Source organism: Candoia aspera, chromosome 1 (genome assembly GCF_035149785.1).
Source record: "Candoia aspera isolate rCanAsp1 chromosome 1, rCanAsp1.hap2, whole genome shotgun sequence".
In the NCBI taxonomy this organism is placed as follows: Eukaryota; Metazoa; Chordata; class Lepidosauria; order Squamata; family Boidae; genus Candoia; species Candoia aspera.
The window spans coordinates 330,864,265-330,935,612 of NC_086153.1; the positions used below are offsets into that span (position 1 = coordinate 330,864,265).

General features: G+C 43.1%; 2 protein-coding genes across 3 annotated transcripts; one reads left to right on the forward strand and one right to left on the reverse strand.

The window, feature by feature from the left end:
* Nucleotides 1-9,503: 9,503 nt before the first annotated feature.
* LSM4 (LSM4 homolog, U6 small nuclear RNA and mRNA degradation associated) lies at nucleotides 9,504-19,069 on the reverse strand. Its single transcript, XM_063290683.1, has 5 exons — nucleotides 18,993-19,069; nucleotides 17,334-17,375; nucleotides 13,939-14,037; nucleotides 13,017-13,200; nucleotides 9,504-10,385 (listed from the first exon to the last, which is right to left on the reverse strand). The coding sequence occupies exons 1-5, from the start codon at nucleotides 18,993-18,995 to the stop codon at nucleotides 10,294-10,296; spliced, it is 420 nt and encodes a 139-aa protein (XP_063146753.1). The 5' UTR covers nucleotides 18,996-19,069; the 3' UTR covers nucleotides 9,504-10,293.
* Nucleotides 19,070-21,711: 2,642 nt separating this feature from the next.
* Nucleotides 21,712-52,482, forward strand: PGPEP1 (pyroglutamyl-peptidase I). Of its 2 annotated transcripts, none has more exons than XM_063290689.1 (5): nucleotides 21,712-21,887; nucleotides 28,438-28,490; nucleotides 46,925-47,041; nucleotides 48,757-48,989; nucleotides 50,932-52,482. In XM_063290689.1, the coding sequence occupies exons 3-5, from the start codon at nucleotides 46,937-46,939 to the stop codon at nucleotides 51,122-51,124; spliced, it is 531 nt and encodes a 176-aa protein (XP_063146759.1). In that variant the 5' UTR covers nucleotides 21,712-21,887; nucleotides 28,438-28,490; nucleotides 46,925-46,936; the 3' UTR covers nucleotides 51,125-52,482. The 2 variants fall into 2 exon arrangements, with proteins under 2 accessions (XP_063146759.1, XP_063146758.1); XM_063290688.1 differs by lacking the exon at nucleotides 21,712-21,887 and adding an exon at nucleotides 22,335-22,452.
* Nucleotides 52,483-71,348: the final 18,866 nt, after the last annotated feature.

Here is a 71,348-nt window from a genome sequence, read left to right on the forward strand (position 1 = left end):
ACTAGTTTATGGCTTAAGTAGTATATAAACTACTGAATTAGCCAACCACGTTTTAGCCCAGTGTTTCTCAACCGTGGCAACTTTAAGGCGTGTGCACTTCAACTCCCAGAATTCCCCAGCCAGAATGCTGGCTGGGGAATTCTGGGAGTTGAAGTGCACACGCCTTAAAGTTGCCACGGTTGAGAAACACTGTTTAGCCAGTAGTGCAAAGTCAACCCTTTGATTTGTTTATGGTTCGGTGTGTTGTGCAAAGCCAGAACATTGGGATAATGGTGTGAACTGTGACTCAGTTAACTAGCAGAAAGCATCATGTGAACTTTACCACGCTTATTGCATAGCAGGAATACAACTCGGAGGACCAAGAGACCACAGCAGCAAAGAGAGGGGAGATCCGGAGTTGGCAGCCTAGGTTGGTACGCTGCATTAGTGATTATGCTCAGACACGCAGGAGAACCTACACGCGATAGGATGCAAGGAATAAAGCCTGCTACAACTCTGGACAAAACTTAACCCTATGGTAAATTTCTCCATGTGGGGATCCTGCGGCAATTAAAAATATTCGGGGAGGGGGGAAGAAGTTCGCAATGGGCCACCCCCCCCACCCCTTCAACAGGTGCCCGTGATTTTAAACGCTGAGCGCCTTTCAACGAAGAAGGCATCATTCATCGGGGGCATCTTAAAACGGGAGGCAGCAACAAAGACGTCTGTTCCCTCGCTGCTGATCTACGTTGGCTTGGAAAGGGAAAGTGGGAGCCTTCGCGCAAATAAATCACGCGGCTGCGAAGGAGCCAAACAGCAGAGGACGTCGACAATGAAACGCAGTCCCCGCGGGGCTCCGCTGTACGAAAGGCAGGACAGGAAGAGGTTAATGCAGCTTGGCACGTCACAGACCGGATGGTGGGAGGCGGTGGATGGGGTCGCGTCACTAGCGTCGTCAGAGCCCGGGACTGAACTGGGGGGGCGGTGGAGCGTGCGCCGCCCTACAGATGTGTTTTGCTGGCTGGCCAGTTCGTGCGTTTAAGGAGGGGGGTGCAAGCGAGGAACGCAAAGGGCTGAACCTGGCTTGGAAGAGCCATGGTCTGATGTTACATATTTGCGTTATCTTTTCGTTGCCCACCCATCCAATTCCCATAACCCGGTAAGGAATCAGCAATATTCATTTGTGCAGGGCTGGGTTGCGGCCCATGACACGGGTGGCAGACTGCAAATGCTCTTGCCGCAGTGCATTTCTCAGTTTCCAGAGGGCCCCGTGAGACCGCTGTTGTTTTGGCTGCAGCCGAATTAAATAACGCAGCTGCAGCGTCCTCTCCGGAAGTTGCCCTTTTGAATTTGGAAGCAGGCCTGCATTTTTCCTGTTTGACTGAAGGGCGGTGGCAGAGGCTTTCTGCAAGCCGATCAGCTCTGTTTACGCGTTTGCACGACACTCTGAACTACAGACCAGCCGACCATGTTTCAGCCTCCTGTGTTTTGCAGACCCAACCCCGCGCAGTAACAGTACTATATAGTTCAGGTGGAAGTGTGAACCTAGAAAAAGGTCTCCTTGTTTTTGTAGTGGCCACAATGTTGCAGGCCACCCCGTCCTTTGCAACATCAACCCCCTTAGGTCAGATTGACCCAGACCTTAATGGCCTTCTGGGAGGACCTGAAGACGGCTTTGCCGTCTGGCTTGGGGATCTGCTGTGGTGGTGTGGGGTCTGCAAAATGACTATGCTGTTAGTGAGATTGATCATACACTCCTGCAGATGATGTTTTTTGTGGGTTTTTATGGGTTTTTTAAAATGATTTTTCTTATTTGTTGGTGATTGTTTTGTGTGTGTTTGTAAACCACCCAGAGAGTGCATGTGAGATGGGCAGCTATATAAATTAAATAAACGGGGACATATTTTGGTTCTGCTCTAAATTGGTCCTTCGGTCAGTACTTTTATTAGCAGTGTGTCGGTGTTAACTGATACTTATCAGGAGAAATTCAAATTACCTACAGGAGAACTTTAAAGACTGAAGTGAAACAGGATTCCTTGTGAATAGGCAGCTAGATGAAGACATAAGATGAAGATGAAGACATCAGTCAGCGAGTCCTACAAAATAGGTGCTGTTCCAAAGGAGTGAGTGAAGGGCTCTGAGGTCCCCTGAGGGAGGTCTTCCATTCTTGCACCTCCATGCTAAAAAAGCTTTGATCACTGAATTTCTTAAAAATTAGGACCGAAGCAGATTAAGAACAGTTGCAATGCTAGACATGACCCCAAAGACCTCAAGGCACACTGCTGTTTGCAGTCTGGAGGTAGGTAACCTGAAACCCCCAACTGCACAAAGGAACCTGCAAAACCGAAAACACTGAAAATCACAGGCGAGATTTCCGGTAATTTTGAGGACCGAAATGAGCATTAGCCCTAACTAGACCTAGCACTGCCAGCTGAGCCATATTTTATTGAATTTATCCTGTTGCTTGGCTTCGCTCAGTGCAGTGAACTAGAAACAAAGAGCGTTGGCACAATGCAGGCGGGTGTTTATGACAAACGTATCCTGAGTTAACTTATCCATGGTTTAAAGTATTGACCCAGTTTGCAGGGCAGACTCAGTCATAAGCTAAACCACCTGGGTTGGTTCATACAACATGCGAGATGAATGTGACATTGGCCAGTTTGTAGCTCAGTGTGTCCTCTGCAGCCGTGACCTGCCCAAATGTTGCATGTGCAGGCGCACACACACAAACACACCGTTGTTGCCTTTTCTCCAGAAGAGGCCATATGGATGCTGCTGAGTTGCTGCTTTGAATCCCTGCTAGCCGGCAGGCGTGTCGCTGTGGGAAAAGGGTGGATGTGAGATCATATCACAGCAGGCAGGCCAACCGGCGGGTGGGCAGCCTCAGCAGCTGGCTTTAATCCAAGGCAGCACACACCCAGAGTTAAAGCATGGAAAATCTATGGCGCCTGCTTGCCTTCCACGGGAGATGGAAAACAGGCAGATGCCTGAGCCACCAGCTAATAGAACTTTGTTTCACAGCTCCTCTGGGGAATCACATCCATTGTGAATGCAGCAAACTTGCATCAGAGTTGTTGACAGAATGTTTCCTCTGCACTAAGTGCTCATCTCTAGGAGAAGTTCTAAGGAATGGTGAAATTCTTATGCTTGAGTCCCCAGATCAGTGCTGTGAAAGGCAGGCATGTTACTAGGCTTCAGGGAAGGTGATGACAGCTTGTGCAGCTGTATTTTTATCAGGAATACTCTGGACCAGTGGCCTTCCAGTCTCAGAATTGCTACAAGAGGAACAAGGGCCCTGAATACAGAATGACTGGCTGGATTTATGCATTGAGCAAAGCCATAAAGTGATTGTTTGATTTTAGTTTAATTAATTATATTAGATTTATATGGCTGCCCATCTCATACCTGACTGTAGATGGCTAACAATGTTAAAATGTACAGCTTATAAAGTATCCCTGAAATGCAGTGACTGAATAGTATAAGATCCCTGAAGTCCTGAGAAGAACCTTGGAGTTTTGTGATCTCCAAGTTCCATAATCCCCACAATCTTTCCATAATGTAGTTTTAGACCTGTTACTGAACTACAATTCCCAACAGTGTCACTGAGCACAACCCACAAGGGAGGATATGGGAATTTGTAATGCAACCACATCCAGTGGTCCTCAGGCTTCCAACCTTGCCTTAGAGCAGTGTTTCTCAACCTTGGCAACTTTAAGATGTGGACTTCAACTTCTAGGATTCCCCAGCCAGCCTAGAATTGAAGTCCACACATCTTAAAGTTGCCAAGGTTGAGAAACATTGCATTAGAGGAATAACAGGTTAAAAATGCTAATAAACAAACAGATGTTAAACTACAGGGAAGGGCTGCCCTTGACAGTATTGTTATACTTTATTATTTATTAATTGGTGGTGATTATGATCTATGTGTGAGCAACCATGAACATTATTTTAACAGAAAAGTATTAGGAAATAATTGTAATACTTTTTAAAGCAGTCATTTATGTCCCTTGCTTGTAAAAACCATCTTGGGAAAAGAGAATGCTGTAGTCATATGTGGAAGATTCTTGCTCCAGCAATCCAGGGGTGGGGATTACTGTGGTGTGCCAGATGTTTCAGCAGCCCTAATTAAGGAGCAATTGTAAGGGATGCTCAGAATGTAGCTCAACATCTGGGCAAGATGTTCTCTCCCCAGAATTGGACTGGACAATGTGGGACTCAGCCTTTATTCCCTCATTTTACATACCAACCAGAGATAAGAATTTCATTTATCTTAAGCATGCCTTCAGCGCACAGATTACGTGCATCCTGCTTACTGTAGTTTGTTGAATAAACCACGAGGTTGCATTCATACCAATACGCCACAAAACCATAGTTTGTCTTGGTAATGTGTAAGGGCAGCCAGTGTGTGGGGTGGATTTAGTCCATGTTGATGGACTAGATCAGATCTCAACCTCAGCAACTTTAAGATGGGTGGACTTCAACTCCAGGAATTCCCTAGTCAGCATGCTGGGTCAGGAATTCTGGGAGTTGAAGTCCACCCATCTTAAAGTTGTTGAGGCTGAGAAATGCTGGACTAGATGATCTTTGTAGTCCCTTCCAACATACGATCCCAGGGTAGATTTGTCATTTTTATTTGAAAGGGTGTGGAAAAGTTGGAACATACTTGTAAGGTATGTGCCATAATGATTCTAATTTGCAGAGGGAAACATAAGTAGAAGATGAAGGCATAATCTCTAACAGGTGGTGAGACTGTCAAAAGTTTGGGTGGGGCACATCATCCCTAAAAACCTGCAGGTCGTTTTTGCTGCAGAAAACAAAAATTCCCCCCATCTGTCTACTGCAAAGTGGGGGTGAGGGGATGGTGAAAGACAAATGGGCCCAACAGAACTCGGTGTTCTTTGGAGTATTTTTCCACGCGTAGACCTATATAGAATAAGGAGTTATTCTTATTCTATATAGGCGAGACTGACCCATTTAGAGCAAGGAACTCCCAAGCCCTAAACAAGGCCTTCCAAGGCTCCACCCTTGTTCTGGAGAAGACACCAGCTACCCCGTAATTAGTCGGCTAAGACAGGTTTTGTGGCTGGACAGACAGGTTCAGAATTTCCATGTGATGCAAAACAGTCCCTCACCCCTCACAAGATGCATCTGTACTGCTGTTTAGCTAGCAAATAGGAGAGAGTTTCTTTGCCCTCCCAACCTAGAAATGTCCCATATATGAGCCTTGTAATGGTATGGCTAGAGAAGGTCATTTATGCATGCTTAGTTGCATCTTACAGAAACTAAGGCAGAAAATCTGGGCGGCCTCTTTAAGATGTCTAAAGTTTGTGTGCTGCTTGTCAATGTTACCAACTTCCCCACTCCTTCCTTTGCCCATGTGGCATTCTGTTCATGTTTTACTTGACCTAGGACTGGTTAGGATCCTACAGGTAAAGAAAAATATTAAATGGAAGTAACACAGGGAAGTTAGAAATGGAGAAAGCAGCTTTTGGAGCCCTGTGAAAGTTCCATGAATATGCAGGATAAATGCATGCCAACGCTTAATCAAGAACCACTTGCTATCTTCGGGAGTTCAAATCTTTGGGATTCTTCTGCATCGTCATAGTCTGCTGGCAGGCGTTGTGGCAACAGTGCTCAGGTAGCTTGAACCAGAGGCAGCAATTAAACCTTAGTGACTTGTGGTGCACACACACAGGTTTGGGGAGGGCCCCAACCACTGTTACATAAACATGACCCTCCTTTTAATGCGGGAACCCAGAAATTAAAGTATTTAGGCTCCAATGGATGTGAGTGTTCCAGCCGAATACATTGCATCCTGATGCAAGTTTTCAAGGGAGCCGCTCCTTGTGGCAGATTCTCACCCAGCCTTGGGCCTCCTTTTGCACATGTTGCAGCAGCCCCCTCCCTCTCTCCCAGTGAAGGTTGTTAAATGAGAAACAGCTTCCAGGGCCTTTAATCTGTTGCAGGCCTCTCTCCTGGAACGTTGCCAGGGATGAGAACAGTTGAGCTCTGCACTGGGAGGGAGAGGGGCCCAGCCCTACTTCAGTCAGAAGTCTAGTTTTAATTGCATAAGCACCTGGCAATTAAGACTCAGGTGCTCCCAGCTCACCCCCCCCCCCATCTTGGCAATAGGTGTGGTGGTGTCTAAGGCAATCAGGTTCTGCTGAAGCCAGGTGACAGGCTTGGGATCAAGTACAGCCATGAACTGTGATGGTCTGGGGATCCAGAATTTTGCAGAGGGTTTTATACATACAGACACAAAGTTCTAACACAATATTATCAGAGAACAATATAGGGGTTTGTAATTTAGAAGACAGTACCTTAACACATGCAAAAGAAATCTGGATAATAAGCCAATTACGAATATTATTTTTAAAATGCATTTTCAAAAAGTTACCAAAAGGTAGCAAGCATTCCAATTCACAATCATTATGTCTGTCTTCTTAAGGAGTTTCCTATTGGGTCACGAGAGCAAAATCCCATGCTTTCCTCAAGACATTACTGTATTTTATGGGTGTTAGATTGCTTCTCATGAATTTGATAACACAAATGATATATGCAACATTTTAAAGCCTGATACAAAATTGATTTAATGGTAAGGCCAAAAACAAAAAACAAAAAACAGATGAACTGGGTAATCAGTTCTTGAAGACAAATACTCTGGGTCAGAAAACATGAGAGCTAGAAACTTGGGTAATGGATTAAATATTTGCACTGCTTCTCCCAAAGACCTTTAAACAGCATACATCAGGGCCACACCCACTGCACTTTAGAACTAAAAGGGCCATTTAAAAATGCTTTTATATTTTGGGGTGGGGAGACAAGTAGTTGCAAAGAAAAACAGTTCAGAAATTCATATTTCTCCCTTTCTCTTTTATTTAAGAGGTTTTCACCCCATCCTTCAAAACTTTCTAGAGCAGTTTAGAGTTTTAAGTAAAGCTTCTATTCCCTGTACGTTGTTGCAGTAATATGCCGGTCAACACAATGGCCATTTTAAAGACGCCACTACTGTGTGGAACTCCAAAGGCAAACCTATGCACATAACACCCCCCCCCCAAAAAAACAAACAGGATGCCATTTCGTTTGTACCATTGCCTTTCAGACCTCTTGCTCCCTTCAATTCAGTACCAGCCCTAAAAGTTATTGGAGCCTTGCACTTAGCTGACATTTCGCCAACTACTGCACTATACTTAGAACTGGATATAAAGGAGCCGGGTGTGCTCTTAGTCATCCCTTTGATTTGCAGAGATGCCACCATTTATTTTTTTTTTGGAAGATGCACACATTCAAGGTTAAGGAGAGCACAGCATGGATGAACTTACATGGGAGGGCTGCTCAGGAAATACATCTGTCTGTTGCTGCTCAGTCAACCAGCTGCCTAACTGGGCTGGGGGGGTCCTCAGTTTCCTTATGAGGCAATTAAATCCAGTTTCTGGATTGGGCAAGACAGATGCATTCTTGACCAGTTCTTCAACCTTTTCCTGGTGTAAGTGCATCTTCCTTTACTTGTTATTGCTCTGCTCTCCCCATCACAATTACAAGCTGGCAAGAACTGTTGGCTTCACACCAGTCCAGACATGCTTTCCTCTATTGTTCAACCTACTTGGATGATTCAGTAAAACTAAAAAAAAAAAAAATGTACAAACCAAGGACAGCTCAATTTATGCTTCAGTTTGGTTATTTTGAAGTGTGGCTCCGATAAAATGCCAGTGAGACCATTTTACTGCTGGTTCACTTTTTAGGACAAATCCTTCTGCTTGTGTTCCTGTGTGTTCCCTATTGGCTTCTAGGGACTGCAGGAGAAAAATGGGACTACTCTGCTGCATACTAGAACACCGAAGGAAATAGATGATTTTGGCTTTATACTCACTGCTGTAAACAGGATTTGGGACCGTAGGGGGTGCTAGGAAAAAAAATCCAGCCCTATTTGACATTTATCTTAATTAACTAAAGCTTCCATGGCAAAAGGCACTTTGCATCTGAACACTAGTTGCTCGAGTTTCAACAAAGGAAGTTCCTAAAATGTATTTTTTAGGAACTTGATACATCTGGCCTGACCAATGACAAACAGAAGATGCTGGGAGTGGCCGGGCAAGGCTTCTTCCCAGGTGGAGATAGCCTGGAGAACATCTGCTCCTTGGCCCAGGTGGGGGGGGCTCTTTGGGTACAGCAGCTTCCACCTGCTGCTTTTGTGGGCATCTTATCAAGACTGGCAAGGCTCTGCCCGGGCTGAGCAGGTGTCAAGAGCAATGGCAGAACCATCTCTTCTGCTGTATTCCAAGACTCAGGGTGTGCTGCTCTACGTGTACTTTCTTTCAAACTGTAGTAGTTTCCTTGGAGTGGAGCCTGAAGGCTTTGAGGCTGTGGCAGCTGACCACAACGCATCAGGAATGGAAGAACAACATTAATAAAAATAAAAGAGGGAGGGGAGAATCGAGACCTGATTATTTTTAGCTGTTTAACGCAGGCTTCAAACTATTTGCACAGCTCCTCCTCATGTGTAGCTATTCTAGACTCAGGCCTCAGGAGGAGTGAGTCACCACACAGTTGAGCCAGTGCAGTGCTGCAAAAGCAAGTCTGAAGAAAGTGCTCTTTGGCTCTCTGGGGAAGCACCTGCCCCCCCAAAACAAAGGCCAACTGTCTGTTCACAAGAGTCATGGAAAGAGCAACAGAGGAGGAGAAGAGCAGGTTTTCCTTGATGGTCATACCCTGTGCAGTTTGCTGACAGGAGAGAGACTGTGTTGGGCTTGCAACCCCATTGCCTTGCACACAGAAACAATGCAATCCAGACTGAGAGAAAAGTGACAGGTGATAACACCAGATTCAGAATAAGAATGAAGTTTTCTGGAACCACTACTTGTAATTGCCCTGCCCCCCAAAAATCACATACTAACTTCCATAGCAAATAGACTCCCAAATGACATGAACCCTATCCTTCCCATCTGTAAGGAAAGGTGTGGTCCACTTTCCTACTGAACAAAAAGAGCCTCAAAAACAAAACAGTACTCACATGCGTTTCAAAGATAGAAAGCAAAACACAATCTGTCCAAGAGAAAAAGACACTACCTGCAAGAGAAGAAATCTGGCACATGCCAGCAAAAGGGGTTTTGCCTGTTCTTGAGTGCAATTACTATATCTGGAGAATAGTTTTACAGTGCCCCTCATTAACATTCACCGCCCACTTTTTCTCATACATACACAGTAACAGATAAAACTTTATTCCACCTCTAACATAGACAGGTCAAAAACATGTAAAAATGTTTTTGCCCAAAATATTGCAGCTGTTTTGTCCAGTATTGACTAATGGGCAGTGTTAAGTGCTGTTTCTAAAATGGTATTTTCAAAAGGGTCACCTGCAACCCAATCTTTATCTCTTCAGCTGAGGCACCTAATTCCATTTAGGACGCTTTGAAGCACATATGTGGAACCTGTGAACCTCTGGGTGTTGAATTTCAACTCCTGTCTGGATCACTGGCAAAGTTGGGCAGAAAGGATGGAGCCCAACATCTGGCCCCAGACCTCTGTATAAATCCTGCCTTAGTTTGAGGCTCCCTGTGGCTTGCAGGCCCTCCCTTTTGGGGCTATAGAAAAGCTACTCCAAGTGAATGAGGGAAGCCACATTTCAGTTCTTTAAAACAGAAATTCGGCACTGAAAATAGTCTCCGTAAGTCACTGAAGGCATTATTTCTGAAACTGGGTGAAAAAGTAAATTTTTGAGAGCTGAAGTTGTCATAGAGATAATTCCCTCTTCAAAGTAGTACAATCCTTTAAAAAAATGATTTTGCAAGGCAATAAAAATATGTCGAGGTAAGATGTTTCATTGCTTTAATTCTTCTCCTCAAGCCACGAGGAAAAACCAACATTTGCTTCCCAGCTACTGAATTCTGGGAACTTTGGCTGCTAAGAAACCAGGGATTGCAAATCTTCTGTACAACACAATTGGTTTTTTTGTTCGTTTGAATGCATTTCATGGTTTATCAATTAGAAGTAAATTGTTCACACAAAAACAGCACATCACCTCCAATTTCAAAAAATGGGAACCTGGCTAAGCTATTCATTTTACCATAGTAATTCCAAGAAGAGGGGAGTCAGTTGAGTACCCCCATCAATGCCTGTTCAAACAGAAGCTAAACTGCATGTTTGAGTGGTAACACACCTCTAAACCCTCATAAGATTCATCTCTAATATCCCAGTTATTCATATAAAAAAAAAAAGCACAAGTTCATTTTGTGGAGTAAGAGGAGGCAGCAGACCGGTATGTTCCAACGACACAGTGTTCGGGCCCCGAGCGCTCCCTGGCAACAGTTCAGCTTCTCATTGCTTCATTGCTTGTCTTCCTGGCTTCTTCTCTTGTTGCCCTCGACCACTCCCTGGGATTCCTCCTCGACCACGACCTCCAAATACTCCTGAAAACAGAAAGGGGAGTATATCTCAGGGAGGAAGGGGCTTTGGGGCAATTCCCACCAACATCACACATCGTGAGGAACAACTACTATGTATCAGCCAGAGCTCTCCTAGACCAATCTCCGCTAGCTTTTTAGGACCAGTACTGACCAATGCTGCAGCAGGGTTCGCACGCTTTGTTTTACAATTGGTTACTGAATAAGCCACTTAAATTGTGGACAATTTTTATTAACATGCTCCATAATGTAGGAATAATCTTCCTGGACCAAACAATCCAGCATCTTGTGGTCAACAGGGGTCAGCAACATGCATCCAGGCTAAAGAAACTCATAACCACCATCTATTTGCCCACAGCCTCTGGTATTCAGAAATCGAATGCCATTTAACAGGTTTTTAACTGTCATGGAGAAATAGGGGTTAGTCGACCTAAAAACCTTATTCCTCTGTGTAGAATAATTGATGTTACTCTATTTCATGTATGAATTCTGTCCGGTTTGAAACCTTCAGTCAATTGCTATAGTCCTCTATTCCGACCAAAAATATTAATCAAGGCCTCTGGAAAATTTGCCAATCCCTGATTTACCTTAACTCTCAGAAAAGTGTGGGATGGAGAGGCAGACAAACAAGCAAATTCAGCTATCCCCTGCAGCAGGCAAGCACAGAAAACTTTAAAGGAATATTGGGCAAATGATTCAATAGCTATTAAATGAGAGATGTAGAATTGCTATGCTCAGAGGCAATCTACCCCTGAATATCAGTCGCTGAAGGGCAATTAACATAGTAGGCATGTTGCCTTCCTGCCCTGGGGCATCTGGTTGACCACTATGTGAAGCAGGATGCCAGACTGCAGGAAGAGTCATTTCTTACTCCTGTGACCAGACTAGCTAAACATCACCCATCAGCTGTCATGGGTAAATCAGCTACTTCACTATAAGCTGCCCGCAGTAGTTGTAGAGTCTGGTGGCTTCAAAATTGAAATGTTAAGTTACATTAAAAATATGCTCCAATCAAAATGCACCATACTGAGGTCTACAATCCTTGCATCCAATCCTATGTTGCCACATATAAGTGTGGTGGCTTGTCAAGTCACCCAGTTTAACAGATTGAGAGATCTGTTCCACTGAAATTCTGGTGTCAAATCTGGAATGGGTGACAATGTCTATTTGTAGGCACAGTAATTTTTAAAAGCCAATTTAGATAGGTTAATATTTCAGCACTGACCAGATGCTGGGGAACATGGAATTAGCAAACAGCAGAAAGCCCACCCACATTTTCTGGTGCTTAAGAACTTCCCCTGAGACCTTTGGCTGACCACTTAGATACAGAACACTTGGGGAGATTCACCTTTCAGCCAGTGCCAGAGACCAAAAAACTTGTGTATGCTGTCCTTATTCAGTTTGCAAACATGGGGCTCCCAAGAGACTTATGAGACCATAAGTCAGGTTACTGAAGAACCTCTCTGAGCTATGGTTAGGTCTGAAGGAACTGACTCGCTACAGCAGTGTTTCTCAACCTCGGGAACTTAAGGTGTGTGGACTTCAACTCCCAGAATCCCCTAGCCAGCCATGTTGAAGTCCACACATCTTAAAGTTCCTGAGGTTGAGAAACACTGAGCTAGAGGTACAGTACAGCAAAGTTACAATTCACTACTCAGATTAATGAGAGCAGGGAGATCCAGCCAAATTCTCAATGCCATTCAGAGTTACTGCTCTTCAATGTCCCAGGAGAGCAAAGTGTAGTCTTCCAAATGTCCCCAGAGAAGACTTTTTGAGTTAACTGGCAAGCATACTAAAGCTTTACCTTTTAAGCAATCCTTATGCCAATTAAGTGCAACTAACAAAACAGCAGGAAAAGACTCTGCCTAGAAGCTTGCCTGCATATTAGCAAAAATCTGGTTAGGCCGACTGGAAGGAAATACAGCCAAGCTGACGCACAGTCAAGATCTATAGATACAGATGATTCAGGGGAAAGAAGAGATGAGAGGTCTTCCTCTTCTTCCAGTTATGAGGATCCAATAAACTGCTGGCAAGTAGGGCAGGTGAAAAGGGGCTTCACACAACATCTCACTTATGGATCTTAGTCTCCCAAGGTGTAGCAATGGCTGTTTACATGACTTTAGTATTCATGGAGATCTGCTAAGGGCTACTAACAGAACACTCCACCTCTACTGACAATTGCCCTAGTACTAAAGAGCTAAAATGCAGCATATTCCAGTGTCAGCTAGGATACCAAGGCCCATTGGAAGGCTGCATCCCACCCTTTGGTATAAGAGCTGAAGCAAGGGGATACCGACCCAACCCCTTACATTGGCCAGAGCCTGAGTAGCTGCAGAATGTGCTTTACCGTTCCCACTACAGAGCTCAGCTCCAACTGAAAACAGAGGTGAAAGGCAACACAGGTAGAAGGTTCATAGCCTGGGCTTAGGCTTTATTTAGCCAGGATTTCCTAAATAAACCATGTTATGGCTTCAAACAAAATCCTGAGTGGAAATGACAACACATTATGGCTTAGTGCAAAGTGAGAATGGGATCATTCAGGAAGTCTCCAACCACTGCTCCAAACTTTGAGATTTTAATGATCACAGAAAGCAGTTTCCAAACTTTTCCCACTCACAGATTAAAAAGAGGACTTACCCCGCCCGGTGCCACCAATGCCCCGACCCTTCTGCTGCTTCTGCTGCTGCATCCCACCACGGCCCCTGCCTTTTGATACCACCTCTTCCTTCACCATATCAATGATCTCATCAGGAATGCGCAGGTATTTGATGGTGCTGCCACGGATGTAACATTCAGGCATCCTCCAGAATTTGTCTCCATCCTTCCCAAGAAAAGACAGGAGGAAGAAGGATGCAGCATCACATTGCAAAGTATGTTGTTACTCTTAGTAGCCTGGATTTTTAGTATTATATCAATTTATTCCCTATCATTTTACAAAACAATGATCTGATCAAAAATCACTATCATGGAAAGATAGACCAAAAATCAAACAAACCCCCAACCCAACACAGCAACTTAAAATACAGCGGACAACCACTACTTATTGAGTCTTCAGGCATATTGCATGGGACTAATTTTTAATATGTCAGGCATACTTGCCTTATTTTGTTTTTTCATATTAAAAACGGCTTAAAGCACCTATTAACGTTGGTTTAAAAGTTTAACAGGGAGAATTCTCATAGCCTTTCTATTGTTTGTTACTTATTAATACTATGTTTTCTCTTCCTGAACCAAGTACTTTTTCCCCCTCAAATTCCTCTCTACAAAGAAGCAAAATAAAATTTTTATTTCTCAAAAGGCTATCAAGGCCCAACCAATTTGGCATCTGGAGGGAGAAGCCAGGTTCATAGTACCCCCTAGTGGGCAACTAGCAAATACAAAATATCCAGAAGCAGAGAACTGGGATCATCAAGACTGAGTTACAACCAAATGTTCAAGCAATTCCTGGAGCCTATAGAAATGTTTTCTGCATAGTCACTCTTCTAACTTCATTTCTGTCCTCCTACTGTGTGAAAATTGGCAGTCATCATCCACAGCCAAAAAGGACAGCTATGCTTACCCTTGACGTACAGATAACTTCTCGAAGATTGATGTTCATCCAGTTGTCACAGCTCACCAAGTGACCATTGTATGTTTCACCATTTTTGAGTTCCACTAGCTGAAAAGATAAAACAGGCAATTTAAAAGGATCAACAGTTCTGTAATTCCATTAAGGAAATAGTACTTCATCCTCATAAAACAAAAGCCTGTTTTCTTCCTTGCCCATTGCTATTTCCTTTTCCTTCCATACATACAAACATACCCAATGGGCTATTCCCTTTCAGAGTAAGTCATCACAGTTATTAGACCGTAATACTTAAGATTATGTACAAATATTACATAGTACGATTCACAAACAGAATACTGTTGAGGAAAAATATATGTGCATTATTTCAGAATGTATTTGGAAATGTCTGCAAAAAACCCCATTCTCTCCACATAACAGGAGAATTCCAATTAACTTTTCTCCTGACAAGTGAATTTTTTCTACCCAGTGAATTCAGTTTGTTAAGAAGGAGCATTTAATTAGAGGGGTGACTTCAGAACAGCTCTTTTGAGTGTTCCAGTCCTGAAACAAAATACACAGGCCACATGTAATATAATTCTGAGTGTTTTTGACAGTCCCACATACAATTGGATTTTTAAGTAACATTTTTTTCAGCCTAGTTCCTGTCTTTAGCTTAGACTGGATGAGGTGATCTGGAGCTTGGAATGCTGGCACAAAGCAGCATATGGCTCAGTGAATAACCATTGTGGACTAGATTCTGCAGCTGGAAAAACAAGGACATGTGTGCATAGGACTGTGCTTCACATTCAGCAGTGCTTAAGTTTGTGAATTCTTTTGAATTTCCATTATTTCTGCATAAATATGACCTAAAACTTGATGTGCTCTCCACACTTCTTAAAACTAGATAAAGAGAACTTATTTTATTTGAGGAAAATGAGCCAAAGCTACATATTGAAAATTCAAAAAAGTTCACAAACTTTTAAGCACCACTGTAGATCGGAAGGTCAGCGGTTCGAAACCGCGCGGCAGGGTGAGCTCCCGTTGCTAGTCCCAGCTCCTGCTCACCTAGCAGTTCAAAAACATGCAAATGTGAGTAGATCAATAGGTACCGCTTCGGCGGGAAGGTAACGGCATTCCGTGTCGTCATGCTGGCCACACGACCACGGACAGGTCCTTACGGACAACGCCGGCTCCAAGGCTTAGAAACGGAGATGAGCACCACCCCCTAGAGTCGGACACGACTGGACTTTACGTCAAGGGAAACCTTTACCTTTTACTATCATAATGTTGGTTGGGTTTGTTGAATTTGAGGGATGCTTTCCCAGCATACATAAACATATGACTATGTACATGTGGGCTGGACTATTAAACTTCAGCCTATGTGTATACTCTGTGCATGCTCTTGTATGTCATCAGCAATGGTGTGTTTTCTAACAGCCAACAGCAATCTCTATGTGCATGCAAAAGTAGCAGCGAAGACTAATACAATGGCTTTTACTGGGCTGTGCCTGGCAGGAATTGCACTGGCTGCAAGATAGCCTCCAGGTGCAATTCAAGGTGCTGGTTGTCACCTTTAAAGACTCACACACCTCCATGACCACCACCTTCAAGCTGAATCTGGCCATTCAATAGGAGGCTTGCTGGGGGTCTCAACACTGAGGGAATGCCATCTTGAGGGGCTCTGGGCTCAAGCCTGCTCAATGATGGTCTCCTACCTTTGGAACAATCTACTCCCAGATATCCAGACCCTCTCCTCCTTACTATATTTTCTGACATCATTAAACATATGGCTCTTCAAAAAGGCATTAGGGGATGAGCAAGATCATGCTCTACTTGAACAGCTGTGCATCAGACAGACAGAATTATAATGAAGATTAAAAACAAGGATATCGTATTATTACAATTATATCCTACCACAGCCAATCCAATTCACAGCAGCTTGCACAACAGAAAGCAAATTTAAAGTATCAGTAATGGAAACTAACTTCCTTGAAATTGTCTTGAAATAACAAAACAAAAACAAAGTAAAACAAAAGATGGTGCTGACAAGTTAAATGCTCTCCAAAATGGCTCTACCTTCAACATCTTCCTGAATGCACTTCAGGATGGTGCCAACTTTATCTCTATAGGAAGATTTTTCCAGAGAACTGGTGCTGCCACTGAGAAATAGTACCTCCTGCTCTCTTTATTTCCTGCTGGAGTAGTTTTTCTCTGGATGATCTAATAGGTCAGATCAGTTCAGATTGGAGCAGGAAAACCTCTAGTAGACAGGTGCCAACCCATGAAAGGCTTTATAGTTCAAAACCCGCACCACCAGTTGTATTAATACTGTAAGCCACACAAAATCTCTGGGAATGGAATAGCATATAAGTTGCAATAAAAATACACCACTTACAGTATGCTAGTATACTACATGCTATCACACTATTAAATACTGTATTTTTATTGTTTGAAAACTTTCCTCCTAAATGAGCAAGTCTGAGATTTCAGAAATTAACAGCTATAGTGTATATTGTATCATTAATAGTATTTTCATTTTCAAATTGCTTCTCTGCTTTTTATTACATTAGAATTTTTGAAAGCCTTGCTCTCATCTTTGAAAATGAGAGCCGGTTTGGTCTAGTGGTTAAGGCACCAGGCTAGAAACCAGGAGACCACCTTAGGCATGAAAGCCAGCTGGGCAACTTTGGCCCAGTCACTCTCTCTCAGCCCAACTCACCTCACAGGGTTGTTGTTTTGGGGAAAACAGGAGGAAGAAGGAGTATTAGGTATGTTCCCTGCCTTGAGTTATTTATAAAAATGATAAAGGCAGGATAAAAAAAATCTAAAAAAAGTACTGTTATGTCTTCTACATGTTACATGTCTTTATATTTTAGATTACCCAGTATAGTATTTTATAATACAACATAAAAAAGAGTATTTTAAATGAATGCAGAGTGCTTACATTTATATAAAATATTTTTAAATATATCATTTTGCATATTTATATTATTGAAACTCTTTAGCTGGTCAATAGATATGGGAGCATGATATAACAAATTGGTCAAAGACATACCATTTTCTAGAATTGTACTAACCAATTTATTCCTTTGAAAAATCAAAGCACTGCTAGCAAATTTCCATTTAGACACTAATTTGAACAATAGCTTTGCTAAGCATTTAATGCTTGTAGGTTATTCTCTGGTCCTAGCATAAGATATACAGAAAACAGAAAATGAAAGTCAGAAGTTAATACTTCTGAAAGAGACAAATAGTAGTTCTCACATTCACATCTTTCCAAGATTATTTGAAAGTGTAAAGCCACAAAAGGCATTAAGAGCTATAGCAAGTATTTTGGAACTTCCAGAAAACTTTTTAAAAATAAAAGGCTTACATATTCACCCTGATTACCAAGTCCGGTAACTCACCATTGGGTGGTTCTGTGCCGTTTTCAGCAAGGATAGTGGAAGCTGTAATTGAGAAAGTTAACAGCTTGAGAAACATACCCAGTGTGTAAATGAGCTGTCTGAACAATTTCATCTTGTAGGTTTTTACCATAACATTTGCTGATACTCTTGTCAGAAGACTACCTCACACTGAAGCACTACTCCTGCTCTTAACATAATAACTAATAGTAAGAAACAGCATACATCATCCCATCCCAATTTCAAGCTCCTAACACAAAAATCCAGCCGGATCAAAAACCCTATTGTAGCCTATTACCATTGTCGTAAAGCATCTCCAGCAACACTATAAACATGAAGATAACTGCTTTATTTTATCAAATTTTTATAATCGCCCATCTCCCCCCACAAGGAGATATGTTTATTATGTGTTCATCAGCACAGAGTTTTCAAACGTAGACCATCTCTGAACATCAAGGCTTTTGTGGCCAGTAACCACTGACAGATAAAATACAACAGTTAAACTGTATGAATTTAAGATGGAAATAAGTTTCAACCAAGCCTTCAGCAATAAACTTTATGAAGAAAAAAATCCTGTTACCATTTTCCTTTAAGCAACTAAAGAGTTCTCCACAAACCAACAGCTCATGTCTTTCATTGCAAAATTTGGTTAGCCATAACAGTATTAATCCAACAATCTTTTGTGTATTTTGACGAGTAGGTCAGCATAGTCTCAATTTCCAAAAACCATATTAGAGATTGGTTGTAATAACTGGCCTAACTTAGAGCATCATTCTTTTATTTTTAATTTAGTTCATTAAACTTGTATGCTACCCAACTCTCAATGACTATGGTTAAGAATGAGTGAGATTTTCTCTTCACCTTCTACACAGAGGTCATACAAGCATTCTCTAATATTTGGGATATATTATGTTGTATTTCACAATGCAATCTTATTCAATGATTATTGAGAAGTAAAATTAAGAACAATGGAAGATCTGGCCACCAAAGCAGACCAAAATTGTATTTAATCTCATATTATAACCAGATAACCACGTGGAGCTTTACCAGCACCAGCATCCTCTCACTCAGGCTAAGGCAGGATATATTTCCAGGAAAATCCTTCAATTATCCTCACAGCAATCCTTAAAGCAGATCAGGAGTGTTATTAGTAGATTCTCTAAAACCTCCTAATAAGCAGTAACACTAGATCTTATTTTTCCTGGTGGAGGCTCTTATAACTATAAAAAGCAGTACTATAAAAACAAACAGCTATAGTCCATAATTAAACTTGAGAGAAATATCTACAACATAAAAAATTTCACTTTTCCTGGTTCATGTAAAAAACATTCCCCCTAAAACAAACTAGCCCGATACTCCACCCTCCGTTAGTTCTACAATCCTACCACATGCTCAAATTACATAACCCATACTACTACTCAGTGGGTCTTACTCATGAGTGAAACAGTTTAGCCACGGTTTACAAAGGGACAATCCTAAATTCACGCCTGAGAACAAGCTTCTTTAAACGCAATACAAAATTATTTTAAAGTAAATGTGCTGAGACAAGTAGCCCTAATTATCCTTAAGTAAGAGTGAGGCCCATAAAATTCAAGACATATTATTTTTAAACAGAAAAAATATTTTCTCCATTAGCCCCCCTCCCCCATTCGCAAGCCTCACCATCCTCCTATCTGCGCTGCCACAGTAACGTCAACTTCCACTTCCGCCTGCCGGACTTCCGCCCGCCTTAAGCCAAGATTTAGCTCAATAGCCAATCAGCATATAGTGCCGAACGTCCAATGAGAAGCTTCCATCGAGACTCTCGAACTTTAATCCTAAAGGGGGCGTATTTTATCAATACTGTACGCCCCGCGAGGGAGGATATTACCCAGAATGCAATGGAGGGCATAACTACGAACTTCTGTTTCCATCTGAGTGAGGGGATGATGTGCGCTTGCGCGCAAGAGCATATCATATAGACGTGCAGTAAGTGATTTTATTTTTTTCTGTGGAGGGTGTTCGTGTTTTCTTTTGCCTGTATTAGAGCAGAATGTTTATCTTTAAATAAAACTGTAACTTCAGTGGCTGCATGTAAATAATAGTGTGCATACAAAATATTTTGATACAATTCTATATATTATAGAAGCTATAGTATGTTACATCACATTATGTCAGTACTTTTGACTTTTTGCAACCTTGTTTTCTGTGACAAAACAGGAAAATAATTACAGATTTGCTATGATGCCATTCAATATAAACATTCTAACACAATAAAACAAAGATAGCAAGAATTTAGCAAAACTGATGTACACAATTAAAACTAAAGTTGAGAGAATTTATCCAAAAGGAAGCCAAAAAAGCAATGATGGATTGTGCTGTTTTGGATCAGAAATCTAGCATTTTACTTTGATTGATGTCTTAAAGAACATTTCACTCTACTCAGGTAATCAAAATTCATTTGTCTCTTAACATGGTGCACATAATTATCATAAATAATGCTCATTATTATATTATCCTCCATGAATGGATCAAATCCCCTGTTAAAAGACTGTTGGGTTGTCTGTTCAGTCTAACGCCATGAGAAGCAAAATGCCAGACTGGAAGAAATAGCATGGAAATTTATTTATTAGATTTATATCCCACGTTTCAATCAAGAGCTTTCATTAGTAAGCTTCAGTGGCTGAAGGTGGAGTATGAACCTGGGTCTCCTTGTGGCCAGTCCAGCACCTTAACTACTACACTATATTAGCTCTTTTTCCCATGTTCTTAAGCAATTAACAGATTTACAGTCAGTCTGCCTGAGGAAGCAAAAAGATGGCAGAAACTGCAACAAAAGATCTATGCATTTCTCAGTTGGTTGACACAATATGAAAAGTCACAATGTCTTGGTTTACTTCAGGACATTGTATAAACACAGCTACTGTGATCCATAAAACATAGTTTATGGCTTAGACTGTTGTAAAAGCCAGCCAACTGTGATTTATTCATGGAATCATAGAATTGGAAAGGGCCACTGAAGCTAACCCTCTGTTCAGTGCAGGAATCCAGACGAAAGGATCCTTGACAGATGGTTGTCCAGCTGCTGCTTGAAAACATTCAGTGAAGACATTTCAGTGATCAACTCTTTGTCCTGGTAACTGATTGTCCTCTCAACTACTTTCTCTGTTAGGAGATTTTTCCTATAGTACCATTCAACCAAGAGACATTTTGGTGTAATGGTTAAGGCACAAGGCTAGGAACAGGAGACTCAAGACCAGTGTTTTTCAACCTTGGCAACTTTAAGATGTGTGGACTTCAACTCCCAGAATTCCCTATCCAGCATGCTGGATAGGGAATTCTGGGAGTTGAAGTCCACACATCTTAAAGTTGCCAAGGTTGAAAAACACTGCTATAGACCCACCTTAAGCACAAAGCCAGTTGTGGACTTGGGTCCAGTCACTCTTTCTCAGCCCTAGGAAAAAAAGCAATGGCAAACCAATTCCAAACGTATTGCCAATGTTAGCTGCCAAGGCTGGTCCCAGCAGTCAACAGGAGTCAAGACTGACTCAAAGGCACACACACGCGCCCACACACACACACCACCCGTTCAACTGGAAGGTTCTTTCATGTAAATTTAAGAGCAGTCTTTTTGTGTGTAACACCAGAGTGCAATCATATCCCATCTCAAGTCAACTTTTCAGAAAACTAAAAGCCAGTCATACCCATGGTTTATCGTGTCAGCTGGATCTCAGTTCTACTGGGAAATAAGGTGCATCATAATGGGTGGGTGAAGACATTAAAAACAGTTATTTTAATAAAACAACTTCTGTAGCTCTGTTTAAAAACTGATTTTACAACCCTGAGTTAAAATGTATGCTGGATATTCGCAAGAAGTTGCATTATCCTTGCTACAGTAAGATCAATGTTTCATGAGAAGAACAAAGAATACAGTATGATAAATATTCCATAAGAAGCAGTGAGGAAAAAGCAGAGTTCTAGTCCACTTTCACTTGCCCTGGGTGAAAGGGGCCCATTAATTTATCTCAGCATAAGCTACCAGGCAGGTTTGTTGTTTTGGGGAAAAATGAGAGGGAGAGTGTTATGTATACTGTACCATCTTGAGCTCTTGAATGAAAAGTTGGAAATAAACACATTTTACACTTCGAGCAACCACTTGAGAAGATCTTTGTCGCAGGTAAAGGGCACATATACAAATTAAACATCCAGCAGGTTTTCCTGGAAAATATAACCAAACTGGTCAATGGCATCTGGTAATTGTTTGCTTCACAACCTTTGTTCATACTATAATAGTAACAGGAATGCAACCTTTGTTCAGTGCTGTGGTATTGGCTGGGTTTCATTAGTTCAGCTGACTCAGCTGCTTATTTCCAGTACTGTAGCTAAGATAAAGTACAGGTGACAGTTACAAGCTTTGACTTCTCCTAGGTCAGCTGAGTAGTACAACATCTACTTTGTGTGCAAAAGGTCCCAGTGATATAGCCTGGTGGGGTTTAGAAAATGTGTATCTGAAGCCTTGGAGAGGTGCTGCCACTCCATGGTCACAACACTGAATAATTGGACTGATGTTCTAACTTGGTAAGTAACAGTAAGTTTGTAAGAAATGCAGTATATAATGATAACAGCAACAATGCCATTCTAGAAATAAAATTAAGATATAAGATATAATAGTAATAAAAATAATGTTAGACCAAAGTGCGATCAATAGGATTAATGGGGGAGAACTACAACTCCCAGGTGACTTTGGTGTGGAAGTCATGGCCATTGATCTGTGGAGTTTAGCACGGACGATATGCTGATGGAGCAGAACCTCTTTTCTCTCCTATAATGAAGAAGGAGATTGGGAAAGAAGGTGCTTTGTGATGTATTAAAAAGCAAGGGCAAGCGTGCTGTGCCGCTCTAGGCCCGCAAGCATTCTTCCTCTATGGTTTCTCTTCCCTGCGCTGTGCCTCCGCCTCCTTCTGCGGCGAGTGGGTGGGGCTTGGGTGTGGTCACGAGATCTCTCTCAATGGGCGGGGTCTAGGTCCTGAGTGGGGCGGGATTGCCGCTCACTCCTTCAGTCAGTCGTCTCAAGTTGGTCGGGAAGGAGAGAGTGGAGGAAGGAAAGCCATGGAGAAGACCCGGCGGCCCGTAGTGGTGACTGGTAAGGGCGGAGGGGGAGGACAAGAGGAAGGGGGGCCGTGAGAAGTGGGAGCATTCCAAAGGGGGAGGGAAGAGGAAGGTTTGAGGGTTGAGCTTCGTCTTCCCCCCGCGTTAAGTAACCCCCCAGAATAGTTCCCCCTTTCTTTTGGTCCCAGCATAAACATTAAGACCTGACATTCCTTTTGCTGGCTAGGGGAGATGTATAATTTAAAATACGCCCCATGGAGTAATTTGCTCTTCCCGCAGTAAACTTTCTGTTTTATGCATATAACAGAGTGGGTCATCCTAGTTCTGTTTCGGTTTTTTTTTTTTTTTTTAACTCTTCGTCTGGTGTTTTTCATTTGAAGTATGTCTTCTCCCCTTCCTTCCTGAATATTGCGTTCTCCGGGGTATTGGTATTCCGGATTAGCTAGATCGAGTAATACAATCCTTTTTAAAACGGTCCTGTTTGATTTATATCCTAATCTACCCAACCCATGACTTGCTTCCCGTGTTTCTCTCAGTGTCTGTCTCTCCGGTAAATCTTTTATTCTGTTTTAATTTGCCTTACCCTTGCTAACTCGCCTCTTGTAGTAATGCCCCCACAAGCTATTGCCAACTAGTGGGAAGCTTTTTGACATGTTTGTTTTTACTTTGCTTATTCATAATCCTTCATCTGTTTTCTACAAGAACTTAAGAGTTTATAGGAAATGAGTGCTTTGGGGTGGATGAGCAGGGAGGCTCCTTAGTACCGTTTGGTGAAGGAGGAGCTAGAAGGAACCCTCTCTGTTTAAGATACACATAGATGTGTGAGAATCTTTTGGTGAGTTCTTACTGCACAACCTCTGGTGTGAGTTGTTTGGCAGAAGGTTAGGGATTGTTCTGCTGACATAGAAAGTGTGTTGTTGCCATCATTTCAAGGTGGTGCTACCTGTTAACAATATGGTAGATACTGATTTTTCATGTTCCCTGTTTTAAGGGGGAAAAGATCCATTTGTCCTCCTGGGAAAATCCCATTAAATGTAAAGTGTAGCTGTGTGTGGACATTTGTCTGTGGGATCTGCATAGAGGCTTGTGTGAGAGCTTGTTTCTCCCCTTCTACCCCTCCCTGCTTTTGGTACCTTCCTTCTGTTCCCAAAAGAAAGTCTGATGGCAGCTGGGAAATCTAAAGTCACGCAAGAGGTCCTGAAGTCACATTTCCCTCCCCTGCCTATGTGATTCCCTCCCTCCCTCCAGGTCCTGAGGTCCTAGGCCAGTGTAGCCCCGAAACCACACCCTGGTAACAGTAGAATAGCTTTGAAAGGAACAGTAACTGCTTGACACTCCCTCAGCCCTGCAGTGGTTATTTGAAACAGCAAGTTGGGTCGGAGAGGAGGGGCAACATGAAGTTGCGGGAAGGAGAGGCCTGTCTCTGAAAGGCTTGCGGGGCACAAAAGGGGTTGCTGTTAGCCTTAAGGCTGTACGAGAACAGTCTTTCGACCAGGGACAGACACAATTCCACCTGCCCTGCCCCGTCAGTGGCTGGAGTTGTGGCAGTAGGGAGGCGCCCTTGGGATTTACTGATACTGCCTTAATTGGAGCTGAAGGAGTCCAGTGAACTTTTGGCAGAGGTGCCAGGTGATGGTGCCCCCTTGCAGAGGCTGAAATGGGAGCTTTCTGGCAAGCCGCAGTTCATGCTCTGTGGTGTGAAGCGCTCACACACCTGTGGACTGTGGGATACAATGCAGGCGTTTTAGATCCCTTGAGTCCTTGTCAGGATGAAATCTTCAAATAGTCTGACTGTCCTGTTGATGGCTGTGTTGTTAGCGTGAGCTGGTGCATTGGAGCATGCCAAGTGCCCTGAAGAACATGTGCTTGTACATGTAGCTCCTCTCAGGATCAAGATAATCCCATAAAAATCTGGCAGCTGGGAGCAGCTGGTTTCCTGCTAATTAGCCTTGGCAGCTTCTAGTGAGAGGGTGCCCAGAGGGATTCCAAAATACTCTATTGAATTCTTATCTGATAGCAACAGCCTTGGTTAAGCAAGAAAGAAGGGAGCACAAAGGAGCCTTCTGCCTGGGGTGGGGGCAAAGGGGGAGGAGGAGGAGGAGGAGGAGGCTTCTCTTCATCTCTTGGTGCCTTAGCTATGTAGCCGGCACCTGTAGAATGTCCAGTTCTCTGGAATTACAAATAGCTTTTACAACTCTCTTTATTTTCAAAACGAGGAAAGATTCTTGGAATGTACCTTTTTAAAAATTAGAATCTTTGGGGTATCAGAACAGATCTACCTGGTTTGCCCATAATTGGTTATCTCTGGTGAGTACAATCAGGCCCAGAAACCTTGGTGAAGGGTGTTTATCTTTTTCTTCCTGACAACAAAGAATATGGAGAACTACGTGTAGTGGGCATGCTGGCAAAATCACTGCATTCTGGAGAACATCTTTGTGGGATTGACGTATGTTGATGGATGTGACTGGGAGAAATAACTTTGACTGGGTTCACATGTTGCACTAAATGGAATTAGTTTAATCATGGTTTAATGAATGAACCACAGTAGGTTTAATTCAAGCCACATGTTGAGCCATAAACAGTGCTTTACAAAACACAGCGGCTAAGTTCACACAACACACTCAACCAAAATGATACAAACCACATTGCGGTATAGTGTGCACAGCCACTTTCCCTTTTACTCTAACTGTGTCTTGCTTTTGTCTTGAGATCTTATCCTAGAAATCTCTTTTTTATAATTTGGCATCTCTTTGCTCTAAGATTGACACAATCCAGATAAATCGCTTCTGGAATTATGCACGCTAGCTTCCATATATCACTGGGATGTGGGGTGAGGCTTAACACTTAAATGTGAAGGACTTACTAGTTTTTTTTGTGTTTATTTGTAATATAAATAAATATTTGGAAATAAGGCTTTGTCTAACTTTAAAACTTATACTAGACTTGGAAACCCCTTTTCAGCTATGATGGATAAAAATGCTGCTCTAGGCAACCAAGAGCCTTTTGTGGTAAAATTAGGAAAAGCTTTTTATATATATATTCTGGCATGATGAAGGCATTTATGAGACCCTATGCATTATTTCCTTGTAAGCTATTTTTTCATGATTTTTCCACCTGTTTCTCTAGGAGCAATGGGGCAGCCATTCAAGCATATTATTGGAAAAAAAGTGACATCTCACATGTCTTGAACTTCTTTACCTTTACTCCGGGTAGAACATCTACAAGTACCAGCTATGGCTTGGTAGTTAACAAAGTTATTTATTAAAAAGCCAAAGCAGGCCATTCTTCTAACCTTTGTGTCTCAGATATATTCTTTTGGAAGTCTACTTTTCCCAAGAAACTGCTTAGTTTGTAAAACCTGATATGGAAGAAAGCATCAGACTTCATACCACATAGATTTGGGGAAGGATTCTGTTTTCTTTGACAGGCTGCTGAATAGCAACTTCTCTGGGCAGCTAGAAATAGTTAATACAAAAGTGCAACCTAGATATAAACTGTGTTTATATGCAATGTTTATTAACCATTATTTATTGAGTACGATGTAATTAGCTAAGACATAAGCCACGTCTTGTAAAAAAAGATGACAAACCAAATGATGGCTTAGTGCAGCGTGAACTTGTCACTCTGTTCCTCAGTTTTACATAGTTTGAAAAGCTTTGAAGCTGAAATAGGCTGAGCTCTTGTAAATGCTGCCACTGTCTTGAGCTGGATGTTCCACTATCTGGGCTGGGCGTGGAGGTGTTTGATTTTATGGGGAGACCAAAGCAAGAAGATGGGAAGGCAACAAATGTGAGCAGGAGAATTCACCCATGATACAATGTGCAATACTTTGGAATAAAATCCCATGAAGTTTAGTGTATTTACTTCTGAGTAAACATGCATATTTTGGGAGGGGGTGCTGCTTCCCCTTTCAGAAAAGGATTGCATAGGTGGTTCTGCATTAAATAGGAAAGAATATGTCTTGCATTACACAGACCAACTTATAGCCCATGTGACCTCCAGATTGGACTATTGCAACATGCTGTACATGGGGCTGCCCTTGAGGAGCATTCAAAAGCTTCAGCTTGTGCAGGCAGAATGAGGTGTTGCAGGCAGTTAATAGTGTCGGGTTTTTGATGCATGTGACACCGCTGTTCCGCAAACTACATTGGCTTCTGGACGCAATTCAAGGTGCTGGTAGTTCCTTTAAAGCCCTTCATGCCTTGGGAGTGGGCTACTTACAGGATCATCTCTCCCCAGTTGTTTCTACCCATCCCACCCAGTCCAGCAGGAGGGGTATGCTCCGGGTGCCATCAGCTGAGGAGTGTTGGCTGGCGGGGCCCAGGAGGAGAGGCTTTCCTGCCATGGTGCCTGCTCTCTGGAACATCATTCCACCTGAGATTAGGTTAGCCCCAACCCTAAAGATTTGGTTTTGTGCCCGGGCCTGGGGCCCCGGGAGTGTGATGCAGCCTATCTCTTGGCTTTATTGATGGTTATTTTATGAAGCTCAGCAGCCATATGTTTTTATTTTATATTATGTATTTTATTTGTTTTTATCTATTTTATTGTAAGCTGCCCAGAACCGCATATGTGAGATGGGTGGCTATATAAATCAAATAAATAATAATAGTGTGCAGAATGGGTCTAGCACAATTTTAAGGTATATTTGTGTTTATATGATAAGTTATGCTGAGGGCAATGCAAATCATAATTCATTTAAATTTTATATTGCTCTTCCTCCTGAAGAAACCTGGAAGTGTCTACAGAAGCAACAGTTAAAAACAAGCAGTACTGTATATTTGACTTTAAAGAACCACAATGTTTTTTGTTTTGTTTTGTTTTCAAGGTAATGGACTCTTCAGGTTATGGAAGAAAAAAAAACTAATTTGGATCTTGGGGGGGAAGTAATAAACATGTAAAAATATATTCAATTCCATGTCAGGTAACTCTGAACCAAGATGTATGAGGAGCTGTATGAGATCACATCAAACTATTGATCTGTTTGGACCTATGTGCTGTCTGGGTGGCAGATATCCATTATTTCAATCAGAGAGAAATCACTTTGTTTTCCTTGCTATATAAAATCCTTTCCTTCTTGGAAGTGTCAGGCATTGATGCTTAGGCCTTTGGTATATATTTCATTATTTGTAGAAATTCTCAAAATAGTTAGAACTATACCTCTTTTCTAATGTCCCACTGAACAAGGTATCCATTATTTTCTAAGTAAGCATACCCAGGATCAGGCTTGGGTGTTGCTAAGTAGGTTTAAGGATGGCACAGATCATGTAACTCTGGTTTTCTGACTAAATGGATTAATTGGGAAAAGACATCTGCCTATGAAATAAATTGGGCTAATAAATAAGCCTCTGTGTATGTCCATGCGTATATGTAATCTGAATTCCATCACGTTCTTGGAAAATAGCTGGTTCTAACTAACTTGCTATCAACCACATTTTGAACAGTCCAAGAAAGTAAGGGAGAAGAGATCTATTTTTTTTTCCAAACTTTTAAATGGATATTTTTAGACAAAGTCATGAGTCAAGGAACCCTATGCATGTCCCATACAGGACTTGCAGGAGGGAGAAAAACACCTGGTTTGCCTATCATATCAAGCTGTGATTTGCTTAATTATAATGAAATTCAATTGTGTGTATGAACTTAGCAACCAAGTTCACACACCATAATCCAAAAGCAAATTGACAACCCCATTTATTAGTATAGTATGTGAAATCAAACAGTGAGAATTTCATGGTGGTGACAAAGATGGGGGAGACTCATGTTCGCTTCGATTGAGACTCATGTTCAAATCCTCACAGCCTTGAAGTTCATGATGTGCCTTTTCTTTTTAACCTCCCTTAAAGTGTGATTTGCAAGTAGGAAGGGAGAACCAATCCTTGGTGAGAGAAAGAATGTACATGACCCATGATAATTACTTGCTATATTTTGATGTTAGCAACCTATAAAAGGGCCAATTTAGACTGATCAATGCATAAAAGCAAGTGCTATCGTGGTAAAAAGAAATATTTTCCTATAATTTCAGGGTTCGGTCCATTTGGAGAATATTCTGTCAACGCCAGCTGGATTGCAGTTCAGGTAAAAGACATGTATTTTCAAATGCTTCAGTTCTTCTTTCGTATCCAGATCAAATCTTAAGCTGCCAATATGACGCCACCTTCTTGGCTTTGTCATTGGCCAAAAACAAGTCATTTTCAGTGCATATTATTGGTAATAATTGGCAGGTCAGCATTACTTTATAATCACTAACCATTTCTCAAAAAAGTCCAAAAAACCATTTAAGCCTGATTCTAAGGAAGTGATCCTTCTGGAAGGTTTTTTTTTTATATATATAAAGCCCCTCTTAAGTTAAATTTGATTACTGGTGACTACATCCATGCAGTTTTAACGGCAGAGTTATAATAGTCGTTTGTCCTTGCCTCCTCCTGGCCTGTCTTCTTGACTTCACAGTTTAGGGTTTTTCAGGAACTTCTTAGTATGTTCTCCTCTGCAGAGTAATAACTTTTTCTAGACAAAAGCAGATGTTTTCTGCTCTGAGTAATGATTATCTGAGTATATGAAGATCCTTATCAGAAGTTAAGATTCTTTCCGTTGTTTAAAATAATCCTAACAAAATTATTAACTAAAACTTATCAGCTAAAACACTTCATAATGAAACAGTGATTCCAAAGGGATAAATCAGCATTCTCTGTTTAGATCGTATTTGTTGTCTAGATAGCATTTTGAAAAGGTATGCCATCATGTGTGAGTGAGTATGGGGAATGTCTCCGCTAAGTTGGCATTAGTCCTGTGTTTTTTAAAACCCTTGAAATCGTTCCAAATGGCAAAGAAATAATCACTGTCATCAGTCCAGCTGAAAAAAAATGTTTTAAATCCAATTTTTGTACACTTTCCTTGTAAATGTTTACAATTCCTGTCTCTGAGGGGCTAGGAAATTGGGGGTGACTTTGCCTTGTGAGATGAGGCTGAATGAAGTCCAAGATGAAGAAAATTACTAGGATTGGGCATATTTTGCAAAATAATTTGGAAGTGCTCTGGCCCTTAGCAAGAGTGCATCATTTTTCTGCTGTTGGTTAAAGCAGCCCAGCTTTTTTCAGGTTTCCATGTGAGCATGAAAAAAAGCTGCTGCATTAATGAACAGCAAGAGAGGCACCCTATTCAGTAAGTTCCAAAATACTTCTTCCAAATCATTTTCAAAGTATGCAAAGCACAAAAAATACAGCTGCTGTCAGTAGTTTGTAGATTTGTAGGGCAGAGCCATAAGGTGAGTGTTCAAGGGTGTCTTCAGTTCAATCCTTCCCATGAACTGTGGTATAAGCACAGGACTGCTTTCACAGAACTAGGTTGTGGAACTCACTGCTACAGGATGAAGCTACTGACTTAACACATCAATGTGGAGAGCCTTAAAACTTTAATCTGTGAGTGGCTGTTCACTACAGGAATACCTATCCTTGCTTCAGGAGTGTCCACATGGTATGGTTAAAAAAAAAAATCAAGACAGTGGCCACAGTGGTGTAATTGAAGCTCCACCCATTTTTATCCGCAACATGTTTTTAAAAAGGTGGAGCTTCAATCACACCATTGTGGCCACTGCCTTGACATTTTTGACCACATCCCGTAGATAGCCCTGTCTTTTATTACTCAATGGTAAGAGGCAAAAAACAATGATTACCTTATTTTTGGCAGCAGATGGATTAGTCAAATGGAACAGTTGGAAACCGATCCATACACTAACTTTATGGAAATGAAACTCAGCCATTAACTAAGTCTCTGGAAATTAAACTTAGCTTAGTCTGGGCTTAATGGAACTTCCATAGAAGCATTGGGTTGGAAGGAGCCACATAAGCCATCAAGCCCAATCTCTTCCTTAATGTAGAAATCCACATTAAAGCATTCCGAATAAATGACTGATCAGCTTCTGCTTGAATATATCCAGTGAAGAATGTATCCACTAGGACTAATTGATTTCATTGACAGATTGCCTTTACTCTAAGGAATTTTTTAGTAACATTCAAAAGGAATATGCGTCCCTGTATCTTAAATTCATTATTCTGGGTCTTGTACTCTGGAGTGATAGCAAATGTATTGGCCTTCTGTATGATCTCCTTTCAGGCGCCTGAGGAATCCTATTCACGGTCACTCTACCTGCTTTGGGGGCCATAGCAAGGCAGACGGTGGTCTTCATTCCCTGTTTTTGGACTTCCAAAAAGCATCAGCCTTTAAAAAAAAATAAACTGTTGCTTAGCCTTCCACCTTCTTCTACCTCTCATAAACTCTTCCCTTAGCAGGTCGTCATCTTCAAAGCAGTTTTGTGCACAGTTGCCCCCTTAGCTTGTGCTTGGAAAAAACTATGGCGGAGCATTTGCAGAGGCTAAGGAGCAGGCGAAATGAATTATTCTTCCTGCAGATCAGTGTAGATCAGCGTTTCTCAACTTTTCGACCCTGGAGGAACCTTTGAAATATTTTTCAGGCTTCGGGGAACTCCTGCACATTCAGGCTCAAATATAGGCCGGAAGTTACAAAATTATTATATTCATTTCATGGGTAGGCCTGTCTATATGGATTAACAGTGTTCCTAAACTAAAAATAAAGAATGAAACTTAACTCTTTAATGTGAAGTTGCCCGAATTTGAAATAATTTTTTTAATAAATTGTGATCTCCCGGGGAACTCCTAGTGACCTCTCACGGAACCCTAGGGTTCCACGGAACCCTGGTTGAGAAACCCTAGTTTAGATGAAACTGATCAACTCTATGGGCGAATATGTGGTTTTCTTTGCCTCTCTTACCCAGCTGTGTTGATGCTGAGGGCTCTAAACAAGTGTGCAGCCACCTTTGCCAGAAAAAAAAAAACCCAAAAGCACCTGTTGGTTGTAGTGAAGTTTATTTGTGCTCTTAACTGTATGTGGGTGTTGTGGGCAAGTGGAGGAGGTGAGGCTCAAAGTTGTGCTTTGGGACTTGGCTACTCACCTGGAAGCATTTGTTCATCTGGCACAGCCAGCTGTTAACAGTCAGCTTAGAACTTTTCTGTAGGGTTGGAAGGGCCACTGATGTGAAACCAAATCATGTTGTTTTGTCAGGTTACAAGGATCTGCTGAGAAAGAAGCTTCCCCAGGGGTTGCTCTGTGGGAAGGCTGGGTGCGTGTGCATGACTTTGATCGAACAACAGCTTAACAGTTGGTGGGGAGGAAGAACACAGTTTTGTCATGATCTATCATAGAAAATTCTGCCTGAGCACAGTGACCTCATCCATGCCCTTCATTTAAAGAACAGTCGAGTGACATCTTTAGAATGTTAATATTTTGTAATATATCTTAATTTTTGGAGCCATGAGGGATCTACCTTGAAGGTACCATAGATATGTTTGTTTGTTTTCTATCCCACCTTTATTTTTTTTCTAAATAACTCAAGGCAGCGAACATACCTAATACTCCTTCCTCCTCATCTTTTCCCCACAACAACAACCCTGTGAGGTGGGTTGGGCTGAGAGGGAGGGACTGGCCCAAGGTCACCCAGCAGGCTTTCATGCCTAAGGCGGGACTAGAACTCTCAGTCTCCTGGTTTCTAGCCCAGCACCTTAACCACTAGGCCAAACTAGCTCTCTTAATTGTCTTAATTATGTATTATTATGTGCTTAATATGTGCTCTCTTAATTGTCTCAATCTTGGCATCTAGCCTCCTGGAAGTTCACATATAATCTAGAACAGTGTTTCTCAATCTTGGCAACTTTAAGATGCATGGAATTCAACTCCCAAAATTCTGGCTGGGAATTCATGCTGGCTAGGGATTTCTGGGAGTTAAGTCCACAGATGTTAAAGTTGCCAAGGTTGAGAAACACTGATCTAGAAGGTATCCATCAATGCTGCCAGTCTAAGTCTTGCATGAATTGTTACTGTAGCCTGGTGCTGGCCTTACCTTGAAGTTAACCAACTCAAGTTTTTCCTAGTTAGGATCCCATTTCTAGATTTCATGTGCACAGTTCCTTCTTGGAAATGTTCTCAGTTCTCCCTCATTTCCAACACATACTTCTTTCTTGATGAATTCTGAAAGTCTTTCAAATCTATGACTACATCAAGTTGCCTGCCTTCCAAGCTTCTCCCTTCCTTGTTTTAAAGTTTTTTTTGTGTGCCAAAAAAAGGGGTGTCATCTTGTTTTTCTTTTCTCTCCTGGATGTAAATCATAAACAACCTTGTCCTCTTTTTTCCCGGGCTCAGCGTTCAAGAGGGACATGGTGGGCTTTTGTGCCGTGCATTTCCTCCTGAAATTCTTTGCCAAGATGCATGATTATAATTGCAATCCTCCCAATTTGCATGATCCTGACATAAAAAGCATGTGTGTGTATGTATATGTACATGTGTGTGTGTGTATCCCTCAACCAAAAGATGGACACCAAACCTCCTCAGTGGAGCTGGTTTTCATGTCCTATCTTTCTAGCTTCTGAGATTCTAGCTTCAGGAGGCATTACTCTGTCATTCAATCCAGTTTTTGCAAATATAGCAGTAGGAGTAGGACTCTGTTTTACAGTCAGAGTGGAGATCTTCCAGGGTTAGCATTCTGCACACAGTGCTGTCCATAAGAGGAATTTGTGTGTGATGAGCTTTTTCCTTCCTTTGTAGAGCGACAGCTGAAGTTGATACGAGTATTGTGCAACTGTGGAGCTAAATGTGGTCCAGGCTGTAAAGTGTATTTCAGCATAGCTCACTGGGTGACCTAAGAAGTATCTCTTCTCCTCCTTACCCCTGTCTGGTTGCAAGCCCCCTCCCCTTCTGAGTCTGGAGCTCTGGGAATACTCTCCTCAAATGCTTTTAAATTAAACCCCCAACTCTAATCAATTGCTGCCAACTAATGGCCAGCCAGATGTCTGGCTTGCAGCTGTCTGTGTTCGGGTCTCCTCCTTGGTTTTTAAAAAGCAGCTAGTTGTGTTTGATATGGATCCACTGACTCCTGGGTGGAGGTGAGTCTCCTTTGGGATAATCCTGGCTACCAGCATGCATCGCAGAAGAGAAGGGGGTCCATTTAATACCGTACTTGGTGAACTGTCCCTGGGCCCACCCCTTTTGGGGCCAAATTAGATGCCTTTTCTATTACTGTACAGTACAAATGTGTGCTGGTAAGTTGATTCTAATTGTGTAAATTAAGTAAATAGGCCTTTATTTTTCATATCCTTTCTCTCTCTCTCTGTTGACCAGCAGTTTTGAACCCTGCGCTCTCAGACTTCCTCATCTTGGAGTGACCAAGGGAGCTAACAGTGATGATTATGAAGTCACACAGCCCTATTCTATGTGTATTTCCTTAGAAAGTAATTTCTCAGAATTCAGTGGGGCTTGCTCTTTAGTGAAGTATATGTAAGATCGTTGCCTTAGTTAATTATAGGGGATTTTTTAAAGTGATTTGAATAGATTTAAAATTTGCCCAAACTTGCATAAGTGTGCTGGTAATATAGATGTTGTTCTTTGGAGCTATTACTTAATTACTTAAGATGACAGATTTTTCCCGGCAGGCCCTTTTGTTGAAGAGCTTGGTGACTTTTTTTTTCCTGTTGACTAATCTGGGATGTATGATCAAATACTTCCTTTTCAGATGATTTTATTGTATGTACAATTGTAACTGCATATCGCTCTGAAAGTCTTGTTAATAAAGTATAGTAAAGAAACTGACTAAAATAGATCTTGAAGTTTGGAGGATTCTTACTGGCTTCAGAGGAATCCAAAGGAGGCCCAGGTCTAACTGTCTCTTAAGCCTTTGTGGGAACTGGAAGTAGGGGCCACACAATTCTGGTTGGTGCTGCATGTTCTGAAGGACATTTTAGAGTTAGGGAAGGTGCAGAAAATGAACAGTCAAATCAGGCAGTTGACAGGTGGAAGAAGAGGTTAATGTGTGTGAAGCTTTTCAGTTAAAAAAACGAGAATAGGTGTTATAAATGTTTATAAAATCATGGTTGGTATAAAGAGATCAGTGGGAGCTATTCTGATGCTAGGATTTAGAGTAATTCCTGACCATCAGAGACAATCAGTCATGAAGAATATATAGAACCTCCACGTTCAGAGAAGTATACCTTGGGTACGGATTTCATGTTTTAAGTCATGGGCTAGAATTCTGTGCACAGTGCAACGTTCTTCCCCCTTGCACACCATTCCTGAGGGCTAGGAACTTGGGTGTTAGGACCTTTTAGCTTCCTTTTTAAAGTGACAGCTGAGATTCTGATGTGGATAAGAATGTGGCACAAAGAGTAGGCATACAGACACAGGCAAGTAAGTTAATTGAGTAATTAATTAATCATGGTCCTCCCAGAGGCATTTTGCTGACCACTGTGAGAAAGAGTTTGCTGGATTAGGCACCTCGCTTCTTCTGTCTGAGAACTTCCTGTGTTTCAGTCCAGAACTGGGGAACACAGTATGTGCATCTTGTGGTTGCTGTTGCTGGCTGGGCCCAGGCCTCCACCCTGTCTTTATCATTCCTGCCTGTGTGAGAGTCGGGGGAATGCTGAGTGCTTCTTTGTATTTGTATTTCTTCAACAATTTTCGAAGCCTTTGCATTTTAAAATTGCGGTCTAATTGAGAGCATTTCCTTAATCCTTCCATTTCCCCCCCCCCATCTCATTTGCTGATTTATGGCGGCAGTTCGGTGCACATTTTCCTGGAAGTCAAGGCTACTGCACTAAGTGGGGTCTACTTCTGAGTAAACTTGTGAAGGGTGGTTGGGCTGCCTTGAGTTTCTGCTCCAATTAAAGAGAAACCTTGGCGCATTCTTTTTTGTTCAAAAAATCTCTTTCTCCCCTCTCAGCCTGCACCTTCCCCTGAGTAGGGGAGCATGTTTGTGTGCAGCAAGGATTGGCTTTTTTTGCCTCTGTTCTCTCCCCAGCCTGAAGAGGCCCAGACAAAAGAAAGGGAACAGCCTGCCTTTGAACGCATGCAACTGGAGCATTGTGCCTGTGGCAGACAAGACTTCATGGAGCTGAGTGGACACAAAGACCTGTGTCTGAGTTTCTGAGTTCCAGACGGTGTGATCTGCATTTTAATAGACAAAAAAATCAATTAAACAATCTTTGTAAATCCTCCCTGGTTTGAGGGAGGCTAAGCGGACTCTTGGTTTATTACATCGTGGGCTTTATCCGGCATCCTAAAGCTTTAGAGGAAGAAGGAGGGGAAAAGAAAGAAACTCCTTTCCCCAGTTCCTTTCTCTTATTGAAGGATTTCTTCGCAGTTGAATACATGTCCCAGCCTTGGACTGTCCGACTTGGAAGCACTCAAGGGGACATGGAGGGTGGGGGTGGAAAACCGTGACTTAATCTTCAACAAAGCCAAAGAGGAATGGTTCGAAAAGTCCTCTGAGTCGGCTGTGGGATTCTCTGCAAATGGTTAAGTAAAGTTACTTTGATTTGGCTTAAATACAGAGGTTTGAGTCAAACGTGATCTCTCCTGCTCAAAACAAATGCCCATTTGTGTGCCCATCTGCACATACACGCAGATGCTTAGTGAAATACCGACATCTGAAAGGGACAGTTTTTCCGAAGTTCAAATGCTCGTATTCCCACTTCTCTGGGGCTGTGAAGTTAAAACGGGCTATTTGCTGTTTTAGGGAACTTGCTTTCAAAGTTGCTTTTAAAAAAGGGGTGACTTTGATTTCCTGCCTGCCTCCAGCAGGTTGCTTAGAGGCCCAGGTGTGCCCTCTAGACTGTGAAGTTAATTGGCTCCTGTCGCCTTTTATTCGTGGCCCCCCCTCCAGAGGCCGGCGAGGAGTGAGGTCAGAGCGCGTCCCGACATCCGCATGGACAATTGCTGTCAGGGCGTCTAGACAGGCCAGATAAGGATATTAGAAACTCACAAAGCAGCCCATTGTGAAGGGGTCAGGGAATCGGTCACACACATTCAGTTTTACTGTTTGTCAGGTACACAAGGCAGGCGATAATAAGTTCGTCTGACTGGGGAGGGGGAATTGATCCCCCTCCTTTATAACTGAATATAATTCCTGTACTTGGTGCGAGTGTGTGTGTGTGTATATAATATATATAGTTGTATTGCAGGGTTTTTTTTCCAGGCAGGGAGTAAAGTGTACTTTCCTTTTTAAAATGCCTTGAGACTTTTTTGTGTGCTAGTATTTAATGTTTAGCTGCTTTCAAATCAGAAGGTTAAAAAAATACTTTTTGAAGCTTTGATGATAGAAGTATCGCTACTTCAAAGGCATGTGTTTAGCTTAAAAAACATGCTTTCAGGCTTCTTAAGATTTTTTCCCCCCCCTGAACTGGGCACTTTTCAGAGGACCAACGTAGTTGCTACTTGTTCAGGCTATGCTTCATTCTCAGACCACAATGAATGTTTTGAAACATAGGAAGGTGTCAGATCTCAACTAACGTAATTGTTGAGCTAATCCATTACCCTGATTTGCAGTTGCTTGGTGGCACTGGGCAGGTGGAACCAGACAAAAATACCTCTTTCTACCAGAAATACCTCTCTCTGCCACTCACTTGCAATATGGTCAATTACCTGTGTGAGCAATTTTGTCTCCAAAGCTTCATGACCTGGGTTGTTAACTTATAAGTACCCCAAGAATGTATTTTTGAAATAAGCTTGCATTTGTCGCCTCTGGAAATTGAATCTTGACAGGCTAAACAGTGTCTAGAACTTTAGTTGATGTTTCTGAAAGACTGTTAGTCCTTGTGGTTGAGAAATGAGATTGAACACATGTAAGTGGAGCTTGGTAGAATTGCAGAAACCAGAAAAATGGCAGAGCTTGACTTCCAGCTGTCAGAGACAACCTGTACATGTCTACTTGCTTTGTGGCAACATGGTATATAATTAACAAAAATAGAATTACTGGCTACAGCATGGGCAGTCAGTGTGTGTTATTTATATAAATCAGTGAGTTGACTTTGCATGGTTTGGAGGACAACAGTAGGAACTTACGGGGAGATACACACACACACACACACACACACCCCTAGCCTTAGTTTATATGCCATGCTTCTTTGCTACATTTGAACATCCTCTGTGCAGGTATCTGATCTTGGAACCATAGGCCCATTTGGGTGCATTTGACATCTGCCTCTTGCAATAGGTGAGACTACCAGGGCAATAAGTAATTTCAGTGGCATCTCTTGAAAATGTAACACTAACCCTTCTGTTCAGTGTGGTGAAGTCTGTGAGTCAAGCAGGAGTTTCCTAGGAGAATGCCCAGTTAGTGGAACTGGGATGATGCTGCCAGTTCCAGCTTGCAAGAAATGCAGATAAGTCACACACAAAGATTTTGGGGGTGGGCGAAACAGTTCATTTAGGTTGGCTTCCCTCCCCTCAACATATGCTTCAAAGGGAAATCAGGAGTGAGGCCTGCCTGCTGTTTTTTTTCTTGTAAACAGATTGCTAGTGTATTATGTCTAGTACTTTCTACTTTCAAATGAAACGTCTGTGTCCTGCAATTTGAGACATCAAGAATTGAATCTTGGAACATTTACTTTAAAAGGATCTGCTCTGATCCTTGGACCCACTAACATAAGTTGCCTTCCACTAAATCAGGACACTGGTCCATCTAACCCAGTGTTTCTCAAACTTGGCAACTTTAAGATGGGTGAACTTCAACTCCCATGGCTGGCTGGGGAATTCTGGGAGTTGAAGTCCACCCATCTTAAAGTTGCCACGGTTGAGAAACACTAATCTAACCAATACTGTAGGAGGAGATTGGTGTTAGTCTGTGGTAGTCAAAAATCATAGGGAGTCTGGTAGACCTTTTCCAACTAAACATTTTTATTAAAAGGCATACACTTTGGAACTGCAGCTCACTTCCCAATATTGTGTCCCAGGACTGGTTGTCTTCAAGTCAAAAGTGCTACCTGAGATTCTCTTGCAACTTCCCCCAACGTTGGGGCCTTCGAGATGTGCTAGAATTACAACTCCCAGTAATACTGGCTGAGAATTCTGGTAGTCCCGGTACATCTGGAAGGCACCAAGCCTGAGAGCAGTTGCTCTGTTGATTAGAGATGCCAAGGATTCTGCTTCTGAACCAGTCTGAAACACTGCCTGGTGTTTCACCAGGATCATTTTCCCCCTCCATCTTTCCTGCTTGTATCATGGTGTGTTTGAACGCTGCCTTCCAGCCCCTGCCTTTGCTAATGAATCCAAGCGTTTCAGACGCGGATCAATAATGATGCACTGTTAAGACCAAGAATTGCCTTTGGAGCATTGGCCCAGCCATGTGATTTATTACTGTTGCTTCTGGATCTTTCCCGCCTGAGACGCCTCCTGCCTCTCCCCTCTCCAGTAGCTGGTAACCCTATTTTTCTAGGGGTCTCTACTTAAAAAGAAGAAAAAATCATTAGTTTTCCAAGTTTTTTTAAAGAATGTGTTTTTCAAGCAAATCAATTTAAAAACTCCTTTTGTGCAAATCTCAGCTTCCCCTCCAGACATCTTGTGTTCTCCAGTCAAAAGGAAAGAAGGAAGGGTGGAAATTATAAGGACTAGAATGAAAAGGAAGGAAAGAATACAGTGATAACTTAAAAATAGCCTAGCTCTGTCAGGCAAAAGAGGGTCATCTAGTCCACCTCTGTTGTCCAGAGGAGCTTGGATGTCCTTGTTGTTTGCTTCTCCAGCAACTGGCATGCAGAGGTAGGCTACCTCTGGAAGGGGAGATTTTATGTAACCACACTCCCTGACTAAATTTGCTTACACCCATTTAAATGTGAGGACTACCGCAAACATGGGAGGCAAATACCATTTTTATCCACGATCCAGAAAACAGGACACAAGGTAAGAAAAAAAAAAGTCAGCTAATCTAATGTTGTAAAGCTGCAGACAGGCACATCATGCAAGTCAATTCCTTTGGAATGTTTAATAATTAGATTTCATAGCTTTCAGTGGAATTGTCCAGGTTGCCTTCGTCTTCTGCCTTTGTGTTCTACCTTCCCGTCAAAGCCATGAAATGTTCTGCTTCTCTTGCTTGAGCAGTATAACTCGTCCTCCACCACAAATCTGTTGCACTGTGTATTTCATGCCCTGGTTCTTTGTATTCCACATATCCAATTTGCTTTTCTATACTTAGTGTTTAGAATAGAATACAGAATTTGCAGTTCTGGAGTATCGTGCAAAGCTTTAAATGTGGTCCTGGGCCACATCCAACATTTGCTATTTAAGCTGAGAAAAAAAAAGGAAAATTGTGTATTATATGGAGAATAATCCTATTTGTGCATAGGTATATCTAACTTAATTAAAAACCCACATTAAATCAAATATAGTTGTAGCTCTGCTTACTTTTAGGATAGCCACCCAACTTGTCATGTGATAGTCAAGCATGGTCTTTGAGCCCTTGGAAAGTTGCACATAAAATGGGTCTGGGTATTCTTAGGCAGTTCAGGGAAGGGTAGCTCAGACTGAGGACTTGTGAAACACAACAAAAGAATAATCAGTGTACAGAAAATGTGATTTTAGTTCTGATGACCTGCAGTTGAGAAGATTTGGGTTGCAGGTGATGGGGAAGAATTCTTTCTACTTGGATAATCAAAATAGCTCTGGACTAAATGCACAAATGGTCTGATTTTTTTTAATAAGGCAGGTTTTGTTTTGTTTCGAAGTTCCTTCCCAACTTACTTGCTTCGTGCATGGATCCCAGCTGCCCTTATCCGCTGTCATCCAAGCATGTAATCCCTGGTTGAGCAGAGGAATCCCTTTAGAACAGAGGAAGCCTCACATTAGAAAAGGATGAGCCGAAATGCAAAAAGTCAGAGATTATTTTTTCCCTTCCTGGCAACTTCTTTGCTTTTTCCAGTGGAAAACATTGGAAGAAAACTGAAAAGTAGCAAATGTATTTTAAATGAAAGACGGTCATCTACACCTGAGGATAAATGCAATTTAATGTTTGCAGTGTTAAATGTTAACTTAGTATCTCTTATACGGTACACCGCTAGTCCTTAATGCTGTACTGAGGAGAATAAAGCTCTTCACTTGTTTTTGCTTATAACATGTTCTTTTTCTATTTTCAACTTTTTATTTCCCCTGCATTACAGATGGCAAAAATGAAAATCCTTAGGCAGCAATTTGCATCTGTCTCTCATTTTGGCTATATTCACAATTTTGGCTGTGGACAGCTGAGGCATTTTTATTTTTGACAAGGCAACCTGCCCTTAACAGGAAGAAAACACCACTCAGAAAACCTTTACTTCAGATAAACATGCTGATGTTTCTTTTGTGTAAGCTGCCTTTTATCTGAAAAGGTGGCTGAAAATTTTTTTGAACTGCTTTGTGAATTTAATGAAGATGCCAAATAGTACAAGTGTATATCCTTAGTAAGCTGTAAGTGATGCATTTTATATTGTTAAATCTTAGTTTTCAATAGGAAAATAAATACTGTGCATGTAATTTTTATCCAGATTCTTTTCTTTTTCCCAAGCATCTTTCAGCAGTTCTAGAATACTAGTCTTGTATTTCTCCTCCTGTTCTAAAATTGGAGAAAGTGAGAAATCCTATTGTGGAGGGAAAGGTACACAAATTCTGATGTGTCTGATAGAATTTTTTTTTATCCTGGTTACAGTGTGTTGTTATTGTAGTGTTGTTAATGTGCACAGTACTATACAAGTAAAAATAGGACCTAATAAATTAAGTCAGGAGGGAAGGAGAAGGAAGATCATAGCTGTGTTTGGTGTGTGATTAGACGCTTCTTCTGTCTTCGCATAGCCTTACAGGTAGTCCTCACTTAATGACCACAATTGGGACCAGAATTTTGGTTGCTGACAAAGCGGTCATTAAGTGAATCCGATCCAATTTTACAACCTTTTTGCAACGGTTGTTAAGCAAATCACCATGGGTATTAAGCAAACCACATGGTCGTTAAGTGAATCACTTGGTTCCTCATTGATTTTGCTTGCCAGAAGCCGGACGGGAAGGTTGAAAATGGCGATCACGTGACCATGGGATGCTGTGACGGTCGTTAAGTGTGAGGACTGGCCGTAAGTCAGTTTTTTCAGCACTGTTGTAAGTCCAAACTTTACTACATAAAGTCCTAGCTCAGCCTGTATATTCTACTCTCCCAATTTTATACTGAGGGGACAGATATTCTGCTAACCTCCCTATCAGTGGTACAGACTGGCAATTTGTCGTAGCAAGTCTAAAATTGCTCCCCTGCTCCCACTCCTGTTACTAGTTTAATTCAAGAGCTTTGCCACCCTTGGATCAGCCCTTCTCAACCTGCGCCTTCCAGATCTTTGGGGTTTAAAAATCTCCTTTGTGTTCAGTTTGAAGTCTGAACAACTTTGTACATCCACCTGGTGTTTTTAGCAGCAGTCCAGAAATGGTTTGCCATTGTCTTTTTTTTTTTTTAATTTTCTATCCCGCCTTTATTATTTTTATAAATAACTCAAGGCAGCGAACATACCTAATACTCCTTCCTCCTCCTATTTTCTCCACAACAACAACCCTGTGAGGTGAGTTGGGCTGAGAGAAAGTGACTGACCCAAGGTCACTCAGCTGGCTTTCCTGCCTAAGGTGGGACTAGAACTCACAGACTCCTGGTTTCTAGCCCAGCACCTTAACCATTAGACCAGACTGGCTATATATTGTCTTGCTGGGATTCATAATTTTTTTCTCAATTTCCCAATTTAGCCTTCAGTGCTGATGTTCCTGATGGCCTCCCATCCACATATTAACCTGGCCATGTGCTCTGGGGACTGCAAGTCCTAGAATCTGGAACAAAAATGACAAGTGGAATCCTGTGAGTTGTAGCCCAAGCAAATACAGGCTGCCAGAGGAGTGAGAGGAAGTCTGCCCTGCACTGTTGGCCAGATATTGCAGAATGATTTTTTTTTAATCCTTAATTCATCAGGTCTGGCAATTCTGGGTTGATAGCTTCTCTCCCATTCCCAACATTTACATGTTGTTTCCCTTCCTGGAGACGGTTTCTGATTTTAACTTGATACCCTTCTTAAAAACATAAGTGAATAACCCGTGGAGTATTTGCTTCCACTCCTGGGGGGCGGAGGGTGGGGAAAATCTATGGAGAGCTCCTCCTTGTCAGAGCCAGTGAGTGGACAGCTTTGGGGTGGTTCAGAGGGTATGAAAATAGCTGCTGTTTTGAACACACAGCCTGAAATGTTTTGGAATTCCTCTCCTTCCTGCCCTGCCTGCACCGTCTTTCTGGATGCATTTTAAATCTTGTCCATAGTTCAGGCGGAGCATTGCTTTGGCAAGCTGGAAAGGGTAAAATGTGGGTTGCAGGCGGCTTCCGATCAAGCTGTGGTTTTGCATTAGATATTGCTACTGTCGGCTGCTTATGACGCAGCCCTGCTAGTTAGTTACCCTGGGCACTTCCAGCTGCCAGAAAGAGGACGTTAAGACTTTCTCAGGAATTGACCATCTGCTGAGATGTAGGCGAGTCTTAACGTTGGCTGTTCTTCCACCCTTCCTTCCCCATCACCCACTTCTGGAAAACTGGAGTTAATACAAGATGCTCTTTGCCAGCAGCAGCAGGTGCTGGATCTGAAAAGGTTGTGTGCAGCCTTTCTCAACTTTTTGACCCCAGAGGAACCCTTGAAATATGTATTCTTCAGGCCTAGGCCAGAAGTTACAAAATTATTATATTTGTTTCATGTGTAGGCCTGTATATATGCCTTCACAGTGTTCTTAAACTAAAAATAAAGAATAAAACTTGCCTCTTTAATTTGAAGTTGCCCGGATTTGAAATAATTTTTAAAATAAATTGTGATCTCCCAGAGAACCCCTAGTAACCTCTCATGGAACCCTAGGGTGCCACGGAACCCTGGTTGAGAAACCCTGGTTGTATGCATATAAAGTTGAAGATACTGTAGAAATGAGAGCTTGAAGGGCAATGGGAGAGACATCAGTGTTCTCCAACCTGTCATGCGTGAGGAATCTGGGAGTTGTGGTCTCAGAGGGCATTTCCTGTTGAGGGAGACAGCTTTATTCTTCTTTAATCTTTCCCAAGTCTGGAGCAGTATAAATCTTAAAAATCACGAAACAAAGTTTAAGGGGAAAAAATAGAGCTTATAAAATGGGGGTGGGGGTTGGAGGCTATCTGACCCTAAAGAAAGGAGGGGTTCACTGTCTTGGAGCAAGCCCTGATTCATGAAGTTGGGCCTAATCCACAACTGCTAGAGCAGCCTTTTCCAACCTGGAGACCTCCTGATATGCTGGGCTAGAATTTCCAGCTCATTCTAGGAATTGTACTCTTTTAGCTTGGTCAGTCCTGACCCCTGAGAGTTGTATTTGATTGTGGCGAGATGCAGGTAGAAAATCAAAAATCAATACATTCTGGAAGTTACTCTGTAGGAGGAGAGCTGTGTTAGTCTGTGGTAGTGACCAAGGCAAAAGCTGATGCCTTTTAATGTGTCAGTCAGCAGCAGCACGCCTTGCTGTTCATCTTCCCTGCGCACTTCTGAGGTAGACTGCGTCTGAATATAGCTTCCCTCTAGCTTTTGTGGTTAATGGCTGCTAATACACCAAAGTGGTCCCCCAGGCTACTATTCTCTTTCAGCTCTTGCCAACCAGATGCTTCCAGAATTAGTGATTTTTTTTTAAATCAATAGAAGATACAGGGCTCATTAGATTAGGCTTTTTGCAGGAGAAGGGGAAGGTTAACCCTTCCCACTGCCCCAAAGCTGCTTTCTCATTTAATTTTCCCACTTGCTCTCCAAAATAGAAAATCTCTTTTCTGAACCGCCCAGCCCTATTTCGACCTGCAACTATAAATGTGGCTGCCGAATTTAAATGTTGGTCACTGCCCCCGCATCAGGATAAATCCTGAGACACGTTTGTGATTTGGGCATCTCTGATTGGCAGGTTTTTTGGGTTTTTTTTTTGCTGGGGTGGCTGTACTTTTGACTTACCTATTTATTTGTTTTAGTCTCCTGACAGCCCCATCATGGCTGGCTGGGGAATTCTGGGAGTTGAAGTCCACACATCTTAAAGTTGCCAAGGTTGAGAAATACTGCCATAGAGAGCTGGGTTGCGTCATTCTTAGTCATGACTTTCGGTTAAGGAATGTCTGCTCTTCCAGGAACCCTTTTCAGTAGCCTTGAGCAAGATCTCTCTGCACCCATGCCTGTAAAATGGGCATAACTGTAAACTTTGTGGGAGTTTACCATAGTCAAAGGCCTTGTGTGGCGCAGAGTGGTAGGCAACCCAAGTTTGATCCCAGCGGAAGCTGAATTCTTGGGTAGCCGGCTCAGGTTGACTCAACCTTCCATCCTTCTGAGGTCGGCAAAATGAGTACCCAGCTTGCTGGGGAAGGTGATGACTGGGGAAGGCAATGGCAAACCACCCCGCTCTATAGTCTGCCAAGAAAACATCGTGAAAGCTGCATCCCCTGCAAAGGGTCAGACATGACTCGGTGCTTGCACAGGGAACCTTTCACCTTCACCATAGTCAGACTCTGCGGGTGGTGATGTCCTCTGATTTTAGCAATATTATATTGAGTGTCGCTGGTAAAAGCCACTGTGTATGGGCAACTGTGGCATGCTTGGGTCCAAAGGGAGAAATAATTTTGTTTTCAGATGTTTTCAATTTATAAGTAGTACTTTGAATTCAAAAGGTTTTGTATGTATACTCTTGTTTATCTTTATATAATATGCTACTGCAGGTGCTGGTTTTTCCTTCTTCTGTGGGTATTTTTATTTATTTATCGTTTATCATTTCTATCCTATCACAATCTAGAGATGCTCAGAGGGTAAGGCTACTTCATTCATAGATAGCACCTTTCTTTAAAAGACATTCCTCATGTTTGCTGTCACACACAGAAGGGATGCCTCTGGGAAATGGTGCTTATTCCTGAATGGTTTATAAGTATAAATATTTAACCCTCATTTTTAAATAGTCATACAAAATGTGTTGGGCTGCAACTTCCTTTAAGCCAACCCAAGGGAGCCTCTTTTTCCCCAGTCATTATCAGAATAGATTGAGCTCCACCTTCTGCACTTTTGATCACTTTTACCCAAGTTGCTCTTGTTTTGCATTGCTCCAAATCCCAGAGTGATGAACAGAACCTGTTCTCCTTTGCCATCTGTCTGTCTGTCTATCTATCTGTGGGATTTCTACAAGTAATATAAACCATACCAGAGGATCTTTATGGCCATCTCAAGGGCACCCAGGGTAACAAAATCCATGTGGGGGTTAGAACCTCGAAGGCAGTAGGGATGTTTTTTGCTGGACTGTAACCTAGCCTTCGCTATCAGGTACCCTCCAGATGTGTTGGTTTTAAACCCTAGCCACATCTTAAGCCAAATGTCCACCATCCCAAAGTAGCCCTTCCTTTCCAAAACACTGTTATTGGCTTGTCTGCAAATTCTTTTGATTTCCTTGTTAATTAGTCACAATCTGCATGCTTAATGAAGAAATATTTACTGGGAGGGAGGGAGGAAGGATAATCCTTATTTCAGACCTCTCTTGCTGCACTTAAGGGTGCTAGAATTTTTTTGCTGCTATGAATGCTTTTGGGGTAGGAAAAATTAGTCTCCCTTGAGTTGAGTGTGAATCTTAGCAACTTCACAGACATGCCCATGTAGTTTTCTTGGCAAAAGAAAAAGGAAATTTTCTTTTCTATGGAACCTGCTTCTTTGACTTCCTAGTTCTAATCTATAGCCCTGTTCTTTCCCGGGCATCTCCTATCCAAATCCTAGCTGGGCTGAGCCCTATTTAAATAATGCCACCTGCTGAGACCAGGAAGTACTTAATCAGGACACAAAGCCCTCTCATAGTTTACTGCTCAGCATTTGATTAAATATCAAATGCTGAGCAGTAAACTATGAGAGGGCTTTGTGAGGTAGACTGCCACTGAATATTATTAGTACCTTTTAGCCCATGCGCCCAAATAACTATGGATGGACCTGTGGAAGTCCCTTATTTAAAGAACTTGTATGGCCACCTTACTCACAGAGTGATCCTAGGTGGCTCACAGCAACCAATAAAAACAACATATAGGTAGTCCTCAACTTACGACCATTCATTTAGCGACCATTCAAAGTTACAGTGGTGCTGGAAAAAGTGACTTGTGACCGGTCCTCACACATAAATATGACCACCGCAGTGTCCCCGCAGTCACATGATCAAAATTCAGGTGCTTGGCAACCAGCATGTATTTACAATGGTTGCAGCATCCCAGGGTCACATGATCGTCATTTGTGACCTTCCCAGCTGGCTTCTCACAAGCAAAGTCAATGGGGAAGCCGGATTCACTTAACAACTGATGATTTGCTTCATGGCCGTGGCAAAAAGGTAGTAAAATCGGGTGTGACTCACTTAACAACTGCTTCACTTAATGAGGGAAGTTCCAGTCCCAGTTGTGGTCGTAAGTCGAGGGCTACCTCTAAAAACACATCATATTAACTTCCTGACTCAACCCCATCCTAGCTCAGTGCTTGGGGGAAGAGCCAGGTCTTCACAGCCTTCCGGAAGGCTAAAAAGGTAGCCCCCCCTCCAGTTTCAGGTGGGGGGCTATTCCAAAGAGCTGGGGCAGCTACAGAGAAAACACAACTCTGAGATCCTACCAGGTGACAACCTATTTTGAAGCCTTTTTCTTTTTTCAGGAGTTGGAGAAAATGGGCCTCGGAGAGGATGTGGATCTGCATGTCTACGAGATTCCTGTTGAGTACCAGGCTGTGCAGAGACTTATTCCTGCCTTATGGAAGAAGCACAGCCCGCAAGTGAGTAAAAGGAAGTGAGAATGACTATTAGGTAGAGCAGTGTTTCTCAACCTCAGCAACTTTAAGATGTGTGGACTTCAACTCCCAGAATTCTCCAACCAACCTTGCTGGCTGGGGAATTCTGGGAGTTGAAGTCTGCACATCTTACAGTTGCTGAGGTTGAGAAACCCTGAGGTAGAGGAGGACTGGTGTCAGGAAACTGGCTCATGCTGTTTGCCAATCCTGGGTTTGAGATGAGTGGCAATCAGAGGGGACAGGGGAGGAGAACCCTCGTTGGAGGACTGCTCTGGCCTCTCACCAACTCAGCAGAAGATGGGAGCAGATTTCCTGTTTTGTCTGACTCATTCCTCCAAGGTGGGCATGCTCTGCACTCTCCCTCCCATTCCGGCAATGTGTTGGGCGAAGGCTGTAGAGAGGAGCCGTCTTTTGGTCACCCGGGGCAGCACTTTTTTTGGTTGGAGGCAAGAGTTAAGCATTGCAGGGGACAGAGCTGGACCCTGCCACCACTACCCCCTCCCTGGATTTGGGAAGGCTCTTTAAACTGTGCTGGGCCTATTTTAGAAAGCAGACTGGATTTGGTGGTGGCTGCTAGCTTAGATGACTTTAAGAGGAATGAGACCAAAAACAATAGGAAGATGGGTTTGTTGGTAGCTATTAGCCATTATGCCCAGAAGGAACCTCCAGGCTCTGTCTCAGAGCTGGAACCAGGAGCAATAGGTGGCAGGTGGCAAATCCTGTTCTGCTTCACTGTTCGACTTCTGGGTCTGATTTAGCCCTGTAGGTCCTACCAGGTGCTCAGCTTCATGGGTCCATGATCTAATCCAGCAGGTCTCTTCTCCAGTAGGCCCAGCACCCAAGCAGCATTCTGTGTGTGACTTCATTTGCCTGCTTGCAGTGTTTTCAAACCACCACCCAAAAGAGCAAAATTGGTAAACCTTAACAGAGCAAGACACTGAACCATCCTCAACCTGGCTATACTATAAAACTGCAGTAAAAGAGACCCACAACGGCAAAGTTGAATATAATAGAACAATAGGTAAAATGTATTTAAATTTAGAACCCCCGGAGAAATGAATTGACAAACAGATAAATAAGGTATCTAGCACTCCAAGGGAGCCGCCTGGGGTCCGAGGTAATCTTTTCTAGAAAGGGTGTCTGAGGATAACTTTAGGCTCTGGGTAAATCTGTGTGAAAGGATGTGAACCTTCAGGTCATCTGGCCCCAAGCAATTTAGGGCTTCAGGGGAAAGAGCGGCATTTTGAATGGACTCCAGATTAAAATGCAGCTCAACATAGGGAAGAACAAGGGTGTTGTGGTTGCATTTCCCAGCGGTCATAAATTGGGTCTCCAAAGGCCAGGATGGGTACCTTGTTTTAGAGGGTTAGGGCCTTTGTTATCCCCCCTCCTTTTTTTAGAAAGGCAGAGTCCAGTGGAAATACTGCAAAGGGGCAGGGTCACGACCCACTTCTATGGGGTGGCTGTATTTTCTGGGTTGTAGAGGGCAGTTGGCTTTTTTTTTCCTTTTTTAACCAAGGTCTGTCTCTTTAAGGATATGCAAAGATGGTTTTATGCATTCCCTCTTCCAGATGGGAGGAATGCACACCCCGGGGGTTATTTGGAAAGATTTAAGGGTCTGTTGACCTCAGGTTGCTAGTTTGGCTCTGCACCATGCTAGTTTCATGAACCTGCTTTTCCACTTCTTGTTTTCAAAATAGCTCGTTGTGCACGTGGGGCTGTCTGGCATGGCCACAACAGTGACGTTGGAAAAATGCGGCCACAACGTGGGCTACCGGGGCTTGGACAACTGCCACTTCTGCCCAGGTTCCGAATGCTGTATTGAGGGGGGCCCAGAATGCATCCACTCTGTCATCGACATGGACGCCGTGTGCAAGAGGGTCTCTGCGCTAGGACTGGATGTCACCGTCTCAATATCAGAGGATGCTGGGAGGTAGGAGGAGGAAGTGGGGAAGGGAGGGCAAGAGGGATGAGAAGGGTGCAGACAGTCGGGTGGAGAGAGATGGTTTGAGGAACACACAACACTTAGAATAAGACCTTTCTGGCTTGGTCAGAGCAGTTGTTTCGGATTTGAAATGGGACCTTTCAAACTTGAGAGAGGGCGTTTCAAGCTGGAACTGTTTCAGATTTGAAACATTTTGCGTGTCACTGTATCTGCCGCCTGTGTTAGAGCTTAAGTCTGGAGTAGAGGAAAGGGCATAACTAGCACCAAAGCACAGACCTGACGCGTGGAAAGTCCCATTTTTGGTATGGCACTTTCCTGAAATGGCTTGGAGCCCTGCAGAGTGCTGCCCGTGGCGGGCGAACAGCTCTGAGGGGGCTGTGGATGTGCTTGGCTGTGGAGAACCCAAGGGCAAAAACTAAAGTCGGATTGATTTTAATGTAAGAGCAATTAAGGTTAATTAGGTACAGCTAGCTTGTTTACTCCCCATGTATTTAATGATTTCCTCTTCCAGTTAAATGAAAGGTTATAATTTGGCAGCCCCTTGAAGAGTAATTCCAGAGGTTGCTTCCCAGGCTTTGAGGAATTTCATGCAGCTTTGAGGGTTACAAGTTACCCTGTGGAGGTAGTGCTGGAGTAGATGGGAAAGGGGTTGATAAGACAGTTTCCTGGATTCTTATGAAGGATGGAGATGCAACTGTCCCTAAGTCTATTCAGAATAGAAGTTTGTCTTCCTTGAATACATGGTGGAGCCCCTTCTGGATCAAAATGTGTTGTTTTCACATTTGACCCTGTATCTGTGTAGAAGACAAGGCCTTGACCTGAATAAATACAGTTGAGATGATCCTTAGGCTTTGTTTCACCTTGGTATGAGTACCAACAGCTGCTAAACAGTGGATGAAAAAGAGCCATACCTGTTGCAAACTCTGGCTGGAGAGCAACCTTAGATAGAGATAACATGGTGACAAGTGGGGTGAGATGAAAGTAGGGAGGAATGGGGAGTGGGGAGCTCAGGATACTCCTGATCAAGGTTGGGAGTGTGCTCCCTTTATTACGCTGTTGATTGCCGTCACCCACAGCCCTTTATTTTAATATTTTTTGTTTCAAATATTTACATACCACTTGTCATGCCATGAATCTCTGGGTGGTGTGCAGAATCAAGCTACAATACCATATTAAAGGTAAAGTAGGGAACTGTGCAGTCCTTGGTGCTCCCTGAGCTTGGTGGTTTGCTTGCAGACATTTCATTACCCGACTAGGTACCCCCATCAGTGTTGGTGAGTGTGGGGTTTGCTCCCTGTTTATAGACAGTGGCTTGCCCTGCCAGTTTTGGTGGGTTTCTCCTTGGTGGTTCCTTGATTAGGGGATTGTTTTCTGCCTGACTGTTTGTCTGGTGTTAATCCCTGCTTTTCTGATTGTTGGTTGCTGGAGAGGACGTGTTCTGGCCTTCTTGTTTCCTTCTTAGCTTTTTTATTGTCTCTTTTGAATGGCGTGCAAATGTGGTTTATTTCTATGTGTCTATTGATGGCTGATGTGTCTGAGTGCCAAGCTTCCAGGAATTCCTTAGCGGTTTTGGATTTGGTCTAAGATGCTGATAATTTCCCAGTTGAAACTGGTTGAGTCTGTCCATGTGTTGTGAGATTAAGGAGTTTTTGCCATGTCTTGTGCCTGCTGGTTGGTGTTCGTGGATGCACTCAGACTGTGGATGGTACCTAGTTGGGTAATGAAGCATCTGCACACAAACAAGCAAGCTCAGAGAGCACCAAGGACTCCACAGTTCAGCCCTGAGCTACAGATACTCTCTTCTGCTGGACAGAGTAGAGGAATGAAATGCCATAATTGGTTTGACTGCACCTTGGTGGGCTCTCGAATGCCAGGGCTCATAAACTTTGCTCCCCCGCTCCCTGGCTGAATCTCACTTTTCTTCTTGCAGGTATCTGTGTGACTTCACATATTACACTTCCCTGTACCAGAGCCACGGCCGGTCTGCATTTGTCCACGTGCCTCCCCTGGGAAAACCCTACAGCGCAGAACAGCTGGGCCGTGCACTCCAGGCCATCATAGAGGAAATGCTCAATGTCTTAGAACACTCTGAGAGCAACATCAACTGTCACAACGAACATTGAACCCGGGCCAAAGTCCCCGCCTCTTTACTTCCCTCATTGTTGCACTTCCAAAAATTTCCTCCTGTCCTTGCAGACTCCCAGGTGGGGAACTGAGTCCCCCTGGCAGCATCTGTGTAGAGGATTGAGAACAGAAATGGATTCCTGGCACTCTGAGGAGACGAGGGTTTCGTGTCCTCCTTTGCTTCTCTTCCAATTCCAGCCCAACCGGCTGTCGCCAGCTTCCCGGTGCCGGCGTTCAGTTCCTGCAGTGAACTGAGAGGGTCTGCCAGTTAGGCGATTGCTCTGGTCGTCTGATGTATTCCAGTTTAATTTTGCAAGGTCCCTTGATCTCAGAAGAACAGTATGATTGTTCCGCATCAGCTTGTAGCAGTGCTTTCGGTTCGAAACACAGGACCCTCTGCCCGGAAGCCTGGAAGCCTTTTTCTTCACTGCTTCGAACAGATTCGTCCAATCCACATTGTAGAGTACCGCTCTTCATGGTGAACGCCTGGTGACTGAAAAGAGAGGCTGGGAGCATTTCCTTTCATCGACACCTCATGCCAAATCTGTTGGTGGCTTTTTTTAAAAAAAAGGAACAGATCTCTTTGGATATTGCCTTTCCTGGCTTCAGTAGCCACATATCGGTCTGAAATGTAGAGCTTCTCTTCTGTTCTTAAAACTCTTCTGGGCAGCTGGCTTAATTTGCCCTAGGAACTGGTATCTTCCCCCTCTCCCCAGATAGTCCCGCCATAGCTGTCTTTCCCAGTGCCTCAAAGCTAGATGCTGCTCAGATATCCCTTTGTACCTTAGAAGAACAACACGGTACATATCCTTTTCTAAACTCTTCTGCTCTGCCAGGGAGGGATGAGACTCTGGATCCAGATTAGGATTTTGTCATTTCTGCTTGCTAGGAGAAGGAAGTGAGGACTTGCCAGCACCATCTCCTGCCCGGTTCAGGCTCCGTGATTCAGCTCCTGCATGCGGGCAGAACAGAGCAGTTCTCCAGGAACCTTCCCTGGGCCCTCACCTCAGAAATGCTTGCATGATGGTGCCCCTGGCCAGCTCTGTAGAAAATGATGCTGCACTTTCTACCTAGATGGGATTAGGGTATAATATTCAGTCAAGAGATTAAAGATTGTGGGTTTTTCTTTTCTTTTTCTTTTAAAACGAGAAGTGTTCAAGTTCACTCTAAACGGGGAGACTTTTGGGATGGAGCAGCAGGAAGCAAATTGTACGGCAGAACAGAGACTAAAATCTTGGACAATGGAATTGCCTGATAAAACCGAGCTGGCCACAAAGAACAAGCATCTTTTTGCTAAAAACAGTCCTGTTTAAAATGAAACCCCTTCTTCTTTGCTGTAAAATCATTCTTGTTTGAATCTCTCTTTTTTTTAACTAATTGATCCTGCTTTTATAGTAACTCTCAGTGAGAGCTGCCTTGTGCTTGTCTGCTTGCTAAACCCAGTGGTGATCTGGTTGCAAGACAAAGGGCTGCTGGGGATTTGAATGTGTGGCCGAACATCGAGACAGTCTTATGTGAAACTCATCTGTACCCCTTTTGGGGTTGCTAAAGTTGCTCCTAAATTTCTTTGCACACCAGCCTCTTACTTGCATTCAAATTCCAAGCACCCTTGAGTGTGGTAAGTCAGCCAAATTCTTCTGTTTCATTTAATAATTTATTTTATTTAATATTTTTTGTCCAAATGTGATGGCTTCTGTGCTTCCTCCCTCCCCCTTTAGCAAAGGTGGGGTCATGGCATAGGGTCTACATTTGTTTTTAGATTTGCAAGCAGTCTTCTTCCCTGGAACACTTCATAAGATGGCAAACTGTGCAAGGGGCCTTTTGCCCTGTTCAAAAAAAAAAAAAAAGGTTGATGCAGTTTGCAGAACAGAAGGCTGCTGTTTTCAGTTCTATAAGAAAGTGTAGCTGTGAAATGTGTATAATCTGTTAGATGGGTGCAGATATTCAGATTGTGTAAAGCCTATCTCTCTTTGAAATTATAAGAATAGGAGATCTGGATATTTTTCCTTTTAAGATGTGAAATGGTTTAACATTTAAATGCAAAGAAAGGTGGGTTGTCCTGATAAAGCCCTCCTTTTAGGGGACCAGACCTCTTTAGAGATGGTTACCCTTACTGGAAATTTCTCCCCCATACCTTATTCCTCCTTTCTTAAAATTACATTTTTTTTTTCATCAAGTCTGTTTGCTAAGGGAACAGGATTTCTCAGACTTAGCTGGAAAAACCTTTGCGAGGTTGGAGGGACTTGATTTCCAAGGAGGGCTTCCTGGGACAGTGAGAAGATTTGCCCAGTAGCACTGTCTCCTCCTGTGGATTTGACAGTTCTTCAGTTTGCAGAGGGTCACCCTATAGTTACCCCATTTCTGATAGTGCAATATAAGACCATCCTGCTCTGGCCATACCAACACCAGGATTCTTCTTATAGTTCTCTGCCGTCCCACTGTGCGCCTTTCCTTCCATGGAGCTTTTAGTCCCTTAATAATCAAACTGTAGGCTGGCTGTGTTCAGAAACTTTTGAATCTGAACCTTTTCTGGAGAACACGATGCCCTAAACCAGTGTTTCTCAACCTTAGCAACTTTAAGATGTGTGGACTTCCCCAGAATTCCCCAGCCAGCCATGCTGGCTGGGGAATTCTGGGAGTTGAAGTCCAGATGTCTTAAAGTTGCCACAGTTCAGAAACACTGCCCTAAACTAACTGGACTCTGCTTTAGAATGTTTATCAGATACATATTTAGTAAGCATAGTTTAAAATATAACGTACTCATTTTACGTCCCACTAATTGACAATATCAGTTTGTGGGACGTAAGTTAGTATGACAACAATCCAAAACACTTTTTTTTTAGCCAGCTATTTTCAAACCAACATTGACTATGCTTAGTGCCGTACACTTAATTTGTTAGCATTACATGCAAAGAAATCCAGAGCTTTGCTTGGAAACTTGTTTTTCCTAGAAGATTGGTAAATGTGTTAGCAGACTATTCAACAGTGTCTTAAAAGTGTTTAAAACTGTGGAGAATAATGAATTTGGCACAGGAAAGAGGTGTGCGTGTAATCTAAAACTTCTCAAGAGGCCTTCTGCCCAAAATTTGGGGAGGGGGTGGGGAAAATAAAGCTTCAGAGGGAGGTCTTCTCTTGGGAGGGGTGGTGTCCTTCTGAAACAGCAGCCAGGAGGACTGCTGCTGCTTCTCATAATGCATCTCACCCCCCTCTACAATATAGGGTGCTTCTTGTATAAAACATCTTAAGCCTTATTGGCTTAGCATGTGGTATCAGTCTAGCCAAAGCCTCACACAATCAAGGGCCATGGCTTTTGGAATCTCACTTATCTCCACATGCTCTCCCAACCTGTACAGGAAAGTTTGTTTGTTTTTTATCTGTTCAGTTGTGCCCGGTTCTCAGACTGCCTGGACGAGTCACTGCAGTTTTCTTGGCAAGGTTTTTTGGAAGTGGTTTGCCATTGCTTCCTTCCTGGGGCTGAGAGAGCACAACTGGCCCAAGGACACCCAGCTGGCTTCATGCCTAAGGTGGGACTAGAACTCACGGCCTCCCGGTTTCTTGCATGGTGCCTTAACCACTACACCAAACTGGCTCTACTGGAAAGTTTAAGAATCGTTAACTCCACTTTCCAGCCTCTGGCCTTATGGCTGAGTTTGGGATCAGAAATCTGGATTACTCCTGTTGCAGCACGTTTTCTCTTTCTGGCTCAGCTGTGCACCCACTTGCTGGCATGCAGGAGGGAGATCTCTCTACGCTACAAGTTGGAGCTATTGGAGGGATTACCCTTTCCCCACTCTGATTGGACCCCCATGTCCTGGGTGTTTTTCTAATGAAGGTGTTACCTGGCCAGCCCCCACAGTGGAGGCTGCCGTAAAGGGTGGGTGGGGAGTGGACGGGGACTGGTGAACGGCAGTTTGATCATCTGCACAGTGTCTCCTGGATGAGCCGTCCCATTGCTTGCATTCTTCTGTGCTGCTAAACCAGAATTTGCCTTGCTGAACAGGGCAGACTCAGCCTTGCAAACTTAGCAATGTAACTTGCTGGTTTTGATCAATTCCTGACTAGTTTCCCCAAATCTTTTTGCCACTATCCCGAAAGAATGGGCACCAGAACTCACCCAGGATTCTCTATTTGGACGGGAGCCCTTGTTAAAGGAATCAGGCTTAGTAAACCAGCAATTAATCGTGAGTTTCGGTTGTGGTTTCTTCCCAAAAGTAAAGGCCTCACTCTCAGAATGGGTTTGTAGATCACACTCTGCTAAAAGAAACACGAAACACACTGCATAGCCCTGGGTATGAGCTAAGCCAGGGCTTCCCAAACCTGGGAAAATTACCCAAAGTTGGGCAAAAGTGGTTTTTCTTTGGTGACACACAAACCCATTAGATTGACTTAAAGTGTTTTACCTACATTGGGTAAAAAGGGCGTTCTGATAAGCGGTTTTGGGTAAGGAAGGAAAAAGTTTAGGAAGCACTGAGCCAGGCTATCGTTACCTGAAAAAAGACTGTTCAGTCAGAGCAATCAAATTATCTGTGCCATTACGTAGCTCACACAAGCAGTCCGTTGCTAAAAGGAATGGGTACTTTCCTGCAGCAGAACAAAGCAGTTTTCCGCAGCCATTCATCCAGGCAATTGCTTTTCGATTAATACATCAGATTCCAAGGAATTCCCATAAAGCGGCTCCAGTGTGAATCTGCTCTTGGACAAACTCAAAGCACCCTTTGCAATTTCCCCCCAGGGGCCAGAGACTGACTGCTGCAGCCACCATCTTGACTTTTCCAAGCTTACGCTGCAGACGCCCCTGGATACCTGTGCTGGGCCCTCAGCTCCAGTTCTGGGGGGATTGAGCAAAGTTCCCCTCACTTGGGCGATGGGTCAGATTTACCTCTCAAATGCCACGTGGCTGATGTGCCTGCCCTTTGGGTGTGCAGCTCCTTTGAGACCTACCATCTGCTAAAAGTTGCTGAATTTTGCCAAGGCCTGGAATCACGATCTCTGAATCCGCTCTTTGTACTGAAATGGTTTTGTCTTTGTTTGACTTCTTTGACTTTGTTTTCGTTGTGTTTTCATCTCCTCAGGAATCTGCTTTCATTAAAGCTCCAGACCCTTGTCTCACCTTTCCCCTTGTACTGCTAGCTTGAAAATGTAATTTATTCTATAATTTTCCAGTTTTTTGCAAACCAGTTAATTTTAGGGGACAGTGGTTTTTCCGCAGAACCACTGTCTTCAGTACTAAGCACCTGCATATTTTTTATGGTTGCATTAAACTCATTTTATTTAATCTATTAAAAATTAAGTGTTCTTTGCTTTTGTTTTGCTTCTTCCTCCCCCCCATTACACTGACTGAAGCATGTTACTCCTGAGTTTTGGGGTGCAGGCTGAAGAGGGCTATTAAAAAGATTTTTTATTTTTCTACTTGGATGCTGCCTGACTGCCACCAAGTCTTTGCGTCAACCTAGACTTGCAGTTGCTTAAAGGAAATACCCATGTGGTTTTATTGACATAAGTGCAGAAACAGTTTGTTTCAGAATTTTCTTTCAACTACTTGAGCTAGTGCACAGCTGTGGGATTTCCTGTGTCCTGTCTAACTGATCGCATCTGATTCTGTTTAGTTTCTGGAGATCAGCTAAGTCAGTATTTCTCAACCGTGGCAACTTTAAGATGTGTGGACTTCAACTCCCAGAATTCCCCAGCCAGCTATGCTTTGCTGGCTGGGGAATTCTGGGAGTTGAAGTCCACAGATCTTAAAAGTTGCCAAGGTTGAGAAACACTGAGCTAAGTACTACTGCCTAGCTGGGCATGAAGGTTATTCCATCAGAATTTGATGGCTGTACTGTTGAAGATCTCTGAGTGGCTGAAATAAGGTAGAATAATAGCACAGGGAAGGAAGATGCTTGTCCCCCACTTTTAGCTTTTTTCAGTCTAGCACCCATTCAGGGTGTGATACTGAAGCTTCCCCATTGATCTCTGGAGAGTAGCAGGCTATGGAAAGTTGCTCCTTCAGCACAAGTGATCAATGGCACAGTTTTAAACCAGCCCTGGGTTTTGCAGGGGAAAATCTCACTGATTCCAGTTGGAGATTAGCTGCTCTGCCTGTGCTCTTGCAGCAGCGTTTGGACCAAGTCCAGAAAAGAAGCAAGCCCCAGGGATTCAAGTGTCAGCGTGCAATCTGGGGTTCTCCACACTTCAAGTCAGGAGCATGGGTGCCTCTCTGGGATGCTTCTGAGATGGTGATGGCTACCATGTGCTATCAGTGTGGCCTGGGATATAAAGTAGCATGGCATCACTGCCCATTAGGTGCCTTTTGGTGGCAGGCAGGACAGCCTGTCGCTTGTGGCCTCGAAGCAGCCCTGAGATGCTGAGCCTGGAAAAGAAGGGCTACGTTGCTCAGAAAGCCTATCACCCAAGTGCTCCACGCTCGGGAAGAACTTGTGCATTAGGACCGTTGGGGGAGGGGGTATCATAAGCCTGCTTCTGATGGGGCTCCAGCACTGAAAGAGGGCATGGATGATGCAGCTTTCTAAGGCCAACCACTCATAGATGAGGAAAGAAGGCAGTCCTGTCCCATTGCCCCTAACAACAGGTATGGTATCTGCAAGGCTTACAAATTCAACATTTACCTGTGCATTGCTTCCCGTCCAAACTATGGCCCCTCCCCTGAAGTGGACTTTTAGTTATGCTGACTTGCAGCCACAGGACTTGGCTTGATTCTGCAAAACACGGTTTAGTTTGCCTATTTCTTATGGGGGGGGCTTGTTTTCCATTTGAGGTCTGGTGTGCTTTGGAATGAACCATAGAACCGGAGAGTTGGAAGGGACCACAAGGATCATCTAGTCCACCCCTCTGCAAATGTGCAGGAGAACCATCCATGAGAAGATAGAGACGGAAAGGACGGGTGGGCACCACTGGCTTTGGTAAAGGGGAAATTCAAGAAGACGTGCTTGGAAGCCCGAGGGACATGCCCTGAATGCATAAGTGGCACGTCCAGGCATCATGTTCTGTCATTTTTGCAAGCTTCTGCCACTTGCCTAACTGCACCATTGTTCAGCATGGTTTATTACCTCTTTATTTCTTGGGAGAAGGAAATCTTATTCTGCTAGAAACCTTACTCATCCATTCTCCTTACACTTGGAAGAATTCCTTCACATCTGCCCATTCTTAAAATCTGGGTTTTCCCCACATGTGAATGAAGGGCCCGTCCAAGCGTTGCCCTTGCCACATCGTGCAGCTGCTCCGCTGCCAAGTCTTCAAAGCACAGCCTCCGCCTCATCACCAGCCAGCCATTGGCAGCCCGTGTTTTAGGTGTACCTGCATGAAAGTGACGTTTTCCCTGCTGTCAGGCAAAAAATCCTCCTGTGCAGACATTCAACAGTTCATTTGCTTTTTAAAAAAGCATAGTGCTTAAAAAGTTGTATCATGATTTCCAAAGGGGCTTTCCCAGCACCACAGCCTCCTGATTTGGGGTTGGCTGGTGAATAGGTGAATCCATGGGAGAGGAAGATAAAGATCTCCCACCACAGAGCTGCCAACTTTTAATCATTGTCAGGAAAGCTACCAATTGCTGACCTGTAACCATCCCTCATTGTGAAGGGCAGCAGCAACACACATGGCCTCATTGTTGAAGTATTTTCCTCCCCTCTTTGGGCAGAGGGGGGAAGTATATCCCTCTTGCTGTGTGGACAAGCCCAAAGCTACAGTTGGATACTGTGTATTGTGGTTCAGTATACAGGTAGTCCTCATTTAGCAACCACAATTGGGACTGGCAACTTGGTCATTAAGCAAGGCAGTCACTAAGTGAAATGGCAACTGCGCTTACGATCTTGCTTCAGCTTTCCTTTGCTTTACAGACCTGTCCAAGGTCATAAATGCATGGATTGGTCATAAGGTTACTTTTTCATCACTGTTGTAACTGCGAGTGGTTGCTAAACGAGGCAGTTGCTACAAGGACTACCTGTATTGTCTTAGCATGATGCTTGGGCATTGCACGTGATGTGATTTGATTAACCGTTTGATTAACCCCAATTTGGGGTCTAATAGGTGAATCCATGGGAAAGGAAGATAAAGCTGCAGATATTCTGTTGGATTCTGTAATTGGCTTCTACCCTCCATCTCATGCCAGCTTACATGAAAGGGCATTCTGAGCCTGCCACTGTAATTGTATTAGAACAGGGATGGAGCATCTCTGACTCTTTGGTTGTTGCTGGGCTCCTGGCACAAACTTCCCTGAATTTAGCCACGCTGATTGTAGCTGATGCAGTTCAACAAATGCTAGAGATTGCACATTCCCCATTTTACCTTAAAGGGCCCTCCGGGACAAGTTAGTGCTCTTTATGTTTTGGACTACGGCTCTCACAATCCCCTGCATTTAGTTCTGCAGACCAGAGGGCTGGTGCCACCGTCCAGCAACTTTGGATCATGCGCAGTTGCTGATGTTGCATTTTATAGCAAGTTCATATGTTGCACTTGAAAAGCACCAGATGGTGCTATTGCACATGGAATGCAAGCTTCTCAGTTTGAGGCCCAAGACTACACAGTATATTTTTCTACCTGATTCTTGAGAATCTGTAGTGTTTAAAAGAGAGCTTCTTGAATCCATATTGACTTAAAATTGTGTTACCTCGAAGAAAGATGAGGGCTGAGCTAAATACTTTGGGAAAGAAGGGAAATGCATCTGCAGTGCCAGGCAGGACTTAAACCAGTGTTGCTCAACCTTGGTAACTTCAAGATGTGTGGACTTCAACTCCCAGAATTCCCCAGCCAGCTTCTGGGAGCTGAAGTCCACACATCTTAAGGTTGCCAAGGCTGAGAAACACTGACCTAGACAATTTTGGTTGATCTCAAAAATCCTAGTAAAGTAGGATCGAGTTAGTACTTGAATTCCCATCAGGGAATCAGGACATAACAGGGCCATAGGCTAGCCTGGGAAGTCAGAAAATCATCCAGAAGAAGAGCCAAATTTGAAGAAGATTTTACCTTTACTCTGTAGTTAAAGTTGGAGCATACTTTTCCTCTTTCTTGTTCTTCTGGCACTGAAAGTAGATGCCAGCTGGGCTAAAGACTAAAATGCAAGTTTTAGCCATGCTGGTTTCCAGAGGCCCAGAGAGTTGTTTTTTTTTTAAAACACAGGCCTTTGCATCTGAACCTGCCCTAACAGCCAAGCTTCATTTCTTCCAACATTACATTTTGAAAGCCCCTTTTTCAAAAAAGACAACAATTGCTCTGCTGCTGTATGGGCAGAGGTGAGAAGCAAACTCCAAAATGTCTATGAGAAACTTGAATACTTTAGAGATAGCGGGAAGCCTTCATCAGGGAAGGGAGTTCAGAAAGGGAGAGGAAGAGAGACAACATATTTCAAATATTGGCTGTAAATGTGGCAGGCTAGGCTCATTTCGACAATGCAGATTGAATGAACCAGTCATCAGTTGGGGTTGTCAGATTATAATGCCTAACACCATGGGGGGGGGGGAAACAGCTATTTTCCTTCCCCCCTCTAAAATATTTCATGGAACCAGAGCTAAAGGGGGCCATGGAGGTCATCAAGTCCAGCCCCCTGCTTAGTGCAAAACTCCAAATAAAGCTTCCCATGCAGATGACTGTCTAGCCTCCCTTGAACACATTCACTGAAGAGGAGGGTCCCTTCTCCAAGTAACTGATTGTACTTTCAGTTCCTGTGAAGGAAGATTTTTCTGACATTCATCTAGTCTCTGCTTTCCAAATGCACCTGCTGGAACACTAGAGAGTAGGCCCTGATCTTTCTCTGGGTGACTAAGATACTTCAAGAGTGCCATCGTATTCCCTTTCGGTGAATCGTCTTCAGTTCCTTCAGTCTCTCCTCGCAAGTCTTAATCATCCTTACTGTCCTCTGAACCCATTCCAGTTGGTATGCGTTCTTCTTACACTTCGATGCTTCAGACAGTGCAAGAGTTAAGATGGGGTTTGGCCGATATTACTTCAGGCAATCTGGAAACAGTGCTTCAGCCGCTACAGCCTACAACTGCATTTGCTGATTTTTTGTAGCCACATCCCACCGCTGACTCATCTTAGACTTGTAATCCACTACCGGTAGGCCTCGATTAGCGGGGTTAATGAATCCCATGAAATGGTCGCATTATTTGAATTCTCACTATTCAAAGTGATATTTCTGCAGGAAATATGGTAATTGGTTCCAGCTTGACAGAAAGACACAGTGAAAATGCAATGTATCTATGTTGCTGAATTTCAGCTGCTGAAGTCCCTCTCTAGTGCAATGTTGCCTGGACTCAGAGAGGGCTGCAATTTAGCACCATCTGGAGGGCCCGCCTCTCCTCTAAATTTCCAGTTGACCCTTCTCAGTACTTTCATGCCACCAAGGAGACACAATGCTTTTCATCCCCAAAGAGACACCTGGCTTTTTAAGGCCGTACAGGATACCACCCTTCAAGAAGTTGGTGGAACTACCATAAAAACAAAAATGGATTTCATTTGAATGTAATGAAAATGAAATTAATTAAATAGCATTAATAGCATTCTTTGACACATTTCCCTGTCACATTAAAAATTACAGTTCTGCAGAAATATGTGAAGGGCCTTTGGAGAGCTACATCTGAGGCCTTGGAGGTGATAGGATTCTGCATCCCTGCTACAAATGCTAAATTACACTGGAAGTGTCATGAGTACTGATGGTGAGCAGGAGGGGGCCCCTATCCAGGGGGAAAAACGCATGTGTAGTTTAGAGGCTTTGAACCTTCCTTCAAAGAAACTCAGAGCAGACCCGCCTTGAGTTTTGGGTTTATCTGTGTGGGTTTCCCATGATCCTTCAGTTTGGCAGGATTTTCTGTCTACTAGAGTAGTTCAATAAACACTAGAGACCAAGATACCATCTCAGCGTGGTTCTTCGCTCTAAGATAGGACAGGAATAGATTAAAATAGTTCCAGTGGACCTTCAGCATAAATCTAATGGGTCCTCCACAGCCATCTTGTAGAAATGAACATCTAGGCATGAACAAAACACCAAAGAGCTTTCTGCTTACACTCTGGGTCAAACAGCTTTTCCTGAAGGATGTTGTGCTTGAAGCTACCTGAACATTTCCAAGAGATCTGGGTGAATCTCTAGGGCAGTGTTTCTCAACCTTGGCAACTTTAAGAAGTGTGGACTTCAACTCCCAGAACTCCCCAGCCAGCTAGCCACAGAAATCCACACTTCTTAAAGTTGCCAAGGTTGAGAAACACTACTTTAGGATTTCTCTCATCCAACCTGCCTCATTCTCCCCAGAGGTCATCCCACAGAGCAATCAAGGCGATTTCCATTCAAAACTAAGCCTACGGCCCAAATGTTCCCCTTTCACAGTATTTCCATTTTTGTATAGAAGGTCTGTCCTCAGGAACTTCCCCCACCCCTGCAGACCAAAATGAAGCCCTCAAGATACAGGCATGCCCATCCAGCTGCTGACTGAGGAAAAGGCCAGTTTCAGAGACAGGCCAGATGTTGGCCTCTGGATTTCCCACATCTGTGACCCTTTGCAGCCAATGATGCTGGATTTTGGAATCCCAAGCATCCACTTTCTCCTTCACTTCTGGAGTTTATCTTTCTGCTGGAACGAAACCATTCCTTTGCCGTGAAATTTCAACAGCTTCTTTGGTGCTAAGCAGACATTTATTTTGCGTTTTAACTGAGTTTTACTGACCTTTTTAGAAGGCAAAACCAGTTGTGACCTCATTCGTTGCATCTTGTGTCTTCTTCATACTGTCTCTCTTTATGAAGGATGGTCTGGAGGTGACAGAACAGGAAAACAACAAAGATGTTTTTAAAACAATGCACAACAAGGGATAAGCAAAACTATCTTTTTCAATGTCTCTCACTTTCTCCATGTCATGAAAATGGGTTTTTCTTCTTAATTTCTCATTTTTTATTAATATATTAGATTTTGTTAGTTACACTTAGTTAATTTAGTTAAAACTATCCATGCTTTACATTTAAACCTGTACTTTTATGTAAGAATGTTGTTTTATTGTATTTTTAATGATTATTTATTCTTGTTTTTATTGTAAATCGCCCAGAGTCACTCCCTGAGTGAGATGGGTGGTGCCTAAATTTGAAGTATAAATAAATATAAATAAATAAAATAACACATTAAACAGCTCTGGGTAATTTCCAGGATGGTTTGTAAAGAATAAGCAAACAAGACAATCTGCATGCAGGGAAATTGTCTATTTGTTGTTTATTCGTTTAGTCGCTTCCGACTCTTCGTGACTTCATGGACCAGCCCACACCAGAGCTTCCTGTCGGTCATCAACACCCCCAGCTCCCCCAGGGACGAATCCATCACCTCTAGAATATCATCCATCCACCTTGCCCTTGGTCGGCCCCTCTTCCTTTTGCCCTCCACTCTCCCCAGCATCAGCACCTTCTTCAGGGTGTCCTGTCTTCTCATTATGTGGCCAAAGTATTTCAGTTTGCCTTTAGTATCATTCCCTCAAGTGAGCAGTCTGGCTTTATTTCCTGGAGTATGGACTGGTTTGATCTTCTTGCAGTCCAAGGCACTCTCAGAATTTTCCTCCAACACCACAACTCCAAAGCATCTATCTTCCTTCTCTCAGCCTTCCTTATGGTCCAGCTCTCGCAGCCATATGTTACTACGGGGAACACCATTGCTTTAACTATGCGGGCCTTTGTTGTCAGTGTGATGTCTCTGCTCTTAACTATTTTATTGAAATTTGTCATTGCTCTTCTCCCAAGGATTAAGCGTCTTCTGATTTCCTGACTGCAGTCAGCATCTGCAGTAATCTTTGCACCTAGGAATACAAAGTCTTTCACTGCTTCTACATTTTCTCCCTCTATTTGCCAGTTATCAATCAAGCTGGTTGCCATAATCTTGGTTTTTTTGAGGTTTAGCTGAAAGCCAGCTTTTGCACTTTCTTCTTTCACCTTCATCATAAGGCTCCTCAGTTCCTCTTTGCTTTCAGCCATCAAAGTGGTATCATCTGCATATCTGAGATTGTTAATGTTTCTTCCAGCGATTTTAACTCCAGCCTTGGATTCCTCAAGCCCAGCATGTCAAATGATGTGTTCTGCGTACAAGTTGAATAGGTAGGGTGAGAGTATACAGCCCTGCCGTACCCCTTTCCCAATCTTAAACCAGTCCGTTCTGTGGTCTGTTCTTACTGTTGCTACTTGGTCGTTATACAGATTCTTCAGGAGGCAGACAAGATGACTTGGTATCCCCATACCGCTAAGAACTTGCCACAATTTGTTATGGTCCACACAGTCAAAGGCTTTAGAATAGTCAATAAAACAGAAATAGATGTTTTTCTGAAACTCCCTGGCTTTTTCCATTATCCAGCGGATATTGGCAATTTGGTCCCTAGTTCCTCTGCCTTTTCTAAACCCAGCTTGTACATCTGGCAATTCTCGCTCCATGAATTGCTGAAGTCTCCCTTGCAGGATCTTGAGCATTACCTTACTGGCGTGTGAAATGAGTGCCACTGTTCGATAGTTTGAACATTCTTTAGTGTTCCCCTTTTTTGGGGGATATAAGTTGATTTTTTCCAGTCTGATGGCCATTCTTGTGTTTTCCAAATTTGCTGGCATATAGCATGCATTACCTTGACAGCATCATCTTGCAAGATTTTGAACAGTTCAGCTGGGATGCTGTCGTCTCCTGCTGCCTTGTTATTAGCAATGCTTCTTAAGGCCCACTCAACCTCACTCTTCAGGATGTCTGGCTCTAGCTCACCGACCACACCGTCAAAGCTATCCCCGATATTGTTATCCTTCCTATACAGGTTTTCTGTATATTCCTGCCACCTTTTCTTGATCTCTTCTTCTTCTGTTAGGTCCTTGCCATCTTTGTTTTTGATCATACCTATTTTGGCCTGGAATTTACCTCCAATGTTTCTAATTTTCTGGAAGAGGTCTCTTGTCCTTCCTATTCTATTGTCTTCTTCCACTTCCACGCATTGCTTGTTTAAAAATAATTCCTTATCTCTTCTGGCTAACCTCTGGAATTTTGCATTTAATTGGGCATATCTCCCCCTATCGCTGTTGCTTTTTGCTTTCCTTCTTTCTTGGGCTACTTCTAGTGTCTCAGCAGACAGCCATTTTGCCTTCTTGGTTTTCTCTTTCTTTGGGATGTATTTTGTTGCCGCCTCCTGAACAACGTTGCAAACTTCTGTCCATAGTTCTTCCGGGACCCTATCTGCTAAGTCCAGTCCCTGAAATCTATTCTTCACCTCCACTGCATATTCCTTAGGAATATTAGTGAGCTCATATCTAGCTGATCTGTGGGTCTTCCCTAATCTCTTTAGTCTGATCCTCAATTGTGCAAGAAGAAGTTCGTGATCTGAACTACAGTCAGCTCCAGGTCTTGTTTTTACTGACTGTATAGATGTCCGCCACCTTTGGCTGCAAAGGATGTAGTCAATCTGATTTCGGTGTTGTCCATCTGGTGAAGTCCATGTGTAAAGCCGTCTCTTAGGTTGTTGGAAGAGAGTGTTTGTTATGCAGAGTGAGTTGTCTTGGCAAAATTCTATCAGCCTATGTCCTGCTTCATTTTGTTCTCCCAGGCCATGCTTACCTGTAATTCCAGGTGTCATCTGACTGCCCACCTTAGCATTCCAGTCTCCCGTGATGAAAATAACATCTCTTTTAGGCGTGTTGTCCAGTAGGTGCTGCAGATCCTCATAGAACTGCTCTACTTCAGCTTCTTCAGCATCTGTGGTTGGGGCGTACATTTGGATCACTGTGATGTTAGATGGCTTGCCCTGAATTCGAATTGAGATCATTCTATCGTTTTTTTGGATTGTATCCAAGCACTGCTTTAGCCACTTGACTATTAATTATGAAGGCTACTCCATTTCTTCTGTGGTCCTGTTGTGCACAGTAGTAGATCTGGTGGTCATTTGAGGTGAAGTGGCCCATTCCAGTCCATTTCAGTTCACTGACGCCCAGAATGTCTATCTTTAATCTTGACATCTCACCAATAACCACATCCAATTTGTCCTGGCTCATAGATCTTACATTCCAGGTTCCAATGGTGTGTTGATCCTTAGAACATCGGATTCGCCGTTCACCACCAGCACCGTCGGCCGCTAGCCGTCCTTTCGGCTTTGAGCTAGCTGCGTCATCACGTCTGGGGCTAGTTGAGCTCATCCTCTGTTCCTCCCCAGTAGCATTTTGACCATCTTCCGACCTGGGGGTCTCATCTTCCGATGGTATACCGACATATCTCTGGTTGTACTGATCCATTGAGTTTTCACGGCAAGAATACTGGGGTGGGTTGCCATTACCTTCCCCAGGGATCGCATTTAGTCTGACCTCTCTGTCATGACCTTCCCGTCTTGGGTGGCCCTTCACGGTTTAGCTCATGGCATCACTGAGGTGCTCAAGCTCCAGCACCACAACAAGGTAACGATCCTTTGCTGAAGAAAATTGTCTATAGCTGTGGTAAAAAAAATAAGGAGAGAGGAAGTAGGAAAAAAAATTGTTTTGTTTTTTTGTATCTGGGTAAATCCTACTTTCTTCCACATAACATCCCTGTGATTTGTGGTAGGCATCGTTGACTGAACCATGGTTTTCTACATTAACCCCGTTTCTGTAGGTTGACCATATTTCCTTGAGACAAAAATGGGACATTGGGATGGCAAAACAGGGCAGGGTTAAAAACAGGACATTGAGATGGCAAGATGGGGCGGGGCTGGGCAACAGGCTGGATCAGCAGGCAGGAACTTCTCCAGTTTTCTCGGGCTGGGAATCTTCGGATTCCTTCGTTTGCAAGAGGCAAGTCTGGCCTGGAGAGTCTAGTGAACAGTTGTCCGTGACAAGCCGTTCCTCCTCTGGCTGTGCTTTTACGTTCTTTTCTTCCCACCATTTCAAGGCAGGAGCCAATCAGCTCACCCTTTGATCACCGCCTATCAGCTGATCCTGTTTTTTTCTTTTTAGGTTTCCCACCGGGTAAGCTGAGCTCCCCCTCCTTCCACTTAAAGTCAGACTGCCTTCTGACAGGTTCACGGGAACTTTCAAATTTTTAAGTAAGGTTTTTAAGAAAACAGGACAAAATGGACATTTATATTAAAATGACGGGACGGTCTGGAAATGTTAAAAAAATGGGAATGTCCTGTTCAAAACGGGACGTATGGTCAGCCTACGTTTCTGGGTTTACATACATTGAACCATAAATGGACCACTAAATGCAGTAGGCTAATTTGTGGTGCACCCTTAGCCCATGTTATTTCCTGGTACAAAATGGCAGAGAGAACACTGTGCTGCTAATTTTTGGCAGTTTGGGTTGGTGGGCTTCCTTAATGACCCTGCACAAGGATTCAGGGCCCATCTGTGGTCTTAGGATCTTTAGTGTGGTGGAATTCAGAGCTGGTGCTCCATCCCGAGAGGGAGGGGGCACATTCCAGAGAGATAAAAGATTGCTCAGTCCAGGTTCTGCTGGTGGGAAAGTTAAGAGGTTCAAGGTAACTCTGCCTTAGAGCCATTACTGAATATTTACCTATAGGACAGTTAGAGTAAGCCTTGTGTGGCGCAGGATGGCAAGTGGCAGTGCTGCAACTGCAACTCCCCTCACAACCCGAGTTCGATCCCAGTGGAAGCTGGATTCTCGGGTAGCGGCTCAGGTCGACTCAGCCTTCCATCCTTCCGAGGTACCCAGCTTGTTGGGGAAGGTAACAACTGGGGAAGGCAATGGCAAGCCACCCCACTCTATAGTCTGCCAAGAAAATGTCGCGAAAGTGACATCCCCCCAAAGGGTCAGACATGACTCAGTGCTTGCACAGGGACCTTTCACAGTTAGAATAGGCAAGATTCTGTTTAATGGCAAGAGCAATAAACAACTAGAATTGGAATTTCGGCTCAGTGTGCTTCTTCGCCTGTTTCCCTGACATTTAGCTGCCCAACCTCAGACTGTAAGTTGTCAGAAGGGGAGGTATGATTCTTGTCTTGCTGGTGGGACAACTAGCCATTGTTTGAAACAAGATGTGGACTAGACACAGCATGGATGCTTCCAGACAGCAGACTTGTAGCACTATCATTACATATGCCCTGGAGATTTCTTCCATCTGTTCTTCCTGGAAAAAGCAGAGATGAAAGATGAGGTAGGAAAAGACAGAAGTGCTACACATAGACAACGACATCATCTGTTTGGCTAACCATGAAATCCTGACCGAAGTATGGTGTCTACCCTTCCTAAAATTCCTTGAATTTGGCAGGGTGATTACATGATGAAAGTTTCCTCTGGAAGCACTTTTTCAGTTGTTCCACTGAAATCCACAATCTTTTTCCAATGATGCAACTTTATAAAACAAGCATCTCTGTGTTAATTAATTCCTTTTGCTAATCCAAAGATGGAGGGTTCTTGATAGACCAACCCCCACCCCTGCCACTAGCTTTTTTTCTCTTTTGCCATAATACCACTTTCAGTGCCCCTGGTCAGCATGCCCAAGATTCTAATATAAATAAATAAATAAATAACCCTTCATGAAAACGTTTAGGCCAAGATTTTGTCTGTGGATCCCTTGCAAGCCCACTGTGAAAAATCTACTTTGAAAAGAAACAGAGATGCTTGCTTTCAGCTGCTTTTGGACTTGGTGGTGCCAAGAATTTGCAGGGGCGGGGGGAGTTAATACACAGTGAATAAACGGGTCTGTCCTTCTCTACAAGGTATGGGGATATCTTCCATGTATAAGAGATGGGTACTGAATTCCAGAGAGAGGATGCACAGAAAATACAGTAATGGTGTTGAAATGGTCTGTCTTCAAAGAACCTTGGAGAGTATGCTGAATTTTAATTTGTTTGATAATTTGATTATGTTGAGTTGAACTTGTTTCTGGATTCTACTTTTGATGGACCCAATAGTCAGCATTCTCTGGACGGATTACATCATAACTAAAACATTAAAAGCTACTAAGAGTATTTTAAAAATATAGAAAACAGTGAAACAAGATTAATAGCTAGCACAAGGAAAGAAGCAATTAGCCTAGGAAGTGGTAAGCTTCCTTTTGTGTAATCTGCTGTTAGGGCTGATTTTCATTTGGATTCTAGCACAGAGAGGTTGGACTAGCATTCTTTCTACAGTTTAGTTTCAGTCTCTTGATCATCTTATATACTTACTTACTTGCTCACTTACTGACTGGGTTTATACAGTAGTCCATTCCAATCAGCAGATTTTTGACCCATTCAAGTGTATCTGAATCTTTCTTAACATGAAGCATCTGCAGACTCTTTATCCTATCCATCACTCCTTGAGCTGGAAGAAATTTATACTGACCTAAAATTTGATGGCTCCACTAGCAATCCTTAATATTCTGCTGGAATGATGCTGCTATTGGTTATAGTCTGGTCTAAGGCTATAAGAAATTTGTTTTGTTGATTTATTTGTGGTATTCAGGACATATTAAGGACAGGGGTGAGTGAACTCCCCTGTACAGGTAGACCTCACTTAACTATGGTAATTGGGACCAGAATTTCCATCGCTAATCGATGCAGTCATAAAGCGCAATGTCACATGAACATGCTGCTTAGTGACAGCAGTTCCAACAGTCCCTGGTTACTATCATTAAGTGAATCACCATGGGTTGTTAAGCAAGGACCTCACATGTCTGTGACTTCCAACTTCCTGCCAGCTTCCACATTAACTTTGCTTGTGGGAAGCTGGCAGGAAAGGTTGTAAATTGCAATCATGTGACTGCGGGGGTGCTGTGAGGGCCAGAACTTCGAGGACCAGTCGTAACTACCACTTGTTCAGTGCCATTGCAAGTTTGAGTGGTTGCTGAACAAATGGTTGTTAACTGAGGACCACCTGCATTTGTTTCCCTTCCTACCAAAGGAAAATGACCATCCATCATTCTCCTTAGCATGGGATAGGGATGGAGGAGAAGGCAAGTTTTGACAAATGGGATGTAGCCATCTTCTAAAACTCACTCTGGTTTGGTACGAGGGTTTTGCCCATGTCTGTTCAAAGAGAGCTTGACCATCTGCTGCTGAAAGGGCACCCAACTATCTGATTTTGGACCCTGACTAATTCCAGAATTATGCTATTCCGGTGCACTAGCTCATAGTCTCCTTTTCAATCTCCCTGCGTAAAGCCAGAGTGAGTTTTGCCACATGGTTAGACTCACCGATTGAGCTATCTGTCAAAACTCATGTTTCAGGCAAGGCTTGACCAATGAAGAGTCAAGAAGAGCTATTATGACATGTAAGGTGGAAAGCATTCTCCTGTGCTGCAGCCAAACATTGCATTTGCCTTTTTGTAGCTTCATCACACAGCTGACTCACTTTCAGTTTATAATCACTTACACTTCCTTCTTCACTCCCAGCACTGCCAAGGTCTTCCCCTTCTTGTGCATTTGATTTCATTTTTTTCTAAGCAAACTTTGCATGGATCTCTGTTAAATTTTATTCTTGGGAAATGCTCATCTTTAAATGACAGAGTTAGGCATGCCAAATACTCTGATTCCAGGAGGGGTCTCCAAATACTACTCCCACAGCTCTTCTTCATCCTTTCTGCAAGTCTGGGAAGGGCCACCTAAAGACATTGCCACCAGCTACTTTCCTCTGGAGACAGTCCCTCTGCCACTGAGTTACTGCATCCAGACCTGGTGGAAAAGTGTGAATGAAAGGCTAGATCCCTTTCTCACAAGGAACATCACTGCTTCATGAGGAATTGGAAATCTCAATTATACCTAGCAAGGTCAGAGGCCTAGGAGAAGGCAGAAAAGGCCAAAATTAACTGCTCCCTCTAACTGAAGTCCTCCCATTGGCACAAACAGCACAACTAATTTACCCAGCCCAGATTTCAGTCAATAAAATAAAATATAATCTATACCTCAAACAGCTTTGCTGTTCTTAGCTTGGTGCCCAAATTCACTAGATTCCTGTTCTGTTGCCAGGAGTTTTTGCAAGAAGGGTCAAAAAGAGTCAAGCTGGTGGGTATGACTATGTGATCAAAGCATTAAAAAGAAGGCGGGTTTCAATCATGGCTCATGGTTGCCATTTTGACTTTTTTTACTGCATCCACAGATGCCCCTGCCTGTTGCCACAAGCTGAGGCTTTGATTTCATCTGGCTTGCAGCCAGCTTCCAAGGAAGGAAAAACCAAAGGAAAGGGTCTCTGGAGCTGGAGACTGTCTTCCTCTCTTATGAAAGTTTACTTTAGGGCAGTGTTTTTCAAACTTGGCAACTTTAAGATGTGTGGACTTCAACTCCCAGAATTCCCCAGCCAGCATATTGGTCCCATATTGAAAGATCTGC

Bases quoted from the DNA above. Each gene is read 5' to 3' on its own strand.
- LSM4 (XM_063290683.1), bottom strand. The intron at 13,201-13,938 runs GTAAGCATAGCT...TTTCTTGGGAAG, and splicing joins AAGTTATCTGTACGTCAAGG to GATGGAGACAAATTCTGGAG. The intron at 10,386-13,016 runs GTAAGTCCTCTT...TTCTGTTTTCAG, and splicing joins CATTGGTGGCACCGGGCGGG to GAGTATTTGGAGGTCGTGGT.
- PGPEP1 (XM_063290688.1), top strand. From the start codon at position 22,419: ATGGAGAAGACCCGGCGGCCCGTAGTGGTGACTG. The intron at 28,491-46,924 runs GTAAAAGACATG...TTCTTTTTTCAG, and splicing joins CCAGCTGGATTGCAGTTCAG to GAGTTGGAGAAAATGGGCCT. The intron at 47,042-48,756 runs GTGAGTAAAAGG...TTTTCAAAATAG, and splicing joins GGAAGAAGCACAGCCCGCAA to CTCGTTGTGCACGTGGGGCT.